This window comes from Lygodium microphyllum, chromosome 10, assembly GCF_053477565.2.
Source record: "Lygodium microphyllum isolate KBCC chromosome 10, Lygodium_microphyllum_v1.1.10, whole genome shotgun sequence".
In the NCBI taxonomy this organism is placed as follows: domain Eukaryota; kingdom Viridiplantae; phylum Streptophyta; class Polypodiopsida; order Schizaeales; family Lygodiaceae; genus Lygodium; species Lygodium microphyllum.
The window spans coordinates 12,695,636-12,761,561 of record NC_141144.1 but is presented as its reverse complement, the minus strand read 5'-3'; the positions used below and the strand labels follow the sequence as shown (position 1 = coordinate 12,761,561).

General features: G+C 44.1%; 1 protein-coding gene across 2 annotated transcripts; it reads right to left on the bottom strand.

Annotated features, from left to right (window-relative positions):
• Positions 1-10,069: 10,069 nt before the first annotated feature.
• LOC148029717 (protein DETOXIFICATION 16-like) lies at positions 10,070-43,883 on the bottom strand. 2 transcript variants are annotated; one of them, XM_087686029.1, is made up of 8 exons: positions 43,376-43,883; positions 12,348-12,892; positions 12,108-12,194; positions 11,940-11,996; positions 11,602-11,840; positions 11,362-11,480; positions 11,172-11,271; positions 10,070-11,060 (listed from the first exon to the last, which is right to left on the bottom strand). In XM_087686029.1, the coding sequence occupies exons 1-8, from the start codon at positions 43,832-43,834 to the stop codon at positions 11,020-11,022; spliced, it is 1,647 nt and encodes a 548-aa protein (XP_087542155.1). In that variant the 5' UTR covers positions 43,835-43,883; the 3' UTR covers positions 10,070-11,019. The 2 variants fall into 2 exon arrangements, with proteins under 2 accessions (XP_087542155.1, XP_087542154.1); XM_087686028.1 differs by having other exon boundaries at positions 10,075-11,060; positions 11,172-11,258; positions 43,376-43,880.
• Positions 43,884-65,926: the final 22,043 nt, after the last annotated feature.

Genomic DNA, 65,926 nt, shown 5'->3' with positions numbered 1-65,926 from the left:
CTTGGTGATAAATCAACACTAAGATAACTACGGAAAGTTCAAAATTTTTCCACATCAACTAAAGAGAAATTTATAGAAGGAGACTCACTAATCCAGCAATCTATATTGCTAAGATATTGATAGAAAGTCCCCCAATTTAATATTTTAAATTCGCAAGTATATAAGGTGGCCTCATGTCTCTTGTACATGTTATCTACATCACCTCACATCAGTAAATCTAACTCCAATATATGTATGTATAATAGTCAACTTAATAGGAAATAGACTTAAAAAGGCATGATTAATAATGGTTCTAAATCTAACCTCAAAGTTCCTTCCCCAAATACTATCTATCATATGGTGGAAAATCCAATTGATGCTTGGCCGACGAGGTAAACCCAATTGTGGTTTGATTCCTCCAATCTTTCATTTGTGGCCGACAAGTAGTAGCTTCTTCCAAGGCTCCTTGGCATGAAAGTGTTTGACAATGAGCTTGATGCTATGCTGCTCCATGTGTCCCAAGTCTTCCTTTGAATGTTAGTTTATGATATCATTCTAGGCTATCTTTCCTATATTTGGAGTGCCATCACTTCTTGACCAAAAACCAAGATCCATATTAGACATGACACCTGTCAATGTAAAATCCAGTGAAGGCCTTGCAAAAGGTAATGCATCATATGCTCTCCAAAAGAACTCAATGGGCCACTATTACTCTCGCTACAAGGGAGAATCTCATCGTGCTCCTTCTTAGTGCTCCATTAAAGAAGCTTTTGTCTAGTGATCAAGGAAAATGTAGTGAACTATTGATCATTAGTAGTGTCTAGCTTCATGTGACAACCTAGATAGCTTATTCGGGTTCATGAGGAACCTAATGGAAGAGCTCATGAGGTCTCTAATCATGATGTTGGGTATAACACACCTAGAATGAATGTGACTCGTGTTAGTTGATAAGGGCACTTGAAGCTAGTGAGAATGTCATCAAGGACCCAAAATTGATTCTCCTCACTATCTAAATAAACCTAGATAGCTTATTGGGGTTCATGAGGGGTTAACCTAATGGAAGAGCTCATGAGGTCTCTAATCAAGATGTTGGGTATAACACACCTAGAATGAATGTGACCCGTGTTAGTTGATAAGGGCACTTGAAGTTAGTAAGAATATCATCATGGACCCAAAAATTATCGTCCTCATCATCTAAATAAACATTTTCATAATCTACAAACACCCAAGTAAACATATGTATAATTTGTATAAAATCTGCATCCAAAAATTCATCATGGTTAGGGATGGGCACCTTGATCCTATTAAACTCGTTCGTTTATGATTTTTTAAATAAATATAAGTTAATATCCTTGGCCACCAAAAAAAAGAGGAGAAAGGGGGCTAATTGGTTATCCCTAAATTGATGTTTGCAAACTAAAACTCTTAGCCCACCCAAGCACCAATTAACAAACTAGTGATTATGATCAAGATGAAGAGTATCAGTGTTGAAATACATTTGGTTCACTTTTCACAAAAACCTATTTTAGCAATTGGATGGCTCTCTAAGATGATGTGGAGCCTAATCAAAGCTATAATCCAAGGTAGGATCCATGGCCTTGTTATCTATCTAACTGCCTTTGTTAGGACCTTCTTCTAGCCTCTCTATATTCTGGGGTCTCTATGCACTAGTAGACCTAAAATCCCTCCACTTTTGGAATAGTGCTACATCTTATAGCCAAGGGTAAGATCCAAGCTCTAAACTTTTGTTCTAGGAACAATGGAAAAACACAATAAAGTTGTTATTTACTCTTTTCATCCTTTGAATTTGACTCCACTCTAGATACTTTCAAAGCTTCACCCATTGAATATAGGACCCTAGTAGTTGACCAAGAAAACCATTGGAAACTAAAGGTTTGAAAACAACATGATCAACAATAGAAGATCTCTAAAGATTTGAGGCTAAAGCAACATCAAGACAACACACTCATCTTAGTGAATTGAATGAGAAACAAGGAGAAAAGCAAATCATTATGAATGAGGTCCTCAATTTCTTTACCCATGGCATAACTTGACTTCAATGTCCAATAGTCATCTACTTTCACAAGAGGAGTGGCAAATTGCTTCAACAATAGTAGGGTTTACATTAGAGATTCACCAAAATCTCTACCTCCAATGGTTGCATTGTTGTAAAACATGGGGCAAAGCTAGGAAATTGATGGAGAGAGAGAGAGAGAGAGAGAGATAGAGAGAGAGAGAGAGAGAGTGAGTTATAGAGAAAAAAATTCAGAAATTGGTCAAAAGAATTTAGTAAAATTGAGTTGTTGATCTAATTTGTCAGCACCAAATGGATTCATCAATAACAAAGGGAGCACTAGAGGATGTAATCATTAGGAGAAAGTGCATCAATTGCGAGTATCAACTTCCCATAGTTAAGAATATGCAATCATCTCCACCAAAATTGTTGCCAATGGCTAATAAATGACCCCAAAAGTAGGCAACAAGTAGTAGCCCAACCTCTCTTCCCAACAACTCCAAAATGCAAAACTTAGATTTTCTTCTCTTTAGTCCCAATTGAGCTTTCCCAAACTTGCATGGCCAGATTTGCCAAGTGGTAGCCTTCTAAACTGAATTTCCGACATCATCCATCCTATTAAATTATTTTTTAGAATATATATTTTAAAAATTAATTTAATAACTACGTGTAAAAAAATCTAACTAGCCAACAATTAAATTGGCTACAATTTATTTCTCGAGAGATCCTAAGTACTCATTAGCTTGAGATTGGCATTAATTAATTAATTAATACCAATTTTCTAGTGTCAGCACAACAATAAGACATTGTGCTTTCAAAGTTTAGGCTCAGTATTCACTTTTCAACAAGACATTTTGATTTCAATGTCTAGGCTCAATATTCACTCTTTAGTGTACATACCTAAATGCATCCACTATCTTGAGAGCCACATTTACTATCTACTTTCCACTTTGTAAGGCTATGATTTCATTTGTACAACATTGACTTTATTCTAGGAAAGAGTGAGAAGAGAAGAAAAAGAAAAAGAGAGTGACAAAAATAAAATAAAATAAAATGGAATGAAGAGAAAAAGGAAAGGAAAAGAAAAAGAAATATACAATCATTTGCATTGTACTACACTTAGGGATCCTCAAACTCAATGCGACCCAATGATCTTGGTCATTTGGCTTCATATCTAACCTCTTAGCCATTTTTTCCATTTTCTCTCATATTTATTTGGGGTGTATCAAGGTCACAACATACCTAGGAAATTTTAGTGGCTCAACTTGGTTACACTTGTCTCCCTACATCATTTGCATATTTTTTCTTTCCACTCCATTCATTCAAGTGCTAGAGAATCCACTTTGAAGCAAATTGGAGAAGATAATTCAATAGAAGGGGATCACTTATATCAACTTCCACATGTTGTTGATCCAATGAAAATCCATGCATTTAAAGGGCTTCTTAGATTGGACTCTTGCTTTTGTCCATCCTACCCTTCAAGGTTTTTCAAGAATCTTCTTCAATGACTCCCTTTTCCCTCAAAAGTGATATTTCTTTCCATCTACATCCATAGAAGAAAACTCGAAGTAGTCTTCTAACTAATTGACTCTCTATGTGTAAGTACACATACATACATGCTATTTGCATGACAATGTATTCAATCACAACCTTGGGTCCTTAAGTGTGGGGCAACACTTTAGGCTTACCTAGAGTTCAACCAATCTCCCAAATAGATTTCCAAGGAGAAGAATCAAAGAGAGTATATAATTAAAAAACCATAGGAGGTATGGAAGCTTACACCTAAATGGAGATATGCAATCCTTGAAGAAGATGAATTGGCTTATTTTGGCTTTTGCTAATCAAGTCACAGGGCTAGATTCTAAATTCATTTGCTACTTGCGACTATCTCCCTTGTTGGTCAAACTCTTGCATTAGCCATTGATTCCCTATCAGGATGGCCTACTACCACTATTTTTTTATGACTACAATCATTTTGCAAGCCCTTACTTTGGAGTTTTTGCAACTCTTTTTGGAGTTTTGTGGGAGTATTTAGACACATTGGATCTTTTGCATTCAACTTTAGAGTTTTTGGGGAGTATCGTGGATGCCACACACATTTATAAAACATTCAATTTAATTACATACTCCCCAATTTTCTATATTTATAAATAAGAAACATACATTAACAATCATGTCATTAACAATCTTGTAAAAGCAGAAACCAATATGATGATCAACAAAGAGTTAATGTTAAAGTGACTACTTGCATACTAACACCTTGTGATAATTTTTTCCAACACAAAGCAAATTATATTTTCATTAAAACATTAACTCTTGGTGCTACTTATTGACACTAATAATCTTAGGGATTAGCTTCTAATTTGTGATACGAACCATGAACACTCAATTCATGAATATCTTGAATCCATATTGTACAGGGAGATATCTCCTTTGCTATTCCAAAAATAGAATTGACTCGACGTACGCTTTCTTTTGAGATAAAAAATCCACGTACATTCTTCTTAAAATATGATCCTTAGTAATTTCTCCCCAATACCAACCAATTCTTTCTCCAGTCTCAAAGAGCCAACGAGGCTTGTCTCGTATAAGTTCATTTCATTAGTACGGATTTGTGAAATATCTTGCCTTTGTTCATCAATATGCAGCCTCTATTACTAAAATACTTGTTAAAGAAATGGGAATTCATGTCAATCGTTCAGGTACGTATTGCAAACACGACTCCCAGTGGTTCCATGAGCAAGTCCAAGGCCTATGTGATGAGGTACTAATCACGGAAGATCACACCGAAGCGGGGACATTTCAAACTAATCCTCTCATTACAACTAGTTCGCCCCTGTGATGGGCCACGAGGTATCGTTCTATCTCCCCCCTAGCTTGTATTTTTCCTTTCGTATCTAAAATCCTGCAATGATCACTCTAGACTCTATTGAGATTGACCATATCGATATTACTACATTCGGGGCAACATTCACTCCATTGGGTCTTGAAACTTCCCATTTTTTTCTTATAATAGAATAGTATAAGCAAATAGTATCTATTCCCTAGAAATACAATGGAGAGGAGGAATGAGGTGGAAATAACAAAAAAACAGCATATATGTTAGCAAAGGGGGAACTCATTTGGCCATTGTTTGCTAAGATACTGAATCAGTCACACAATTCATGGATCTCAAAACTACCAGTTATCCAATATGTACCTAGAATACCTAGCAATAATCCGAAGTCCCCAATGCGATTGGTTAATATCTATGGTTATTTCTGTAAAACGAGATTACTAACCTTCGTAACTCCACGATTGTTCACAATCAAGACACTGTCATTTCATATTCCAATCGGTACCTTTTATTCCGTGAAACAAAATGGATCAAAATGATAGAATTGTTGACTTAACCACATAGATACCCATGTGGCAGGCCACCATATCTAGCTCCTCAATAGCCAGATGAGGCATAATGACTATTCCTTGTAGGAGTTCTTTGAGAACCTTCTTACACTCCCTTTTTAGACAAGATATAGCCCTTGTCCCATCCACACCCTGGGGAGTTAGTCTTGGATACCCCCCTAGTTGTGTGTAAGAGGTGGCAAACAGCCTCTTAATAGGGCACCGGCGATTCAATTAAGTGCTGAATAATTTTGATTGATCATTTGAAAAGGAAGCGTAAGACCATTCTGTGTTTTGAATAACGAGGGTTGGTGATACAAAAAGAGTTGCGCAAGCTGCCAAGGTAATACCCGACTCTTTGGTTGGATAGGAATTGGATCTTGCTATTTTATCGGTGAGCATTACAGCAAAAACAATTAAAACATTTATAGCTCCTACATAAATGAGCAATTGTGCGGTGGCAAAGCAGTTGCCCTACTCTCTCTCCAAGAGGAAGTTGCGAGTGCCCAGGTACTTGTATTGTCCCACTTTGTCTCTCTCCTCATGATCATACATGAGAGGAAGAACCCCTCTCAATAGATAACCCAAGTCTATAGCTTACAGACATTTTCCATTGCAAATTTGAATATAATGCAACTCAAAAACACCATCGTGCTAATAATTAGCAACGAAAAAAGCCATTGAGCTTCCTTCCTTCCAAGTTGCTACATGCTTGTAACCACCATTGCACATGAATGTCCATGTGCAATGGAGCTTCAAGTCTACACTCCAAGCACCCTTTTAGCACTTTCTTTAAGTGTTTTGCCAAACATAATGTAACCAACAATCCTTTGTCTACTAAGAATTTATGGGCTAGATCCACAATTCCCTTCACCAACTTTGAGAAAAACTTGTTCCACTCAAGAGCACCTTCAACACATTTCAATATAAAAGACATATCATTTAGTTTTATCCTATATTGACTTTTATGACGTGTAAATTTAAAGTTCAAGAGATTTGAGAACCTTGCTCCTTCATCCCTCCAACAAGGATGTAGGGAAGTCAGTGAAGAGGAGGCATGCCACCTAAAAGGAGGGAACCTTCTTGTGGATGTGCATATCGTATGTGTTACTCTCCATGAGGTGCAAAATGCTATATTGGGAACACATAGTCCTAATAAGTATCATATATTGAAATTTGACATAATGCTGAGAAACAACATAAACATAGAGAAGATTGTCGCACCCATTCTGTGCAAATGTGTTTGATGCGCATACATCAACTAGTAAGGCATCAACTATTGGAAACAACCCATAAATAACTTTTGCATTGACACAAGACTAGTTATCATGCTTATCAAAGTATCACATTTTTTCTCAAGTTTATTATCTTTAGGAAGCCTAACAATACTTTTTTTCCATTTGGCTAGGTGCCTAGTGGGCTCATCATATTGCATGGATCACAGTGATGCCAAAGAGCGGCATGTGATGGAGTTTGAAGTATTGGTTCACTATGTATCACATGGCTGCCTTTATTTTGTTGTTGTTTTTTCATGCAATGTAAACATGAAATCAAGTGTGACTTAATAGAATAGTTATAAATATAGTGCTAAATATTGCTATTCTTTCTCTTTCCTCACTCTCACAATCATGTATGCGAATGGAGTTTGTTGCAATTGTGACTAATGTAGCCCTCCTCTTTGCCTTCATCACTTCTTTGTCCAACCTAATGATAGTATTATTTTTTACCTCACATAACATTGTGATTTCTAAGCAATGCAAAAGAATCACAAACATGGTGGAGGTGCATCTTTGGCTACCTTTGACAACATTTGTCTTTGATGCAATGCTATGCACTGGTGTTGCATCAATAGTTTTAATTTCCAATGCCTTTCCTTATGTTGGAGAAAAATATGATTGTTACTATTATTAGAGAGTAGCTACCCTAGATTAAGTTTTTACAAGGTATTGGTAGTGTAAACATCCACCTTTTCCATGGACTTTACGCTATGCATATATGGTGGATCAACACCCTCATCTACATCAATGGGCCTTCTTATCTCATGAGGCATAATGCTCAGTGTAATGAATAATCAACATAACTACCATCACGTTCATCTTCTTTGTGCCTTGTGTGTGTGTGTGTGTAGACACATGCGCATACTCTTGGGGGTGGGGGGTGTGAAATCCCCCTCCCCTTACATCATGGGGCAACTCCTAGGCTTCTTCTGTTAAACCAACCCAATGAGGCCAAGTGCAAATTCGAGCTGACTCCAACCCGTGTAGGAAGAGTGCCTTTAGGATCAAGAGAGGAGTCATGCGCATGGATTGCGATTGAGCTTGGCTAGAGCACATAGGGGCAATTGACAACGAACAAGTAGGCATTGCCCAGCCAAGTGCTTCGCCAGTGCTTAGGACAAAGTCACCATTCAAACTACGACTGCTGGCTGAGACTCCCTCTTCTAGCAAAGACGAAGAGTTTGATTTTGAGTCGGAGGCAAGTTCAAACAGTGATCCTGAGGTGCCACAACCACCTCAAACCAAATGCACCAAAGGGGGTGTGGTTTTAGCTATCCTAAAATGAATAATTTTGAAGCCAATAACTTTTATATTCTTTTCCATTCTTTGCTCAAAACCCCCACCCTTTGGTGCTAAATTATCAAGGCTTTTAAGATTGCATTTGTCTAAACCTTAAAAAATTAAAGATCAATTTAAATTCTTTTGTGATTTTTTCTCCTATTTGAGATTCTCTAATTACTCCAATTTATTTCAACACTTGTCTATCTTAGCTAATTTTCTCGCTTGTTGTCTATATTTTATCTTTTAACAATAAGTTAAAACCATTAAAGTATCCCAATAGTCCATCCCTCCATCTCATACAAACCTAATTGTATCATGAAGCATTTGAAATTTGGGTGGTTTACAAGTTATTGGATTTATTGCAAATAAATCTTCATTTGTTTATTAATCGATGTGCTTCTTGTCTCCACATCTTAACCTTTTGGCCTCAATTCAATCAATAGAGGACCTTGTGGTTATTTTCTCTCCATTTAGACTATCATTCTTCCACCACTATATGGATATGACTCTTCTTTTTGTTGGAGCTTCATCCATATTGAGAGAGAGAGAGAGGAGGGGGAACAAGGAGTTGCAACATTGAAAGTTATTTTTATGATTGACTTCTCAAACCAATGCAAGTGCAAACACAAATAAAAAATTTGAACTTAACATTTCAATTACCTTGGAAAGTTCTTTACTCCTTCATACAATTAACATACTAAGATTGTTCCAATAGAGCATATGAATATGTAAAAAGAGCAAGAGCAATAGTGAGAAAAAAAGAAGACGAAGAGAAAAGCATGTAGTAATGAAAGAGACCTCTAAAACCCTTACAACCTTAGCATTCAAAATACTTTGACAATTGTTGCCTTTTTTCAATCCTCGCAAGTTCGTGGAATTGAGAAGACCAAACAATTTGCGAGCTGCAGTGGAAGGTGCAAGATTGTATAACGAAATTGAAGCAAGGCTGTCAATGACTCCAGGAGGAGGAGTCTTACCTCCTCCTATGCCAAGAATGGTATATCCACCAAATGTAGTCCCACGGACAGTTCCCTACCCCTATCCTCAGATGCAAATAGTGCCACAGTATAATGCACCTAATCCATTGTGGTCACCACAGACGACAGTGCCTCAAATGATGGTTCAACCACAACAATAGTGGCCTCAAACAGTTCCTCCAATGGCGACTCAACAACAATTGAATTTTACCAACTGAAATCAATAATCCCAAGTCTTAACAAAAGCTCTGAATAAGAACCAAAACAGAAAACCTTCTGAATCAACCCAACCAGTGTATACAATAATTACAAAAGCTTCCTAAAACCCTACGACAAGCACTTCAAAAGGTGAAAATCTAAAGGACTACTTATCTAACTCAATTACAAATATCAATTACTATTTTTAGCATACTACTTTTGGCAACTTTAAAATAATGTCTTTTAATATCTAATTGTGCTTTTTGTAACTTCTTTAAAATTTCAAGCTTAAGTTCTATGTAACAATAAAATGACAACCTCGTGCATCTTAGATGTATCATAAATCTTTGCTCTTGACAATGATAACATGTTTTAAAACAATAATAAACATGTTTACTAGAAAATGCTAATAAAAATCAACTCTAACTATTCTACATATTACTTGTTGGACTGTTGGGTGATCACTCCTCTCATGTATTTACCACAAAATAAAACCTAAACCCTCTTTATAAGCATAGTCTTTACCACTCCATCTTTGTCATAGACCATTAAATCCTCTTCAACCACGACAATTTTTTTTCTTTCTATAACAATGCCTTGTTTTGATCTTTATTTAGATGAGTGGGATATGTATTTTTTCTAAGAATCTTTTCAAATTTTCAAGCCTCCCAACCATTGTATATTGCATAAGGTATCCCTAGCCCCTAAATTTTAAGTTATAAACCTATGATCTCTTGATTATCATCTTTAGTTTGTGTCTACATTGAATGTCTTCAAATGGATTGCTCAATTTAAGGATGCCATAGTACTAGCCTTTTACTATCCTTACTACTTTTACCCGTTACTATTCTTAATAATGACTAATAATCAATTAATATTTGTCCCCTCATAAATGCATGTCCACCCTTTGGTACTCTATCAGGCACACATTGTGGATGTGGAATATTGACACTAGTGTGGCATAGTTTAATGGATAAGTGATTATTGTTGGGGATGTATTGTGCACTTGTTGATATCCAAGTTGTATGGGAAATAGTTTAGATGCGATTGAAGTAGAGGATTGTTGCAATGGCTTGCGTTCGAGTTCTTGGAAGTCAGCAAAATATATTGGATGCTGACACTTTTCTAAAGAGGATATTTTTATTGATATTTGTACTCTTTGATTCAAAAAGTCACTTCATAATGATCATGACATGAAGTGTCGAACATATGCTTGTATAAGGAAGGAAGGATGGACAAGCTGTTGTCAACAATGGAGATGAAGAGGTAAGAGTTATCAATGGGCTTAGTGCTTATTATCTAAAACCTTACATGGAGTCGTTTACTATTGGGAGCCCTAAACTTCTAGGGCACATGGCATATATTCTTGGTTTGGAAAATGAGTCTAAGAATAGGTGAGCCAAGAGTGTCCCTAGATATGTCGCACACTCGAAAGACCCAATGATCAATCCAAGTATGAGCTGTGCTGCTGTAGTAGAATTAATACGTGCGTGCACGTCTGATGCGGAATAGTGTATCGCAAGATCTTTGCTTCGACCAACTGAAAACTTGCCAGTGTTTTAACTTTGACAGTCTCTGTCATCTGATCGTCATGGATCTCGCAAAACCATGCACATGATAGCAGGAAGCCATCATGACACTTACTAGAATCACTAATAGGATCTCGATATTCTCTAAGGAATGTGCCGGTAATGGAAAGTCAAATCACAGGATCTTAAAAGAGGGCTGAATTGAGAAGATCCAACTCCAAGGATCGAGGTTTTGGGCTTTGCACAGTGAATGTTAGTCTGGCTTGCCAGCGGTCATCAGTTAGCTGTTTGTGCAGGGTGTGGAATTCATGTGCAAATGCAGTGAGGATTGTTTTCCCAGGGGTTGTTGGAACTAGCTCAATAGCAAAGGTTGCACTGCATCAAGGGTTGCTGAGCCCACAAGACCTTCTGCTTTGATTGCCTGCATGTCACCATGTGTATAGTCATCAGCCTTCGTGAGACATGGAGGACCTCAGCTTACGTAGATTTGTTAGTTAATCTATGAAATGAGAATTTATTGGCATTCAGGTACCTCTCTTTCCCAGTTTGTAGCCCATGTAATTGCCACTAAAGCAATCAACTGTACTACAGCTCCACAGCTTATCCCCATCCAGAGTCCCTGCCATGATAAACTAAACATTCAGAAAAGAAAAATCAAGATGCATCTGATTCCATATGGCATGTCTGAGTGTGTGAAATAGAGTCATCAAAAGGCCAAGTACCTCGGCTTTGATGTGAAAGACAAAAGCCAGAAGAAATGCCAAGGGCAAACCCACACCATAATATGATACTAGATTGATATATGCCCCCGTCCTTTGCCATCCACAGCCTCTGGCGATCCCTGCAAAAAGTCAAAGGTCAGCTAAAAGATCCCGGACTGATGGTTGGACAGGTCATGTGAAAATAAGCTTTGAGCATTTAAAGATTTTTGCAATCAACAACAGTTTAAGCTGACAAAAGACCTGTGAGGACACCCTGAATGCTATCCAAAACTGTGGAGGCAGCAAGAACAGGTATCATGCTGGATATGTATTGGATGACCACTTCTTCATTGCTATATACCCGTCCTATCTCGTTGCGTAGGGAAAGAAATGTTGTTGAAACCAAAACAGATTCAGAGGTAGCAATCACCATAGATACACATACTGCTGTATGTGCCGCTTTCGGATTGCCAGCTCCAAGCTCATTGGCTACTCTTGTGCTATGAAACCCAAGGAGAAAACAATCAGTAAAGTGGTGTTCAGCAGTTCTGATACAAATTCACAAGGAAGCAGTGTTAATTGTGGGAAAGGCTATTTACCTTGCAGCAGCACCAAGTCCTGAAGGAACCATAAAAGCAAAAGCAGCCATGTTGTAACTGAAAAGAAAAGGAAATAAAGCAGATTTCACTAGACATATATGCTAACCTTATAGAGAGTACAAGTATTGGAGAACCTTCTGGTTTCAAAAAGTTTCCTTCAAAATTTACCAGATTGAGATTGCCGATGTCTCCAGCTGTGGGTTTGGTAACAGACCAGATAGTAGCACGAGTGCTTCATATGACCACCATTCTAAACTGCCAATCAAACATAACTTTCAAATCTACATTTGTTCACCAATGTGGTTCAGGACATAGTAAGACAGTCAGTTCAACATTTACATGGAAAGCTGTCATGGATTCTCAGATTTATACTTAAAGGATAGTAAAATGATGCGATTCGTGAAGTACCAGATCATCAAAGCAGAAGGAATTGCCAGCCTGACGAAGCTCTTTAAATCATAGAAAGCCTTCCAGGTAAGAGGAATTCGGGTCTTCTTACATGAGGGTGACAATATGACATAGGCAGTAAGTAACATAACAGTGATCCAGCTTGAGATGCTTGTGGCCAAAGCAGCTCCTCGAGCCTCCAGGCCAGACTTGTAAACCATGAACCAGCAGAGAGGAATATGGCAGCAGAAGGTGATTGCTGAGCAAAGAAGCAAGGGGGAAACAATGCTTTGAGCTTGCAGGAATTTCACTAGGGGCTGTGATGTTGCATTAGCAAACAAGGTGGGGATCAGCCAGCGTGTGTATTCGCCTGCCTTCTTTGAAATCGCTGGATCCTGTCTTAGAGCCAGTAAGATGTGCTCCATGTTTGCCCAAGCAAATGCCAATGGTATTCCAGTGGTGTTGAGGACAATCAAAGCTCGTTGTAGGTACAGGCCAAGTAAATGATATTGTTGTGCTCCATAAGCTTGCCCACAAAGAGTCTCCAAGGCACAACCCATTCCCATCTGCATTCATCAAGATTGTTAATTGTGCTGTTGGAAATAAAATTTTAAAAAAGTTGTGCGCGTGTGTGTCGTTCGACAGAGCTGTGTTGGAACACAAATGATACAAGCCGCTCTAGATGGCAACGAAGCTGATGCCCTTGTTTTGTCTCTACTCAACAAGCTTGGGTTTGGTATCATTGATTCATGTTCTTACTGAAAGTACCTCAGACCATCCTTTAGATGCCACATGGTCTTTGTGATGATGTACTGGGGTTTGCAAAGAGAACAGGAGTGAACTAATATGATTAACACAATGAACTCAGAAAAAACACAAATGAAGAAAAAGAGAATGAATAAATGTTGAAAACTCAATGAACAGACTGATGTTGGATACAATACAATGGATGCTCAAACCAAGAGATGACAGACTGACAAAATGTGGCTCCAAGTCAAGCGGGCCTAACTCCTCCCAAAAAAGAATCTCACAAACTCTCAATGTCAAAAGACTAGAGTAGAAGACATCATACTAAGGAGAATGCAATTGGTAAGAAGGATCATTGCCATATCTTCTGTAGATATCATCCGTCTGAGGGATGCAAGCTCATCCCTCATATCCTCCATTTTGTTGATGTGGTCCTTCATAGAAAGAGAGTCATCAACCAAGAGCAGGCAATGTTTTTCTCCAAGGTGATATGATGGGCAAATTTCTTCTGATGGCAGAGAGAAGAAAGCTTTGTCTGCACTTCTGCTGCTGTCTTTAGCCTGCGCACATGAGCAAAGATAAGAGTCCTAAAGGTTCATAAAAAGAAAAAATTGGGCTCAAGAATTGAGCCTATCCCAAAGGGCTGCACAATCCATAGATGAGCCAATAGTGGGATCCTCCACAGGCCAAGGAATAGGGATAGTGAAAAAAGCCCAAAGATCAAAGGTATCGAGAATACGCTCTACTTTGCAAGACCAAAGGGAGTAGTTTGATCTATCCAAATGGTCTTCTTTGGGTAAAGAAGGAAGAATGGGCATCTGTGCAAAAGGTGCTATCATAGGCACCCAAGGGCCAAAAGTACAGGTCCAATTGGAGACACGAAGAGAGGGAGGAGGAGATGGCTGCTTCGATTGATGTGATTGGTCAAGAGAGGGTTTCCATTCAAAATAGGACTTGGACCTTCAATCTTCACGATGATCACACTACGTCTCAGAGGGAGTAGGACTCCTCATCTCAGTCATTACAGCCTTGGAACTGGTGATATTCCATGTCTCTAGACCTGCAAACACACTGTGCTTGGTTGTCGAAGAGCCCGAACGCAGAGAATAATCAGCTACAACTACAAGAAAATGGTCATAGGTGTGTCATCTTTGTCAAAGCACCTGTAAAACATGAAAATTTTGTGTTTTCTGCGGCAAACAGCAGGCTCAAAATTTGTGTTTTCAGCAGTGGGGTGGTCTTCTCTGAGAGAAACTTCCGTGTCCTCACTTAGGCTCTAATATCATGTGAGTGCACAATGGAAGAGGAACACAAACACGGAGAGAAAAGGAGAAGAGAGAGGATGATAGGAATGGAAGAGAAATCTGCACTAAATTTGGAAAGAATTCTGAATACAATGATGAATTGATCAGTCCCTGCATGCAACCAAAAGCATCAGTGAGGGCACCAAATCAAGCTGGAAAATGATGACGACATTGGAGAGGGTGATAGAGACAGTCATGGAGACAGATGAAGTGTGCAGCCAGCAGCCCTTGCGAATGATGGAGAAGAATGCTGCACTCTGAGTGTGCACCTCCGGAAGATAGAAAGGAATGATCTGCCCAAACAAGTGGGCTGACTATAAATAGCTATAAAATATCAAATCTGGCTGACCTGCAGACTTGGGCTAAAAATGTGCAATCAACCAGTCAAAAACAGCCAACCAGCCCGAATTGGTGATGAAAAATGCTGCTGGCCTCTGATAATCAGGTTGCCTTTGACAAATCACAAATGATTGGCTCCTCACTGCTAGAAACTATGGCCTACGTGGTGTGGATACTCTTGACACTCGCTAAAAAAGAAATGCACAAAAACTAAGTGCTCGAGAATAGTCAAAATTCCAATGTCCCCATTAGACTCTGACAAGGCTCATGACCAAGAGTTGACAGATTGGCAAAATGTGGCAAGCTAACACAACCTAGGTGTAGTGAATTGCTAGCTATTTCTAGGCAAGGGGTGAGCTTCTTGGGGTGTTGAAAACCTACTGAGATTCCCTTATAGAAGAACTAGTGGGCAGCCAATGGGTGATGAAAGGACATCACTAATGAATGCAATGCATAGGCACCAACATACTTGTCTAGATCCGAATTGGTCCAAATCCGTCCACACTCCAAAGTGACCCCCTCTCCACCACAATACAAGGATGGGTGTTACAGTCTTGAGAAACTTGCAAGCTATATGCTGATAAACTTGGAAAGATTACTAATTATGGGCACTAGCCAAATCAATGACCCAACCAATCACTTTTAAGTATAGCCATTGGCCAAAACAATAACCCAACTAATCATGAACCCAACATCCACATGGACGTGGAGATTGGAGTTGCAATCTAATGGAAAGCATGCTGAAGAAAGAAAGCAAACATGGTCTTTGTGACAATGTACTGGGGTTTGCAAAAGAAACAAAAGGAGTGCACTAACATGACTAGCACAATGAACTCAGACATAACACAAATGAAGAAAGTGAGAATAAATAAATGCTTAAAACTCAATGAACACGACACTTTTTGTTTTTTGTAAATAAAGTGTGGCTAATTATATTACCTTAGTAAAAACCTGAATACAAGGAAGTGCTCTTGCTCAACAAAATAGCTGGCGCTGATGCAAAGTCACACATATATCAAATGTACAAGCCTCTTAGGGAAGTCTAGGAGGGATGGGGGCAAGAAGCCATGGAGGGGGGGGTGTATTGCCATCTGGGGCTGCTGCCTGCCTGCAATACAAAAAACAAGTCCTGGCCACCCCAAGTGTGCATGAAATGAGAACGAGCTCTTGACGAGCTCTAGACTCGCCCTGCACCTGGTCCCATTGGCCGCGGAGGGAGTGGATGATAGAGCTCTAGAGCTCTGCTAAGGTCGCCTGTGCTGAAAGTCTCTCTCCACCAAAAGCCGCCTAACACCATGCCTTCCAGATATGCCATCCAATAAGACTCCCTATGATCTCCCATACCTTCAAACGGTCTACTATGGGCTCTAGTACTTGGCGGATGGGTAGAGCCTCCAACCCAACCACTGCACACGACCCTACCTCAATAATGAATATCGTGTCTTGCATCCCGGCCTCGTACATAAGGTGACGGCCCTGGCTGACTACCTGCCAGTAGAAAGCTCCCCATGAGATACATCCAAGGCTAGGTGCTATACGACAGAGGATGCGGCATGCTCCTCTCCACACGAGTTGCGCCGCCTCACAAGACCAAACGCAATGCTTTGAAGTTTCCAGAGGCTCTTGTGTCCAACACTTACAACCTCCCTCCTGCATCTAGGCTAGCCAACTTCCCACCGCCAGACCTCCATGTGCCACCAGCCATAAGAAATACGATACCCTCATCGGCCTCCAACTATCCCATAGGCGGCGCCAAAAGGTCCGTCGGAAAGCCTCCGTGATGCTATGTTCCGCCCAGTGCCTACCATGTGACGGCGCCCAATCCATATCCTTTTGCATCAGTACATGTCTTCTAATTCTGGCTGTGTACTCCAGGAACCTTGGTGGCTTCTAGGCGACCGCAGTGGCCGACCATAGCCACTCTCCCGGATCCCACTCCAACTCATCAAGTGGCCTCCCTCCTAGATCCAAAGGCGCCACTCCCTGAGCTCCTCCCAGAAGACATAAGGGTCCAGCCGCCATGTCTTTCCCTGAAGGCCAACCACCCGAATCCTCCTCCATGGAAGGACAACTATCCCCTCATCGTACTGCCCTCTATCAAGGGCCAAACGCCCCCCCTCTTGTACAGTGAAGAAAGTTCCATGTGGGTCGCCTCCCACTCTACCTGCCACCTATCGCGGAATACCTACTCGTGGGAACCTGGCGGCCCATATGTCCCCAGGCTCTATCGGCTCTCGTCTCGGGGAGGCAAGCCACTCCTAAGGTATAGCTGTGTCTATCTCCCTTCTCCTCAACTCCACTCCTCTCTAGCAACCTGACGCTCGCTGCAACACCCCCTCGTCCATCATCCTATACACCTCCCGCCATGTCCTGATGGTACGAGCCGGACCAGCCTCCCACCTAGCCCACTGGATGTGGAGGTGCTCACCAATCTGTGCCCCCTCCCGATCATTGGCCTGGGGGTTCCAGATCACCGGCTGGCGGTCTATCTCCTCCTAGAAGCTTGGGGGGCTCTAAATTAGGGCTTTACGGAGGCTCTGGCACACCGGAGGCAAACTGCGTGGGAAGGGGAATCTGGGGGGAGACGATTTGGGCTGTCGTGAAGATCCATCTCAAGGACGGCCTCCACTCACCGCCAAAAGCCTCGGTCTACACTCCTGGAAACCCTCTTGCAATAGGGCCTTCCAGGTCTGCCCTCCTGGTGTAAGGCTACGAACTACTAGCTTGCCCAAGAGGGCCATACTCAGATACTCTGGATCTATGATCCCCAACCCTCCCCCTAACCGATGCCGGATGATGGTCACCCACGCCACCTTGGCCTGAGAATCCCTAGAGCCGTCTGACCCAGCCCAAAGAAAGTTCCGCACTAGGCGGTGAAGCTGTACTGCACACGACGAGGCAAAGCACCAACATGAGGCGATGTACCAAACCGTCGCTAGGAGGACCTAGTTAACCACCAGGGCTCAGCCTGCTAGGGAAAGGCGAGCGGTACTCCAGCAGGTTAGCTTCCCCCAAATAGAATCAAGGACTGGAAGAAACTGTTGGGCGAGAGTGATGTTGAGTCCCACTTGGAACCCTAGGTAATGGACGGTCTACCCTCTGCATACCCATCTAAATCCCAAGTGAACACCCAACTCTGTGCTAGAGTCTGGATATGTAAGGAAACCAACCGACTTAATTGATTTTCGCTCCCGCTGCAGTACAGAACACCTCAAGAGCCAATCTCACTCTCTCCAGTATCAACTCCTCTACGTAGAGTGTTGTATCATCTGCATAATCTGAGTCTAACAGCTCTATCTCCTCTCTCACTAGAAGTCGGAGGCCGCATAATCCGCTCACACATGACCTGAGAAAGTGAGACATCGCCTCTGCAAAGAGTAGGAACAGGTACGGGGCCAAGGGGCAGCCCTGCCGGAACAATCTCTCCAGTTGAAACTCCTCCTCTCGCCTGCCACCTATGAGAACCCTGCTAGTGGCCAATCTGTAAAGTGCTGAGACCCCACGGATCCATGCCTAGGGGAAGCCCAACCTCACTATAGTGCCCTCTAAGAAGTCCCAATCCACCCTGTCATAGGCCTTCTCGAAATCCAAGAGTAGTACAACCAATCCCTGACCACTATGTTGGGCCCACTCTGTCGCCTCAAAGAAAGTGAAGACATTGTCAAGGATGCTCCTATCCTGGACAAAGCTTATCTGTGTGTCATTAATGACGTCTGGAAGCATAGGGCAGAGTCGCCTACCAATCATCTTTGCCAATGGCTTATAGGCCACTAACAACAAGGTGATCAGTCTCCACTGGGATAGCTTCAACCGGTCTCCCCCTTTGGAGAGGAGATTGATAAGACCTGCCGAAAGACTCTCTGGAATTCGTCCACAAGTGAAAATCTCCTGGAAGGCCAGCAATAAGGAGTCCTTCACCACCTCCCACTAGGTAGTGAAAAAGGCCTTAGAGAGGCCATCCTCTCTCGGGCATTTTTGGCCGTCCTATGTATGGAAAGCCTCCTCTAGTTCCTTCACTATGAAGGGGGTTAAGAAGGAGCGTCCCATCTCCTCTGTGATGAGGGACAAGATGTGATCCCAGACCTCTTGTCTACATCGTTGTCCTCTAGCTGAAGCTCTCCCACTGGAAAAGGCGCCTGTAGTAGTCGATGGCAATCTCCATCACCTCATCTGGGCTAGAACAAGTCCTCCCATACTGGTCCCGAAGACTGCCTATCTGCTCTCCTGAAGTGCGGGGCTGATGCATCTAGGAAAATTCCCTGCACATTGTGTCTCCTTTCTGCGCCTAGAAGGTTGCTAAGGTAAGGAAAGAGAACTCCGAGTGCCTATCCTCTAGGCCGGCAATGGCTGCTCGTGCACGCACCTCCTATGCGTGGAGGATGGGATCTCCTAGTGCCTCCTATAGTAATCTATGCATGGCTGCTAGGTCCCGTTGGAGTGCTCTCTCCTCCCAACTCTACTGCCTAGCCTATAAAGCTACCTCCTGGCAGATACTGCTCGACTCTGCTAGGACCTCTGCAACTTCTTCTACGATCCGGTCCCTCCTGCCCCACTCCCTAGTCCAGATCTGCTCAATCTGTCTCTTCACCTCCTCCCTCCTATAGATCGAGTCAGGGATCCGATAGGATCGCGTGTCTAGGGCGGCAGATGGTGGGGGTCAAGTGTCAAGATAACCGGGCAGTGATCGGACAAAGTGGTGCCCGCCAACTACCCTACCCGACCTCCGCAAGAGCATCCCCACTCTCCCACATAGAACCTGTCCAGCTGCTCCAGCAGGACTCCGCCTAGCCGCCTGTATCCCCAAGAAAAATTCAACGATCTCTCCCTCCTGTGGAAAGCTGGGTCTCTCCAAGCATCACGTGCTCCTGCTGCTAGTAGAAAGACCTTCCATGCCTCCTGCTCCTCCCCAGCCATGCGCTTGTAGTTTCTGTCTCTGCCCTGTTGGTCCTCTAAGGCCTCCAGGTTGTTGAAGTCTCCTCCAACGATCCAGAAGTCCATCTCTGGGAGTCCTGTTGCGATCTTCACCCAGAACCTACTCCGTGCCCTAACCTCAGTAGGGGCATATACATTGAGGACTCTGAGGCACGAGTCCCCAATATCCAATCTAATCCATAGAACTCTCCCTCCCACGATCGTCATGTGGTCTCGTATACAGGCGGTGAGGCTTGGGCCAATAGAGGTGCATACGCCTCCACTCCTGCCGTGGGCACCAATGGCGTACTCCCATAGGTGTGTGAACTTCCCGGGAGTACCTTCTCTACCCGCCGGGCCTGGGTGGGAGTGAGCTTGTGCTCCTGTATAAGTAAGAGATGTCAATCCGTCTGGCAAGGGCAGGCTGCAGCTCCGGCCGAACAATCAACTTCCTAGAACCATATACACCACTATAGTGGAGGCTGTTCACATTCCAAGATGCAAGATGTAAACTCATGGGGATACCTGTGACTGAGCGAACAGACATCTATTCGGTGTGGAAGTTGCTAACGAGGAAGACGAGCTATGAGGCATGTGGATATGCTTCGCTCTCGGCCTGGACGGTGATCTCCATTCCCCCATGATAGCCCTCGGGTGAGACCATGGGGGTGATGGATGCGCCTGTTGGTACCACCAGGGCATCTATCGACCAAGCTGAGAGGCGAGACTCTGTGCACTAGTAGAAACGGGTTGTCTGTGCCAGGGGCCACTCGATTACATCCATCGGGGCACTCCATTGCGAAGGAGCTCGAAAGATAATGCTCAAATGTGGGACCTCAGCCCCAGCCCACTAGTTAATATCCATCATGCAACTTGGCCACTGCTAGGAGAAGAGTGCCAATCCACCTTCTCCCATCCACTGGGAGATGTGATCTGCCACCTGGCACTTCACCTCCTCCTCTATCTGGGTCGACGTCCAATCTCCTGTGTGAGACGTCTTAAGGAAAAAAGCGTAGTTTGGTCCATCTGGTGGTGCCAATAGATGGACCTTTCCGCTCCTTGACTTGCTCTGCAACTCTCAGGTAAGACCACGACCCACTGTGAAAAAACTCCTGTGATAGCAACTACGCCTGTCTTGGGGAAAGTGTGATGGGCGGCATGGACGGATAAGCTGGTGGTTGTGTGGGGAGGGAGAGAGGGGCTATACTGCCAGTGAGTGAAGTATGTCGGTGTATGGGGATCCTCACCTCCTGTGGGGAGGGGGGGGGGGGGATGGGAGAGGAAGGGGTCACCTATGATGGGTGGAGATCACGGGTACTGGTCAGCGGGGGGAATGGTGGAGGGGGAGGATCGAGGGGTGGTGGGATGGTCGGAGGCACATGGCAGGTGTGTGGGAGAGCTAGTAGCTCTGGAGGGTGGGGGCTATGGACTAGGGTCGAGAGGAGGGCCATGGGAATTGGGTGTTGGGGGGGGGGGGGGATGTGGGCCCTCGAGTGAGGTCGCCTGTGTTGCCTTTGTGGGGGGTGGATGTGTAGGTCTATGGTCCTACCGGGTGGGACGAGGAGAGGAGGGCCGCGTGGTGTTCTGCCGGGGGGGGGGGGCGACGCTCGTCCTCCTACTCCCTGCTGCCGTGGCTGTGTCTAAGGGGCTGGCTGCAGCCCCCTCTACCATCTCCCTCTCTGCCATCTTTGGACCCGTGTGAAGCCGTCCGCGTCCACCTATGGGCCTGTCAAAGAAGCTACCTTGGCTCCAAAGCGCATGCACTCTACTGCTAGATGCCCAAAATCATGGCAACGTAGGCACTGCCCGGGCTGCCCCGCCGTCAGAAACCAGATCGTGGAGCGCAAATGCCTCCACTATAAAACCACAATACCAAGGGACCATGTAAATGACCCCCTTCGTGGAGGCATAGGGTGAGCTGGCCGCTAACTCCTGGGTTGTGTCTACTGAGGAGAGTCATACCATGAAGATCCCTTGCCCCATGAGAATCACCTCCACGATCTACGTCGTATCAATGCGCAGCATGGAGTGAAGCCAATCCCGAAGCTAAGCCCTCGATAGAGTGTCCTACGAACTGACTAAAGATTGTTGTTTCTTGTAGCTCCAGCTCTGTGGCACGAACTGCTAAGATTTGTTCCTCAGAGAGGACTATGCGCAAGGTGTTTGACTGGGGGGCACTCATAGAATGCACTAGTGTCTGACCAGAGGTTTCCATTGCGTGTCCCTTCTAAGAACCTACCAAACACACTGTTGTACTGCCGGAGGAGGGGGTGTTGTTGCTTCAAGTGGAGGGAGCAACTAGGGGTGGGGAGGTGTGATGGCGAGGATGGGGGGGTTCTATTTTGCCAGCAATGGAGGCACTGGCACCAAGGGTGATTGTGTCGGCTGGAGCCGCATGGTTGGGGGGGCTTGGAGCCACAGGGTGAAGGCCAAAGAAACCCAAGCCAGGGAGGGAAAGGGGACAACACAGAAATGCAAGCAGGCAGGGGTCACCCTGCAAATACGCAGTAGGCAACGGGAGCCGGGGGGGCGCAGCGTATAGGCGAGGATGAGGGGGCACAGGCCCAGTGTGGTGGCGCGGAGGATGGGGGACAGCGAGGCACTGAGAGGGAGGAGGAGCAACACGATGGCGGCAGCATGAGGCAAGAGGGACGCCAGGGGGGGAGGGGGGGTTTTGTGGGACGTCCATCCGCGGGGGAGGGGAGGTTTGATGGTTGCAATGGTAGCAGCGTGTCCGACGAAGCTCTCAAGTATCAATGCTCAACACTATACAATGGATGCTCAAGGAGCAAAGGGCTGTCCAACAGCCACTATCTCCCATGGGAGTGGGATGAGGGAAAGTGTCATCCTTTGCAAAGGAACTTGAATGCAGCAAGCCACCAAGGCCAATGCTAGATGACCTACCAAGATTGCAAAGGCGATGGATATCTTCTTTTGAGTCACCAAGAGGTCCCCTTAGAGAAATCAAGACATTGAACCAAGGTTGCCACAATGGACTGCCCAAGGGCTTGCAATGATTGCAAAGGCAATGAACACTCCTATAGGACTTAGATCTTTTTTTGGGTGTATTCCCTAGCTCATTGGTTCATACAAAAGTGAAACCAAAGTGCAAAAGCACTATCAAGGGTTTGGATATCAGAGCATCATGAGGTAGATGGTAAATGTAATAAGTGTGGATGAGTTAAGAAAATGAAGAAAACTGTTTGGATGAGTTGTGGATTCACCTCCCAACCATAGCACGATCCTCTTTGGGAGGGTAGGGCTAGGGAGTGGACTACATGGGGATTTGCCTTAAAGCATGTACCATTGAATAGGGGAAGTGTGCATGCACAATTGATTCCACAATTTAAAGAGACTAACTTGAGATGGATATGATCACCAGCTCGAGAGTGGAGTTCATGGGGATTTGCCTCACAGTGTCTACCATTGTATAGGGGAAGTTTTCAACAAATACTTGAACAAAGAAGATAAACTTAGTGTACAACAATAACACAATGAAAATAGTAGAACTCAAAGGTAAAGAGTAACTTAGAGGTAATGAAAATGAATGGACAAATACACTATGCTGAGTCTCTATGTCTTGGCTCGAACAGTGGAAAGATGAGGACTGAGGTGGAAGAGGACTCTTTGACTACTCTGAGAGTGTTTCATACCTTGAATGGATCCTGAGATGCAACACGCAACCTCTGTGATCAACTGGTGTAAACAAAGGCTATGAAGTCTAGGGGTTGAAACAAGCAGTAGGCAGTAGGGTGGCCTACATAGTGATGAAAATGCAGGGCTACAGGTCAAAACACAGCAATCTGCTGCAAAATGCCAGCCCCAATTGGTGATGAAAAATGTTGCTGCCCTGGAGAAATCACAAATGACTGGCTGTTGACTTCTGGAAACTATGGCCTGCATGGTGTGAATACTCCTAACACTTACGGAAAAAGAAATGCACACAAACTAAGTGTTCTGGAACAGTCAAAGCTCCAATGTCCCCATCAAACTCTGATAGAGCTCACAACCAAGAGATGACAGACTGACAAAATGCGGCTCCAAGACAAGTAGGGCTAACTCCTCCCAAAGAAGAGTCTCACGTACTCTCAATGTCAAAAGGCTAGTGTAGAAGACATCATACTTAGGAGATGGCAGTGCGGTAAGAAGGACCATTGCCATATCCTTTGTACACATTATCCATCCAAGGGATGCAAGCTTATCCCTCATGTCCTCCATTTTGTTGATGTGGTCCTTCATTGAAGGAGAGTCATCAATTGAGAGCATGCAAAGTTTTTTCTCCAAGGTGATACAGTGGGCAAATGTCTTCTAATGGTAGAGAGCAGAAAGCTTTGTTCACACTTCTACCACCATCTTTAACCAACGAACATGAACGAGGACAGAGTCCCAGAGGCTCAAAAGGAGAAAAAACCAGGCTTGAAAATTGAGTCCATAGTTGTTTTCAGACTTGTATGAGAAAAATTTCAAACGTTTGGGACCATTTGAAAAATAGATGCCTAAAATCAATACTTGACTTTTTTTGGGGCCCAAAATATTTGGGGAATTTGTTTTTCAAAATGATGATTTTTGGTCGCTTCTCTCTGTGTTCCAGTCTTTGAGTATATCCAATCTGCAAATGGCTTTTGCTGAGTGAAAATGATTGATTTCAGCTTGCATGAAGTCCATGAACAGTGGGAAACATAGCTGCCTGCTTGGAAACACTGCTGCCTAAACAAAAGTGCAGTGTATTCGGCCTGTACTGTTACTGTTCACAACCAAAAGTTGAAGTTCTCTCTTTTTTTCGTAATAGTGAAGCTCTCTCTCTCTTTTTTTTTTTCGTAAAAGGTAATTGTATTAATTACGAAAAAAAATACAAGATTACTTGATTACAAGATACATGATGACACTAAGCCATCATGTGAAGAGGTTCTCTCTCTCTTTTTTCTGATTACAAGGGACACGAGGGCCCTAGGCCAACGTGTGGGGAATCCCCGTAGTAATGCACTAAAAAGGTTACACCAATCATGGCAACGACCCAGAGGCAATTGCCATATGCCAAGGATGCAAATCCTCCCGAGGGAGCAAGTCGGAGTGTCGGATGAGATCTAGCTACCAATGCAAGAGCCCTTTAAGCCTGGCAATATGTCGCGGTACATTAGAGGCCGAATCAAAGAGAAAAGCATTGCGCGTGGTCCAAATGTGCCAGCATCCCCAGTATCTGAAAAAGTGAAATAAGATCTTCACATGCAACTGTGGCGGCGTGGGATACTTCGGGCGCACAAAAACCCAGTCGAAAGGAGTTAGTGAGGACCCCACCACTGCGCGCCAAATGTGCGACAAGAGTAACCAGATATTCTTGGCGAGCGGGCAAGAAAGAAAACGATGTCGGGCCGATTCCGCCGGTGTGGTACAGAAGAAACAATTGCCATTCGAGATGCGACGCTTGGCAAGGGCCGAGGCAAGAGGAAGACCACCAATCATCACCCGCCAAAGAAAGACCTTGCATTTGAAAGGTGTCTTATTCAGCCAGCAATCCATCAGCGTTGTCTGCCACCATGACAGCGATTTCCGCAGTCCCCAAACAGTATTAGCTTTCTCACCCAGCCATTGGTGATCTTGAATGAGAAGATGATACACCTGATTAGTAGAGGCCTTTTCCAGACTCAACCGGCCTGCAAGGTCCCAGTCCTGCCAAGGGCGATCCACAGCCAGGGCAGGAAAGGGTTGCCTACCCTGAAGCTCCGACGAAAGCTTTTCCCATAAATCACGGTATCCGCGCGGGATCTTGAAGAGTCGCCTAGCAGTCCGAAATGATACGAGGACATTGCGAGTGGCAAGGGTAGCATCCGCAACCGACGTCACACCTAAACGGGCCATGCGGTTAAATCTTGGTCTGAGCTGATGTTTATCTTCCCATGAAAGGAGTCTCGATACTGCCAACAATTCCAGCTGAAAGGAGTTAGTCTGCAAGCGGTCCCCTACTGGGTGCCAACGGGCCTTTTGGAGCACCACTTTCCAAGAGCCGACCAAGTGCAGTAACAAAGAGGAAGAGGGACTGGAAAAACGAGAGTCAGCATTAAGGACATGCCACCAGGAGGCCCGAAGCCGTGTGTTACCATGGCGGAGCCCGCTATCCTCAAGAAAATAACGGGCTATGATGGTCCACGGGTGATGATCCACACACATGGCACGAAAAAGGGACCAACGGAGAGCTAGCATATGAGTTTCTGCATCCAAAATAGCTCCACCACCCATGCGCTTAGGGGTACATGTATGTGACCATGAAATCCACGAAATGCCTGCCTGCAGTGAATCCTTCTTCCATAGCATGAAACGGATGGGATGAGTGAGAGCCTTCAAAGTAGTAGGCGTCCATGGCAACAATGGCAGGAAATACGTTAGCATTGGTAGCATGATTGTCTGGGCCACTTTGAGGCGGACATGGAATGGCCACGCTTGCGACTTCCAATACATAAACTTCGCCGCCAGTTTTTGTGAAATCCACTCCAGCAGGTCCTTTGGCCGTACATCCACCCCCAATGGGTATCCAAGATGCCTGACAATGGAGCCACGGGAAACCACCTGGCCTTGCCAGCCTAATGACTGTAAATCAGGCTCTGTGCAACTGAGAATGGCTGACTTAAAGGCATTGATGCGAAGCCCAGAGGCCTGACCAAAGAGCGTCCAAACATCTAATGCCTTTCAAATGTTGTCCCTGTCCGCCTGCAAAATCATAAAGGTGTCATCAGCCAAAGATTGGCTAACGAAGTGCTGACCCAAAGGAAGAGACAACCCTGCCAGCTGAGCAGAGGCCGCCATGGAGGATAACATTGAAAGGACCGGGTGAGTCGCCAGGGCAAAGAAGAGAGGGCTCAAAGGACAACCCTGTCTGACCGAGCGTGCAAGGACAAATGGCTCTGTAACCCCACCATTGAGCATAACTCTGGAGGAAGCCCCAGCACTAATGGTGTAGATCAATCGGGACATCCGGGTACCAAAGCCCATAGCAGACATGAGATCTGCAATGAAAGACCAATCCACATAATCAAACGCCTTTTCCAAGTCCAATTGAATCAATACCACTTCCTGACCGGAGTGCCGCGCATAGTCAATAGCCATTTGCACATTTAAGATATTATGCAGAATGTTACGGCCCTTAATGAAACCATATTGGAGAGGATGCACAATAGCTGGAAGGTGCTTGTGAAGCCGATTCGCCAGCACTTTGGAGTAGATTTTATACATGGAGCCCATCAAAGAGATTGGTCTCCAGTGTTGCAGCTTTGACGGCGAAGGGACCTTTGGAATTAGTTTGATAAGGCCTTCTTTCCATGAGGAGGGCATGACCCCTGTTTCCCAACTCACCAACTGCGTGGCCGAGGTCTAAAAGAATTCATTAGTGAGACCATCCCAGCCAGGACTTTTATCCTTAGGCAGGTGCAACAAAACATCCATAACCTCCTCCTCGCAAATATCCGCCTCCAAAGTGGCTTGCATATCAACTGGAACCTGCTGGCGGACCAGATGATAGAAGACCGAGCGGGCATGCGTAACTTGGCTAGAAGGCGAGGGAGAAGAACCAAGAAGTTCCATAAAATAATTTCTGCACATAGTGACAATGGTCTGCGGATCAGTGACCATGCAACCTTCCGAATCCTGGAGTCTGGTCATATTTTCGCGAGCCGGAGACGCATGCAAGGCGCGAAAGAACTTATGAGACTGGCAAGCACTATCTTGCAATGTGTCAATCAAGTTATGCAACTTGGCCTGCTGATAAGATTTTAACTGAAACACTTGAATAAGATGGGCCAAACGCCTCTCCAGTGATAGCAGAAAATCATCATCTGGGGAATCCAGGAGCAAGGAACGGACCAAAGCCAGTAAGTCCTCTGCTGCATGTCGACGTCGGCGACAAAGCGAGGTATGATGGATCCCATACTGCCAAGCAACCCGCTGCACATTAGAGAGCAGCCGTGCAAATGAAGGCAAGCCCTCAGAGGCGAAGTCCAATAAGAACCTCTCAATCAACTGCTGCATATAGCCCTGGAAAATTGAATGCTTCAAATAAGAGGAGTTGAAACGTAAAGGGAGCCTATCCAGCAACTGCACAAAAGGTGCAATAGATTGTGCCCGCATCTCAAGCTGGAGGGGGAAATGGTCCGACAACGCATATTGCTGCAAGACCTTCATTTCCAGCATCTCGGGAAGAAAATCATCCCCCTCCATGATATACATTCTGTCCAGCTGCGACCAGGTAGTTGCATATTGTGTGGAATGAAAAGTAAACCCTGAAAAAGAAGGGTGAAGCCACGACCAAAGATCTTGCTTGAGTACGTGCAAAGCAAAGGAACTCCACACCCGGCTTTCCGGCGTATCCATTACCGAATGCCCTGAAGTGGACTGAGAAGAGTCAACACACATATTGAAATCTCCCATCAAAAACCCCCTTCGGCCGAGTGACATGGAGCCCTGCAAAGTGGACCAAAGATCCCGTCGGGATGCGGGATCATTCGGAGCATAGAGGCCCAACAACCATAAAATCTCTCCTTCAAATAAGACTTTGATTACCAGAAAGCGGCCCTGCACATCATTTTTAACAAGGACAGGCTGATATTTCTCATGGACAATCATCAGCACGCCCGAATAGTGCGTAGCATGGGTCCCTGCATAAGACAGACGGAATCCATGACAATCCACAACTTTTCCTGCTTCACCGTGACTTTTGTGCTCAACTGCACACAATACATCCCACTGGTTCTCATGCAAGACGGTCCACATGGCATGTTGCTTATGGCGAGAGCAAATGCCTCGCACATTCCACGTGGCTATCTTCATGTATCTTCAAAAAAGGAAGTCAGGAACAAGGCGCCTGTTGCCTCGATTTCACCTTTTCCGCGAGAGCATCCAGGACACCCTCATCCAGAAAATCAGCCAATACTGCAAACGAATTCTGGCGACCTGCTTTAGAGGTAGAAGGGAAATCCACTGCCTTGGGAGAGGGGCGGGGATAACGCCGATCCTAGGGTGTAATAACATTACCTTTGGTATCAAACGCCAGCTTAGCAGGTGGGCCTTTGGGGCCGTCGGTATAGACTCTCCTTGGAGACTGATTACAGGGGGCAGATGGGGCCGTAGGACGCGCAGCCTGCTGTGAAGTGACCATTTCTTTCCTGCGCGTATACGTGCGCACGGAATCCTGGGAAGCAGTAGGCCCAGGATCCGCCATGCCTGCATCCAACTTTTTACCTTTTTTGGGACGTGCCTCAATCCAGTCAGTGCGACGGGAATCCACACTCAGGACCTGTTGTTTGCCTTTATCCATGACATGAGGAGACTGAAGGGCTTCCTAGGGCGTGGCATCCAGCACCATGTCATCCTTGGGCAGCACAACCTGCGCATCCTCCGAAGACGGTTGCCTTTCAGGGCATTCGGCCATGAAATGCCCCAATTTACCACATGAAAAGCAGTGTCCCGCAAAGTTGCCCCATTTCAAGCGAAAATGCAAAGGATGCATGCCTGAACAATTGAGGCGAAGCCACGCGGGCCTTTTCCTGGCCGTGTCCCATAGCATGCATAAACGGTTTCGGTTCATCGCCCTGAGGCTTGGGGGAACCAGCACTGTTCCCACAACCGCCATCACATCCTTCAACATGGGCCAATAGACCGCCAGACAATTTTCCACCTCCACCCACACCGGGCATTCTCGTTGAAGCAGACGCTGGAAGTCGGCCATGGGGCGCCATGGCACAACATGGACCAAGCGGCGATCAAAGAATAGTGGCAACTTGGATAGGAGCTCAGCTCGATGCGTTTCCGATTTCAACAGCACCTCATAAAAGCCGCGAGGTCCAAGGAAGATCTCCTCAACACACTCCCCTTGCAATAAATGGTGCATCCACTGGCGAATATGCGAAAGCACTGGGATCCTACCAGTGAAGAAAAGTATAACTGCACAGTCATAAAACACCGAGAAGGATCGCAAGACTAATTTGGGGTCCACCGTGGCTTCCAGTACATCATCCGTTCCCGCATCAGAAAAAGATTCATTATTATGCTGGACATAATCGCCAAGCAGAGTATTCCCAAAGTCCAGCAAATGCTCCCAGTCAATTTCCTGCGAATCCACAGGATCAGAGGCCACTTGCGCATAGGAACGTTCCTGAGGACCCATTGGCTCATCAAAAGTATGCTTGGAGCGTTTGCCGGCAGGCGGCAGTTCAGAACCCGGAGGCAACTCCTCCGTGCATGGCACCATATCCTCCGGCTCCTTTGCATCGGAATCAGGGCCAAGGGCTGCTACCGTCCGGTCGAGAAAATCCGTATCCAGGCCAGTCATACTGCTGTCTTTGCGCTCGCGTCCCCCCTCTCTCTCTCTCTCTCTCTCTCTCTCTCTCTCTCTCTCTCTCTCTCTCTCTCTCTCTCTCTCTCTCTCTCTGTGCAAGTCCCGCAGACCTGTCGGCCTCAGCCGTGGCCTATCCCGAGGGAGTGTAGATAGCGCGTGGGTCAGGGCGCAACCCTAACGAAGCAGATGCAAGAGGGCGAAACGCAGGGCCAACGGACAGTGACAAAGGCCAGAACGCTGAGGAGGAAGGCTGGCAGGCGACGGCAGGGCTGAACCGTCAGCAACAGACGCGCTGCGAAGCAGGGATCAGGCGACAGTCCAGCGGGCCCAGGTCCGATGGCGACGGGAGGAGCTCTGACACGCAGAGCAGACGCGCGTTGACCAGGAGCAAAGCCCGCACGTCAGACGGGCGACGGCAGGGCGGGGCACGCAGCCAACGAGCCTCCAGATGCTGGCAACTGCGACGGGTCTGCAGACGACGACGACGGGGCACAGGCGACAGGGCTGCAGGCGATGGCGATGGGGCACAAGCGACCCAACAGGCGTCAGGCGTCAGACTGGCGATGGCGAACAGGGCCACGACGAGCAGGTCCCGCTGGCGTGACACGCGACAGGAGCAGGAACAATGGCGGGCGAGGGGCGACGGTCATCCAGTCGACAGCAGGGCAGGGCACGCAGGCGGCGTCATCGCGATTCCTCTCTCTCTCTCTCTCTCTCTCTCTCTCTCTCTCTCATTTATCTTTTTGTTCTTATAATTTGTTAAAACATGTTAACAAATTAGGTTCACATATCATTCAATTCTAGAATTCAAATCATACTTTCATATGTGTTTGCATTTGATGTTTGATTCACGTATGGAAAAACTATGATTGAGCCTATCCCAAAGGGTTGCATGATCCATAGATGAGCCAATAGCAGGATCCTCCACAGGCTGAGGAATAGGGGTAGTGACAAAAGCCCAAAGATCAAATGTATCAAGAATACACTCTACTTTGCAAGACCAGAGGGAGTAGTTTGATCTATCCAAACGATCTTCTTTGGGTAAAGAAAGAAGCAAACATCAGATAGGCATCCTAGGGCTGGAATGACACGCCCTATTGGAGACACAAAGAGAGGGAGAAGCAGATGGTTGCTCCGGTCGATGTGATCCGCCAAGAGAAGGTTTTCATTCAGAACAGGGCTTGAACCTCCGATCTTCGCGATGATCGCACTATCTCTTAGAGGGAGTAGGAATAGACTCCTCATCTGCCATCACAACCTTGGAACTAGTGATATACCATGTCTTTAAACCTGCAAACACACTAAATCTACTACATTTGGTTATAGAAGAGCCCGAATGGGAATAGTGAAGAAGGCGATGGCACTAAAGGAAAGCTCAAGCTACCTGTCATGTCGCAAGCTCCCCCCCCCCCCCCCCCCGCTCCGTCTAATCGCGCTCGCCCCGTCAAGCGCCCACCCCCAGATCGTTCGCGCCTCTTCCCCCCCCCTGTCTGGCCCGCCGTTTCGCGACTCCCCTCCCCCCGCCCTGACAGATCGCTGCCCCCCCTTCCACCCCCCGTCCGCCCTGCTGTCCCCCCCCCCCCCCCCCCCGTCTGCCCTACTATCTCCCACCGCCCTGTTGTCCCCTGCCCGCCCGCCCTGCTATCTCCCCCCCCCCGGGCCCCCGCCCACCCCCCCTTCACCAGGCCACCCTCAGCTCTAGACTCCCCTCCCCCCCCCCCTGGTGCGCTGCTTCTGTCCGCAATCTCACCTCCATCTGTGGCGTACAACACCCCCTCCCCTCCACTATCAAAAACAGCAATCCCCCCCCCCCTTCCCCCCCCGACCATTGACCCCTCCACCCTCCAGTCGCTCCCCCTATCTGCAACAACTGCCCCCCCCCCCCCTTAGGTAGCACCGCAACGTGATTGGTAGTTCTCTCAGAGGGGACGCGCAATGGAAACCTCTGGTCAGACGCTGGTGCACTAAACGAGTACCCCCCCAGTTAAACACCTTGCACGTCGTCCTCTCTGAGAAGCAGCTCTTAGCTGTCCGAGCTAAGGAGCTCGAGCTAAAGGAAACAACGATTTATGATCAAGTAGTAGAACATTCCCTAGCCAGGCCCCAGCTTTGGAATTGGCTTCACTCCACGCTGCGCATCGGCACAGCGCAGATCGTGGAGGCGGTCTTAATGGGCCAAGAGATCTTCATGGTCCCGCTCAGTTCGGCAGACGCAACTCGTGAAATACATGCCAGTTCACCATGTGTGTCCACGAAGGGGGTCATATACATGGTCCCTTGGTATAGTGGCTTTACTATGGAGGCATTCGCACTCCACAACAGGTTTCTTCGGCACCCGGTCACCCTTCTTTCCCCAGCCTGGCGATACAATATCGCCAGTTGGTGGAAGACTTTGGACGACTCTTTAGCATTGTCCTTCCCGCGTCTTTCGCAAGTGCACTAACAGCAGCAAGAGTTCCAAAGGTACAGGTGGCAATGAAAGAGATCAAAAATATCCCACAGCTCCTAGAGATTGAGGCGGGCGGGCACTCCTTTAGGTAGCAGGTCATTGTGACTGGGCAACGAGGGCAATGCCTGAGCTGCCACGACTTTGGGCATCAGACAGCAGTTTATATGCATTTTGGAGCCAAGGCGGCTCTGCCAATAAGCCCGCAGGTGGACGTTGATGGCTTCACACAGGTCCAAAGACAACAGGGAGAGAGACGGTAGGGGGGACGCAGCCAGCTCCTCAGACCCAGCCTCGACAGCAGGGAGCAGGTGGGCGAGCGACGCCCCCTCAACAGAGCACTCCACAGCCCCTCTTGCCCGTCCCACCAAGCAGGACTGCAATCCCCCCACATGTTGGGGGTAAAGGCACCTCCGCCTAGCCGCCTATATATTACTACACTGACAATCACCGCCACTGCACACTGCAGGTAGCGGGCGCCCGTCACGGTCACTTCATTCTTTATTCTTTTAGTGACAGTTTGAATAAAGGAAGGCCCAGTCACACATTGTGACTGTTGGGGTTCCCATTTCTTGTCTCTCTCTTTCTTGCTCTTGCTCTCCCGCCATAGCTCTCGAGTGCAAGCTTCGATCCTTCTCACCTTTCAACTGGTATTAGAGTACGGCTTTCGACTCTTGAGCTTGGCCCGTGGCATTCTCAGCTTCCCATCGACTCCCCACTCGCATTGGGTCTCCTTCCCGACAGCCACAGCTCATTCTCTTGAGCTCCCGTCACTCCCCAGCTTCCCGAGCTTCTTCCCGGCCTATTGAGGCACCATCAAGGCATTGATGAGGTATTGCTTCATTATTTCAGAGTTTTACTTCAGTCCACAAATCTAGGTAAACAGGGTTTTCACAGATTGTAGACAGCCATAGCTCACACCTCTTGAAGCTTCCTTCACCTGGATCTTGCTTCCAGCCTATCAAGGCTTGATATAGGCTTTCTTTGGCTCCCATTTGTGCCCCCTTTGGCCCCTATTGTTAACACATGGGACAGCAGACCCCCCCAATAAGCTCACGTTTTTTTTGCGCCCGTTTCAAAATCTAGCCCAAAAATCACTCTTTTTGTCATATCTCGGGCATTCGGAACCCGATTCAGGCAATGTAAGAGTCTAAGTTGGGGTTTTGGCACGCTCTGGATGCGATGGTAATGTCGGATTTGCCAAATTCTGATGATAGAATATTCTGCAACAGATTTCAGGTCTGAGACAGCATATATTTGTATGCCTATGGCTTATGTGATGCTTCTACTAATGTCTATTGATACCAGATCACTTGTGGATGTTATGCCTCTTATGTGAGACGCATTTGAAGCTGATTTAGCTCAACCATTGACTGTTTTGAACAATCCCCGATCTGTCCAAAACAGGACAGCCACCTGTTACTTCAATTTTATGCTTACAGGTCTTGGCATTTGATGCCCGATTATGCCCGGTTGGTGCCTATACATACGAGAATGTATGCCTATGGTTTGCCTATGGATTTGAACTTGGATTGAGCACTGATTTGCTCAGTTTACAGAGGTTATATGCTGCTGGGAACTTCAGGGCTGAAGCTATTTATGCTACAGTTGGGTTATGCCTATTGATCACGGGGTGCTCCCGGCTACTCGGTATGATGTCATGATGTATTTGGACTATGCCACGTCTTGTTTATGCTCCGGAATACTTTTGAGCTGAGATTAGAGCTCGATTTGGGTTTGACTGTCGCTTCTTTGCAGCTGGCATTTCATCTATGACATGGTTTACGCCTAGGCTACCCAGTACAGGTTATGATGTCTTGGTGAATGCTTTATGCTTTGGCTATAGATGGCAGTTGTTTGAGCTCGTCTCAACATTCATTTGAGTATTCCCTTGAGCAGTTAGACATTAACTTGGATTTTTCCGTTACGACTTGGCTTTTTCCATTACGACCTTGGATGCTATTGAGGCATTGTCTTGGTTACCTGTCTTTGGTACTTTGACTTGGTTTGCTTGAGCTGTTGAGCTCATTTATCCGCCTTTTTGTGCCAGTGGGAGCATCTTGTATACTTGACCGACATTGAGCAGGAGGTTTATGCTATTTTGAGCATTTTGCAGATACTTGAGACTTTGGGATCTTTTACACTTAAATGTTGCATGGTTCATGCACTGATATCTTGGAGTTGCTTTTGACTTGAGCTTAGGCTTTGCACTCTTGTGAGCATACACCTACTTGTGTCAGGTCTTGCCAGTGTTACGTATACTTTGCCCTATTGTCCAAGGAGTATGCCTACTCACTGAGGGATACTTTGTTGACATGTTTAGGTGTTTGCTCAGGGTCTTGATGACTGCTTGGTGCTGATTTATGCCCGTTTATGGCTGGTCATGTCTTAGCTGTCATTTCTTGACTTTCTGCAATTATTTGGTCAGCAATTGCTTCTCACAGTACCCTGCTGTCATTTATTACAGCAAGCATATAACTCCGGACTAACATGGATTTTTCATGCTGAAATATTCTGAAATGATGTACTTTCACTAGTACTTGGTGGGCAGCAGCTTTGGTTACACTTTTCTCCCCATTTTCTCTCGATTTTGGTGATTTTTTAGTCATTTTCTGCAGTAAACAACAAGCAGTTTTGAACTGTCTACAGTCTTCCAGCCTGCATTATAGCCAGTTCGTCCACTAGTCATGCTATTTTCAACATCACTAAGCTTGATGGTACAAATTACTCTTATTGGAAGAGCCAGATTTGGCAGGTGTTGATACAGAAATCGCAGATCAAACCATTAAGGTTGAGCGGACATCCGCCTGCAACTATGCCAGATAAGGAATGGCTTGAGCTTGATGAGTTATGCAAGTCCACTATTGTATTCTCTCTCACAGAACAGGTTCATTACAATGTATTTAAGGAAGAACAGAGTGCATGGCAATTGTGAGATAAAATCAAGAATCTCTATGACAAGAAAAGTCCAGTGAGTCAGATGTATTGGCTGAAGCAGCTCATGAATCTGCGCATGAAGGAGAATGTGACTATGTCTGCTCACTTGAGCCAATTCCGTGCTATACTCAAGAACTTGACTTCACAGGACATCACTTTTGCAGAGGATGTCACTCCTCTTTTCTTGCTTGGTACTCTTAATGAGTCATGGGATGTATTCCGCACCGCATTATGTGCCTCTACTGCTACCTTGAAATTATCTGATGTTGTGAGTGCTCTTCTGCAGGAAGAGGTTAACGATAAGAATTTGGATACCTCTCGTGTGTCGTATGCTATGACAGTTAGAGGCAGGAATGATGGATATGGAAAGCATGGCAGTAGCAGTGGCCGTGGACGGGATTCTCAAAAATCTCGGTCCAAGTCTTGTGGAAAGTCATGTAGCAAATCCCGTGGCAGGAATGCAGATGTTACTTGTCACCATTGTGGGAAAAAGGGCCATATTAGGCCACAATGCCATGAACTGTGCAATGAAAGGCGCAAAGATAAGGGGAAAGACAAAGTGCAGGATAAGTCTTCTAATCACAGCATAGTGCCTGCAAAGTCCAGTGTTAAAATTGAAGAGATCAATGTTATACAGCCTGAGGATGTTGATGATGATTATATCCTTGCAGCTTCTTCTAGTGCTTCACAGATGACAAAGATACACTCTATGTATGCACAGTGTTGGCTCTTGGACTCAGGTGTGTCCTTTCATGTGACACCTTGCTGAGAGTGGTTTCATTCATACCATACTATTTCGGGTTCTGTGCGCTTAGGTGATGACAGCTCTCTTGATATTGTGGGCATTGGTGATGTTAGGCTGCAATTTCCTTCTGGCAACAGTTTTGTTATGCAGGATGTACGTCATGTACTTGCTTTGACACGCAGTCTCATGTCAGTTGGACAGCTTGATGACGCAGGTTATCATGTATCTTTTGGAGACTCTGCATGGAAGATCACTCGTGGCAGACTTGTGATTGCGAAAGGTGCCAAGGCTGGCACCCTCTATCCCTTGATTGTATCCGCTTCTTCCCTTGATCATGTTTTATCTGTGGGTTTTATTCCACATGTATCTATTTGGCATGCCCGTTTGGGCCACATGTTTTTGAAGGAAATAAAAATGCTTTCTAGTTTGCAGTACTTACCGTCCCTTGATTATGCATGTTTTGATTCATGTGAGCATTGTCTTTATGGTAGACAGACTAGGTCTACGCATAAGAAGTCTGGTAGCCTACGCATGAGTGAGCCCTTGGTATTAATACATTCGGATATCTGTGGGCCCATGCCTTGTCAGTCTATGGGTGGTGCAAAGTATTTTGTTACGTTTATAGATGATTTTTCACGGAAAGTTTGGGCTTATCCCATTAAGCTGAAAACCGATGTCTTGGCTGTGTTTCAGCAATGGCTTGCATTGGTTGAGAACCAATCTGGGTATAGGCTAAAATGCCTAAGAACAAATAATGGGGGTGAGTATGTCTCACGTGCCTTTGAGCAGTTATGCGATGAGAGGGGTATTAAGCATCAGTTGACCGACCCCTACACCCCTCCCCCCCCCAAAATAGTTTGGTTGAGCAGATGAATAGAACCATCCAGAAGTGTGTACGCAGTATACTTAGCCATGCAGACCTACCACAGAGCTTTTGGACTGAGGTAGTTAGTACAGCTGTGCATGTCATAAACAGATCACCTTCTAGTGGTTTGGATTTCCAGGTTGCAGAGGAGGTATAGACTGGAAAACCTCCCTCTTATGTGCATCTCCGTGTCTTTGGATATGAGGCATTCTGCATGTGTCCAGGAACAAGAGAAGTAAGCTGGATCCTAAGAGTATCAAATGCATTTTCCTTGGTTATGGAGATGCAGGCAAAATGGGTTACTGTCTCTGGGATCTGCAGGCACGGAAAGTCATCCGCAGTCATCATGTAGTCTTCCATGAAGACAAGATGCATCGACAGCCTGAGAGAGTTGTTGAGATCCGCAGGGTCATATTTCAGGAGGAGCCAAGAGCTCCTGCATAGCCAGTTGGACAGCCTACAGCTGCAGCAGATGCTCATGGTCAGGGTATTGGACAGGCAACTGGGCAGGCAGCCGAGCCTGCCGTGAGATGGTCTACTAGAGACAAGCATCCACCTGATAGATTTCAGCCCTCAATGCATTATGTCTTGGTTACAGATGCAGGAGAGCCTTTCACTTATAATGAGGCTATGCGCAAGGGTAACAGTCACTCCTGGAAGAGAGCTATGCAGTCTAAGATAGACTCCTTGCATAAGAATGACACTTGGGATTTGGTTTCCTTGCCTACGAGCAAGAAGGCTTTGCCATGCAAGTAGGTGTACAAGCTGAAAAGTACCCCTAGACACCCCAAGCCGGCATACAAGGCTAGATTGGTAGCAAAGGGTTTTAAGTAGGAGCATGGTGTGGACTTTGATGAGGTCTTTTCTCCTGTGGTTAAGATGACCACGCTACGCTTAGTCTTGGCTTTGGTTGGTTGGCCAGTTGGCAATACCCCCTCCCCCCCCCCCCCCCAAATGGCTTCTTGCCCCCATATCCCCCAAACCACCCTGAGAGGCTTGTATACATGATGTATTTGTGACTACCAAATAAACAGAGAAGCTTGAAATCTATGGCAACCCCATGCATAGGATGGGTGCATGCTTCTTACTATCAAAGATTCATATAAACAACAATGGTCATGAACAACAAAAAGTTCAAGGACAGCACGTGATGGGTTGCCAAAGGATGTCGTTGAGGCAACTCAAGGGCGTGGGTGCTCATCTACTAGCGGTCCCAATGTTCTTGTGAATGATGGAGAAGAATGCTGCAATTTGAGTATGCACCTCCAGAAGATAGAAAGGGATGATCTGCCCAAACAAGTGGGCTGGCTATAAATAGCCATAAAACACCAAATCTAGCCAATCTGGCGCTAAAATCATGCAATCATCCAGTCAAAAACTGCTGACCAGTGCCAGATGGTGATGAAAAATGTTGCCACCCTCTGATAATTAGGCCACCTTGGACAAACCACAAATGCTGGCTCTTGAGACTGCTGGAAATTGTGGCCTACGTGGTGTGAATACTCCTAACACTCACTGGAAAAGAAATGCACATAAACTAACTGCTCTAGAATAGATATGGCTCCAATGTCCCCATCAGCAAACTCATACAGGGCTCAGGATGACTGACAAAATGTGGCAAGCTAACAAAACCTAGGTGTAGTAAATTGCAAGCTATTTTTGGGTAAGAGATGAGCTTCTTGGGGTGTTGAAAACCTACCAAGATTCCCTTTTACAAGAACTAATGGGCAGCCAATGAGTGACAAAAGGACTTCACTAATGACTGTAATGTATGGGCATCAACATACTTGCCTAGATTCGAATTAGTCCAAATTTGTCCCAAGTGACCCCCTCTCCACCACCGTACAAGTATGGGTATTACATGTCTCAAGAAACCTGCGAGCTACATGCCAACGAACTTGGAAAGATTACTATATATGGCCACTAGCCAAATCAATAACCCAACCAATGACATAAAAGTATAGCCACTAGCCAAAGCAATAACCCAACTAATCACTAGTGAGACTAACCCAACATCCACATGGAGGTGGAGATTGGAGTTGCAATTGAATGGAAAGCATGCTGAAGAAAGAAAGCATTGATCCTTTGATACCAATGCTTCACCCATTAAGGGCTTTCCACAAGTGGTGGATATGATCCTTCCAACACTACACCATGAAATTAGGTGGCTGCGCGACATATACATCTTGATGCATGTTATTGAGGAAAGCTGAGTCGATGTCCATATAATAAATCAGCCACCAATATGGGCCTGCAGTGGACATTTTAGCTGTGGGGAGAAATGTCTCCATGTGGTTGAGATTAAACTATTGACAAAATTCCAAGGCTAGATTTGTGCCCATCCAAGTTTCCAAATCGGATTCTTGGTCATGAGTCATGACTCATATTGACCCATTAACTATCAAAAAACTTGCACTCATCCCTGAAATGATAATGGGCATTAAAATAGTAGATAATCAAACCAGGTTCCTCCTCTAAAGAACAAGATGGAGTCTCGACAGCAAGTGACAAAAAGAATTTCATTTTACCCACTAAACATCAAGAAGCTTACACTCATCCCTGAAATGATAATGGGCATTAAAAATTGTGGATATCAAAACAGGTTCGCTGTTCACCATTCCCCAAGACAAAAGAATTTCCAAAATGATCATGAGAATGCTCAGCACTGAAAAGTTCAAGTCACCAAATAGGAAGACATGACAATGCTCCCCTTGGCCACTTCAAACCAAGAGATGAGTGTGAGTCCCAAACTTGGTCGAACAGACAGCCATTGGAAGCCTGGAGTCCCAAAATGGAAAGATGCCAAAGCTGCAATCCAACTGTGTATGAACTATGGTAGCTCAATTCAGCAATTTCGATGCACATGAAGCTCATGGTCTTTGGTTTTTAAAAAACCAGTTTTATAAAAGAGACAGATGAGGTTCAGCCATCTTTCCTAAGAGGCCAGTCTTACCATAGTATGATAAGGCCCCTAAACACACTTTCAAGTTTCTCCCCATAATTCTAGGGGGACTACCACAGTTGAACCGAGGGGTGAGAATCTTTGTCGACACGTTCGTTTTCACATAGAATTTCAAAAGAGAACTTGCCCTCCGTCATGGTAGCTCATGTGTGCGGGCTTTCAATGTGAAGGCACACGCATTGGCAAATCCGATTGAAAATGGGCACGCTGGCTCTCTCACTTTGGGTGACTGATACTAGCACAACGAGTTGGCACGTGGCTAACCGTTTTCATGACTCATAATGGACCAGCATAGACCAAAGTTGAGGTTCCATATAGCCCATCAACTCACAGCTCAAGTATTATGATAAGACCAGCCATCTCATCAAACAATGGCGGAGTTCAGACAGAGTAACTACTCCTCTACCATGTAAGTCTTCCAAAAGCATCCCTGCATCCCCTTCTCAACTTTTGCACAACAAGTGATTGAGAGATCATAAAACCAATATATGGAGACCAAAACCGTACGAAACATAGCGCAGGGGAGAAGCACTAAGTACCTTCTACGTCTGGACCAACCGAAGATATTCTTGGCAGCATTCTCATCAAGGTCTTTAGAGATACCATGGCCCTCGCAGGCACCCGTGTTTTTTCACAATTAGCAGCCCATTAATCATCGATGGTATAGTAGCATGGCAGATTTGGAAAGGAAACTGGAGACAATTGATTGTGCAGCAAAGGACTCCGACAGAGACTATCATAGATAATTCTCTTGATATCATTCACTTATTCAAATTGTTGAGAGGCTACTGGGGGGGAAATTCCAGTGCAGACATTCAGAGAAGATGAGGGAGAGGCAGGATACTTTTCGTGAGTTTGAAGCCAAGTTCCTTTCTCCGGGAGACGGATTGAATGAGCGTACATACTAAAATCATATGCTTCCCTGCCTGGGCCCCACTTTTCCGGCCCCCACATTCTATGGAAATGCATTACTCTTAGAGTAGCCTTCCCACTTCTTCACACCTTGTTATTGTACCCAATGCCCATATCTAAAAGTTCTAGTTGCTCCTCAGCTCGAGGGGTGCACTTGCAAAAATGCATGTGGATAACGTGAGTTCACCATGGGGCTAACATGTGCACTTAATTTTATAAAATTTGGATAAATTTACAAGATTACCTTCAGTTTCTTAAGGAAGAGGGGTCATGTTATTACCTCATCCCATATAAATCAAGGGGTATTTGCAATACATCTTGAATACACTTGACATATCGGGCCTCTTATGGGTGTACTACATGAGCTCCTTGGCACTCATTTGCACTCCGGGGGAGTGAGGTTGGTTAGACACCAAATGCCAGATATCCACTTTATAAATTTTAATCAATCAAAATACTTATTTAAGGGTTGAGCTTCCACAATCTTTTACAAACTCCATAAGACATGACTTGTTATTTATATACTAAAAAAGTGTATTTCTCACCCACTTTTGAACAGGGGTCTCCCTTGGTGAATAAAGGTGCACTTTTTACATTTACAATCAATCCAAAAATTTATAAGTTTATTAATTTTTACCTTTTTATAAACTGTGTCTATTTTGTATGTAAAAATACTGTACCCATGTCCGTACCCAGTTTCTAAAAATATAAGCCCACACTCTAGGCGCAGGTTGGCCATCCGTGACTGACGTGTAACTAGCATTAGGGTAACAAGACCCCACTCCCCCTATCACTCGGTCGCGCCCCCTGGTCGAGCAGAGAGAGTCCTCCCACTGCCAACACTTGCAGAAAAGGATGTTCAAGATCAGGCTTGCAGGATAGAGCTGATATCAGGGAAAGATACTACTAGCCCCGTGGGCCGTGGCCACTGGTGCGACGAGCCTCTAAAGTTTCTAGAAGGATCTGCCGGGAAACCAACAGCAATTATAAAAAATTGCTGAGTACATCAAACCATAAAATACTTGATGTAGAACCATCCCACACGGGAGGGTGGAAACTCTAGGTGTATTCCAATATTATTAGTAGTCCGCTTCTTGAGAGGGTTGACCAACTCGCGAGTATGAGAGAAGCATATATGCATGATGAAGGAGAAGGGATTCATGGAACAACAATAGGGTAAATAGAAGGAGAAGGTGTCTTAAACCTCTATGGATCAGGCTGCTGGGGTGGAGTATCCTTTCGAGGGGAAAATTGCAGCCCTAGAGATACTGGACCAAGTGATATTGCTCGGTTGCCAGCAAGGGGTTCCCAAAATTTATGCACGCAGTCCCTGCATATTTTGGAGACAGTATGAAAATAACTCTCCACGTGCAGGAACAATGAAGCCTCCCAATGTCTCCAAGAGGAGGCAATGCCCAACCAAGACTCCATGATAACACAAGTTTGTCCAGCTGAAAGTAGCCTCAATATAGCATGAAAAACTAGGCTTGAGGGGGCCCTGAGCTAATCGGAAGGGTCGCCTGGAGTCATCAGAACAGGTCTACTGCGGAGAACACAAGTAGATCAAAAGGACAGCTAATTACTGAACGAAGCAAAACTTGGCCTGAAACTGCAGCCATCTAAAGGTTATGTTCCACAAGCAGGCAGATCAGAATACCATCCCATTTGAAGTAAAACTCAGCTGTAAATCTCCCTCAGAAGTAGGAATAATCTCTCCATGCCGAATGGATGAAGCCACTAGGATATAAATTCCCGTCCATCAAAGGGGGCACTACGGATGCAGCATGCAATTTCTAAAGAGATGTTGGAGAAGACGAGAAGCTGTGCCTGGAGACCAGCCCAGATCGGAGGGTGGTATGCAAAAAATGCAAGCCCTGGAAGTCCCCAACCTGTAAGTGAAGAATCTCAGGAAATCGTCCACCACACAAGCACACCTCCCATAAAAAGATCAGATGTCTACCGCACAAACACAGCTGGTAGCAAAGACAACCATAGTAGAAAGGGTGTCTCTAATCTGATCAGAGCCAACTGCTAGCTGCATTTAGTAAACTCTCTAGTTTTTGAATGCAAACTAGCGCGTATAAATTTCTGGACTGTTACAGTATTATTAAGTTGTTTGGAATCCTACAGCATCGTATTGAGCTACAAGATTGATGATATCTGTGTAGCAAATGGTGCCATTGTGAGCAATGTGGTAGCACAATGCCGATGACAGCAATGATGACGCCACCATTGAATGATGGAGTATGAGGCCACCTCTGTACTAACAATGAACGCGATCATATTGACAATGCCTGTCTGACAGCAACAATGACGATGACGATGTAGTGCCCGCAATAACACCAGTACAACAATGATGAGGATGACGGTGAGATGCAGCAGCAGCAGCAACGCAAATAAAAAAGCCGTGTAGAGCGGCAAAAGTTATTATAGCCGGTGCTGCAGAGGATGATGATGTTATATTGCAGCAGCAACGGCACTACCTAACGTAGATCAAAAACTGTGTAGACGTTCAACAAACTAGAAACATCGGGAATGTGTGTGGAAAAAGCATGTTTACCAACAAGCTGGAGCCTGTGACGGTGGCGATGGAGGTCGCGATGGAGGAGCTGGAGAGGGCAAGCTCATCGAGGTGGCCGACGAACATGACGGAGACCATCTGGAGGGAGAACTGGAGCATGCTGATGAGGATCATGGAGCCGGCAAGCCAGAGCTGGCGCGCCATCTCCTGCTTCATGCTGGCCAAGCTGAGGGAGGAGCTTATGCTACTGCGCCAGCAATGACGTCCGGCGTCGGCATTCTTCATGTCGGTGGAGGCAGCTCCCGCTGCTGGCCTATTCATGGACGTCAGGAGGTCTCTCTGTACTGGCGTACTGGACTGTGTCTGTGTCAGAATCACAATCGGACACAAAACCCACTGGCAGCGAGAGAGAGAGAGAGAGAGAGAGAGGAACACAATGGATGCTTGCTCGCATCCTTTCAGAAGCTTGCAGCAGCCAGCTGCATCTATGATATACATATTCCTCTTGGGAATATCTCGATTCCTGTTTTCTTGGGAGAATGTTTGTTTTCTCTGAACCAGGTGCAATCGTGCCTGCCAGGTGCATTTACACACATGCCTTTAACCTTTTATCGTACTACTGTATTATTAACCTTGTTGGCCTTTGGCCTTTACACGGTGTCAAATAAATATTTACCTGTGTCCCTTCCTGATTCGTCCAGAACTGTTGCAGAGCCAGCACATGCAAGTGTCTTATCTTAGTTGCATCCTAAGGTTTCACAAGTACTAGGACGCGAAACATATCATCGAGAAATGTACCCAAATCCCATTGGAATCTGGATTCTGCGTTGTTCTTAGAAAATAAGCAATTTGGAACACTAGTTTGAAAATTTTCTCTAGACATAAATAGATAGTTTATTATGCCTTAGGGGATACAAGGCACAAGGTTTGAACTCATGCACCTCTATAACTCAAGCCACACTCAAACCACTATGTCATCCCTTTGATTCAAAGATTTTCTTTAGAAGCTCAGATCCTTTTAAATTTAAGTTAAATAGGAAATTCTCAAAACTAACTAGCTCTATCATAATAAGCTAAGACACCATTTCACAAAACAATGATGTATTAGTGTCCATGAAAAATCATGGTTTATTATAATATGAATTGGTTTTAAAATTTCATTAGAAAACCCTTCAAATTCGACAAAAGGTGGTTTAAAACCTTGAAATTTCATAAATTTCTAGCTGTGAAAATAGAAGTTACATATAATTTGATTCAACAAACCCTTCAAATTTTTGAGTTAAAGGTTTTTTTAATATGCTACCATAGATGTTTTTCATGAGCATTAATAAGATATTCGATAATTTGTTATTTGACTTTACATAATAGTGAATGGTTACCATTGCCACAAGTCATGTCGTCTAATGAGTAAAGGTGATCTTGATATAAAATTGAGGCTTAGAGTTGGCCCCCACATATATCGGTTTACTTGCATAAGGGACTTTGAGGACTACAACTTGAAATCTCTAAGTTTGGATTGTCGTGGATCCCATCACATCAACTCTAAGAGAGGAAAGAAAAAACTAGCACTCTAACACAAAATCTAGTTAATAAGGACATCCTCAAACACCATTACACCACAAGAGTAAACTTCATTCAATCCACCAAGGAACCCCTTTTGAGGGTGCTCTCTTGATTTTGTGACTTAGTCCCTATTTTACTAAAATCCTAGTTTGACCCGCTCATCCACACATTACTTGCATTAATTTTGTCACTACTTGCATACATTGATTCAACCTTCGCATGTTATAGCCCTTAGAGAACTTAGGAGGTGTCATGCAAAGCCCACTTTACTTGTAGACTTTAGGGAGTATCTTATGTGGTAAAATCCTAAAATTATGATAGAGATTTTGTTCATTTCTATTTATATGTTTGTACCAAAAAGCATGTACAAAGCCGATCTTTCTCCTTTGAGGTTCAAAATTCAATACATTATTTAATATTTTCAATATATTATGCAAAGCTTCAAGGATGGGTGCTATGTGTCGTGTTGTCCTTGCCCCCCCTCTCGTGCACAATTTGTGGTCATATACATGCATGTTAAGCACCCTTCACTATTCATCTACTCATCTGATGGTCTACCCACTAGGTTACCCATCCACCCCTAAACATTCTCTCTCTCTCTCTCTCTCTCTCTCTCTCTCTCTCTCTCTCTCTCTCTCTCTCTCTCTCTCTCTCTCTCTCTCTCTCTCTCTCTCTCTCTCTCTCACATTAATAAAAATATCTTAAAATAATTAATATTATTAGGTGTTTCGTGCCTAGTGTCCTACATTGCGGCTTTGTTATACGCTAGCTTATGTTTGGTGCTCTAAAGTTTGGTGTGAAGCACCATTGTTACAATTGGTTAACACATTCTATGTATTTATGCATGTCTTATGTGCCTAGTCTCTTTTGGCACTGCATCGAGGTTGATGCTAAGCACTTGCTTATGTTTCACTACAAGATACAGGCCTCATATCGATGTTCAAAGCGACGAAAATATTCACAAAAAAATGTGTCCTCGTCGTCGCTAAGCACGTCAGTATTAGCAACACCATAGAATCATCGCTATCAATATCGTGCAACGCAAAAAACAACGCAAATAGCAACGCCAATAGAGACACTTTGCAACGCTAATAGTGACGCGCGCTGTAAATTTGTGACGCTAGCAACGGTTACACAAAAAAAAAAAATTGTGGTGGCAAGGAGGCAAAAGACTTACAATATAGTGTATGATGCTCGTCAAAATGAAGGCAAAGTGTACTTGAATCCATAAGACTGATACATAAAATAAATACAAGATCGTGTGATGAAAGTACTCATGGAATCATGGCAAGATACAGAGGATGATAATAACATAATGCATAGAAAATGCCCACATAAATTACATAACCAAAAAAGAAGAGGATGTGCGCTCCACGAATCCAAGCGCGAGCTATAAATCCTCGCCATCCGAAAGCTCGTCCCGTTGCAAAGAAGCATCGAACGGACTCTACAAAAAAATGAACTACACATCAGTCCACCATATACACTACAAGGATATAGGCGCATAGCGACGGTGGTTTCCGACGTAAATTAGCGGCGTCACTATTTGTATCGGTACTCAGGTGAAAAAACGCGGGTTGAAACCCGAGCGCGTCATTTTGCACAAACGAATGAAAGAGAGAGCAAACTCCATCTTGCATTTGAGAGGGAGAGAAAGAGAGAGAGAGAGAGAAAGAGGGAGAATGAAAGCTTCTCACCGCCACCACCGCCATTTGTGAAGAAGAGGAGGAAGTGTATGGAAGGTGAAAAGGAGCCGCCGAATCTATCCTCGGGCCTTTGCGGTGAGTGCATTGTTCCCCTTTACTTTGTTTTTGTTTTTTCTCCTTTTCTTTTGCTTGTTTTTGTTAAAAATCATGTGTATTAAGAGAGAAAGAGAGAAAATGAGAGAGAGAGGAAATGAGAGAGGGAGAGGAAGAGAGTAAAGGAAAGAAGAAACGAGAGAGAGAGGGAGAAAACATTAAACATAATAGAGAAAGAGAGTAAGAGAGAGAGAGGGAGAGAGAGAGAGAGAGAGAGAGGGAGGGAGAGGTTGTTATTGTTGTTATTGTTTTATTTCTTCTTTTCTTTTTTTATTATTTGTTGTTGTTGTGGTAGTAGTGGTGGTGGTGGTGGTGGTGGTGGTAGTGGCAGTGGTAGTTGTTCTTGTTTAATTTCTTATTTTCTTGTTTGTTGTTGTTGTGGTAGTCGTAGTAGTAGTAGTGGTAGTGGTAGTGATAGTAGTAGTAGTTGTTGTTTAATTTCTTTTTTTCTTGTTTGTTGTTGTTGTGGTAGTCGTAGTCGTGGTTGTAGTAGTAGTACTAGTGGTAGTTTTTTTTCTTTTCTTGTTTATTGTTGTTTAGTTTTCTTGTTTGTTGTTGTTTTTTTTCTTCTTCTTCTTTTCTTATTTGTTGTTGTTGTTGCAGTAATAGTAGTAGTAGTTGTTGTTGTTGTTGCTTTTTCTTCTTTTCTTGTTTATTGTAGTGGTAGTGGTAGTGGTAGTGGTTTGTTGTTGTGGTAGTTGTAGTCGTAGTCGTAGTACCAGTAGTAGTAGTAGTAGTAGTATTTTTTTTCTTATTTATTATTATTTAGTTTTCTTATTTGTAGTAGTAGTAGTTTTTTCTTCTTTTTTTGTTTGTTGTTGTTGTTGTTGTTTTTTCTTATTTTCTTGTTTGTTATTGTTGTTGTTTTTTCTTCTTTTCTTGTTTATTGTAGTGGTAGTGGTAGTGGTAGAGAGAGAGAGAGATGTTTTGTTAAAGAAATTTGATAGTAGAGAATCAGATGTTTTGTTAAAGGACATGAGAGAGGGAGAGGAAGAGAAAAAGAAAGAAGGAACGAGAGAGAGGGAATAAACATACAACATAATAAAGAAAGAGAAAAAGAGAGAGAGATGGAAGGAGAGAAGAGAATGAATGGAAAAAAAACAAAGAGAAGATAAGATCTTATTCTTTAACATCTTATTTTCTTGTTTGTAGTGGTGGTGGTGGTGGTGGTGGTGACGAGGTGCGGTACAATACCACGAGACGGGAAACACTTCGACATACGTTAATTTGTGGGTGGGTGGAGACTTTACATACGTTAATTTTGTTGAGTTACAAGAGAAGAAATTAATTTTCAAACAATTGAAGAAAGAAAAAAAGAATGATAACAAGAACAAATTGTTTGTCGTAACGTAGACCAAATGAAAAACGATGAAGGTCATGATGTTCAAGATCGCGAGGCGTATCTTAATTAGCGTGTCCCATGTCCTTGCTCTCAATGTAAGCTAATAATTAGAATGAAAACGTCGATTGTCTATAGAACACGTACGATGCTTCAGCGAGTTTCAATCAGAGATCATTGATCAAGTGACTCAGATTTTGAGCAAACGATAAGAAAAGTGTATATCAATCATGCATTGTATTCACAAGCTAATTGAATACCATATACAAAAACATTGGGTGTGGCTGGCAAATTTTCTATCCAAGGAGGTGACGTCTCGTCCCAAGGAGAAGTGCACCCTTTGCGGCTAGTTAGAAGAGTTTGTGGGCATGCGATGGATGGAGTGCCTGAGCCAATGATGGGTGTCGAGTATCTCACCTGAAGACACTGCTTGCATTTCTAAGTGTGCAAGCAAAATACGGATGAAGCGATGCGAGTATGACCGAGTTGTTCAGGTACCTTGTACGTATGCTTCATTGATTTTGTTTCAACACTATCATAAAAAAAATTTATGCTTTTTCAAGGTGTTTTATGATTTTTTTCAAGTTACTGAAGTATCATATATTACCACTTGCAAATACCATGCCTGAGTCTCATGATGATGCATGACATGTTTTATGAAAGCTCGGCATGGACTACCACAGCATCCATGTATGCATCAATGATTGCATACTGTTTTGAGGAGAATACGAGACTATGGAGACATATCCAAAGTGTGGTGCTCACAGGTATCGACAAGACTTGCAAGGGCAAACCATCCCTCAAAAAGTTATTAGATACTTTTTGCTCATCCCCCACATAAACCACATGTTTCGTATGTCCATCATGGCGAGCTTGACAACGTGGCATGCACAAAACAGGTCCACACATGGAGTTCAATGAATATCAGCGGATTCACGCGCATGGAGCCACATTGACTCTATCTTCCCACGCTTTGCCTGAGAGCCAAGGAATCTTCGGCTCGGTCTTGCTATGGATGGCGTGAACCCATTCGGTCTGCGCTCAACTTCTTACAGTGTGTGGCCTATAGTCCTTATTAACTACAATATCCCTCCATGGCTTTTTACAAAGAAAGGATATCTCATCCTTAGCTTGCTCGTTCCCAACTGCTACAAAGTCAAAAATATGGACGTGTATCTTCGTCCATTAGTCGATGAGCTTAAGATTTTGAGGGAGGAGGGGGTCACCATGCAAGATATGAGCAAGCGTGATGGTCGACGGTCCGCCAGTATTTGAGCCATTCTCATGTGGACCATGCATGAGATAAGTAGGCTTTCGTTCTCATTGATAATATCTATCATAGCTCGTTCAAGTTTGTACTCACTGGATAGAGGTGTTGGGACAGGTCTGGTTACCTCAGGTTATCATGTCCATTGTGTGGGCCATAGTTAGACTCCCAAAGGTCACGAACCATGAAGAATATGGTATATTAAGGACACGTCGCTTTCTTGCTAGAGGGTCATGAACTCAAGGAAGGTTTTCTTGGACAATCTCCAGCACGTATGAATGCCCAAAGCTGGTATGAGCTAAAAGTGGTCCACACGAAGTTACATCCAAATAGAATGCAACGGTTCTCAGTTTTCTATGATTTGCTGTATTTGACCTACTTACAGATTAACCACTTGTTAGATCCCATGCATATTTTCAAGAACGTGGGCAGCTTACTATGGGACCACATCACAGGAAAGAGAGACACTATAGGGACATGAATGGATTTGAAGGAGGTAGGCAAGATGGAGGCGCTTTGGCCGCAATCAAGTGCTGATGGTTGCTTACAACTACCTTGTGCTCCTTGGGTTTTTTCCACTAAAGAAGAGCACATTGTGAAGCAAATAGTCAAGTCTATCCACACTCCAATGGGTATGATGTCTTCTCTTAGGTCCGCGTTTTCTAAAGACGACCAATTATCAAGGCTAAAATCCCATGATTGACATAAGATATGTTAATTTTGTACTACGAATGGATTATAAGTGGCCTGTGTGTTTTGCTATTTGGAGTGTAGTCATTGTTCATAATGCTTCCTCGTTTGTGGTAGTTTGTACTACTGATCGTGATCGCAGGATGCTTTACTCTAGAAATACGCGGGGCGATTTACAGGTTGTCAACTTTCGTGAAATGGATCTCACAGAAGGAGATTAAGACGTCCTCTATTGAATCCACAAGGTGGGGAGCAGTGGAGATGGTCTGTCTCTTTAAGAAATACCTACCTACCAACATGCTCATGATACAAGTCCACATTCTTGTGCATCTTGTAGATGAAGTGGAGATTGCTGGACCTGTCCATATGCGATGGATGTTCTTCTTGGAGCACTTCATGAAAACCCTGAAGGGCTTTGTGCGACAATGAGCTCGGCCAGAAGGTAGCATGGCTGAAGGTTGATTAGTATCTGAGACATTAGTGCATATTTCACAATGGCTACCAACGGTGGATTCAGACAACAGTATGCTATGGTCACTAAAGGACGATGATAGACTAACCGGAGATGTGGTGGTTGAAAATGGGGTGGAAAAAATAATGGATGCTGCAATGGAGGAGAGTGAATCGCTTTTATATGTTGCACCATGCCTCTATGGAGACGTGGCTCGCTAGGGTACAGCAAGCTAGGAAAGATCGGGAGGAGGAAGCGCGATATGAATTTCGACGTAGTACACACCATCGACCAATTCGATATCCTGAGGGCATGGAGGAGATGTCGCAGTTTATGTCAACGCGATGGTTACATGGAGCTTTGATAGCAGCGTCTCACAAAGGGGTGGAGGTCTCAATCGAGGAGTGGGAATTCTCAAGGGGATGTAGTCCAAAGGTGATGATGTGTTTAGGGTTTGCCGTATCTATATTTTATATGCGATTACTAATTGAGTGTTTCAATGTACAATACAAACTATATAGTGCGGCGTGGTCGCGCGGACGGTATTTCCATGTGGAGCGTATTGACAAGATGCGCTCCATAATAGATCGTGGTATTATGGCAAAGTTCGAGCAAGAGAGCCGACAACGAGCAACGGATTTAAACATGGTTATAGATGAGATGGAGTATTTTGGGAACTTGCAAAGTATTGTCACGGTGGATTATCATAGCTTTTCCATGATCCTATATTCGATGTGCAGTGGTTCAAAGTGGTACTTGAAGGAGCTGGAGCAACAGTTCGACGAGGTCCATCTGGATTTCTCGAAATAGATTCCGAAAAAAATAGACGAATTTGTGCAACACATTTGTGTTGCCGGCCCATTGTGAACATGTGCATGAACTCATGTTTTTTTAAATTGTATTACGACATGGTACATGTCACAATAGCTAAATCTCTCTTGTATGTGATTGTGAACATGTAATTTTCTATCCAAACCCCCGACAACCTTGATGGTGGTACATTATACCTTCAGCTCCCCGAAGTGCGAGAGTATATGATCAAAGCGATGTTCCGAGCATAGATGAGTACAGTATGCAAATAGAGGGTCGATATTGCAAGGGGTGGAGGCCACTGAAAGCTTGGAGCATGTAGAGGAGCCAGCATCGGGTAACAATGATGGAAATACAGGAGTCCAAGAATTCTTTGAAAACAAAGTGGACTCATCCTTTTGTGGTGACATGTCTATCGACCTTCCAGTGTATACGGAGTTGTGTCAAGAGATTGACATGGGACTATAGGATACTTCATACTTGGAGCATCCACCTACTCAGTTCATTGACGAATTGCTTATAAGGGTACATAAGATATGCATTTTAAGTAAGATCATTTTTTAAAGATTTATATTATCGTGCTTTGTATGATTTATATTGATTATGCTAACATCAAATTTTGTTTGTGCAGGTGACCTTTATGGATATTTAGATCATCATGATGAGTCGAGGGATGAGCGACGAGGAGCTATAGAAGATCTTCACGCATATGTCTCCAGATCAGATGGCAAGATTCAGAGATATGGCAGACCAGGAGGTGTCTCGAACACCATCGGGCCGTTCTATTAGATCTATTTCGATGCACTCTGATGCTTTAGTTTCCAGTAGACGAGGTCGATGCTCCAGACTTGGACCAGACAGAGGGAGTGGTTCAGGGGGATGCTTTGGAGACCTGGATACAGTGAGCCCGCAGTCAGCTCGGGATACAGGTGCTACTCCTCGCTCTCGTGGCAGTCCAAGAGAGCATGGCTCAAGTGGTTGTTGTGAAGGTACCGACGTAGTGTTTCCATCTCATCGTTCTACTGGAGTTGCGTTACCCATAGGATTTGTCACACCTGTGAGGATATCTACTCCAGTCACTCCAGCTTTTGCTCAGCCGTTCGTAGGTGGCACCCCTATGGATGCTACTCCGAGAGATACTACCCTCGTAGGTACACCAAATGTACATGGGTCTCCTGGATATGCCCAGGAGAGTGGTCGCAGGTGGGAGAGGACACATCTTAGGCATACCCTAGAGGGATATGGATACCTTGTAGATGATAGGACAGGAGCCATCATCATGAATGATGAGGGGAGGAGGGTGATGGCTCGTATGAGAGAGTTGTGCCAACAAGTTTTTCGGCACAACGTCTTGGATCATTAGAAGAACATACCGGAGGAGAGCAAGGACTACATAGTAGCATCCTTGCATGGGGAGTTTCTGGTGCTAGCCGCAACAGATAGGTTTTCCATGGCTGGATGATGGAGTGCATGTGTGTGTACATGTCACACAGACGATCGGACGCACGCAAGGCACTCAAGAGTAGGGCTTCAAAGCCTGAGTGGCTAGACGCAGACGACTAGTGCCAACTCAGGGAGGAGGCTACAAAATCTCTAGGACGTCGAGGTGACCACAGGACATATCTTAGGAGTGGCGGCCACAGGATATATCTGGAGGACTTTGTAAGTTTTTCTTTTGTTCTACTTGCTTATTTTTTTGCAATATCCCTTGTATTGACAATCGTGTTTCTAACCGATGTATTTTATTTTCTTTGCAGCACTCCATTACAAACCATGATCCCACCGGCCTAGAGACTTGATATACAGAGAGGCACGGTCTCACTACATTGATCGACCGATTGTATAGACGCGGCGGCCTTGTAAGTCACTCATCTTTCTTGTCCGTAGTTACTAAGTTTAAGTTTAATTAAAATGCATTATTGTATGTGGACTAATGTGTATTTGTTTCTTTTTTTGCAGAGTCCGTTCAATGCTCATGAGGTTTCGGATGGCGAGGATCTATAGCTCGCCCTTGGATCACTGGAGCTCACATACTCTTCTTTTTTTGTACGAACCGAGAGAGAGCAATGCACTCACCACAAAAGGCCTAAGGATGGATTCTTCGTCTCCTCTTTGCGACGGCGGCTCCTCTTCGCCTTTCGTGCACTTCCTCCTCTTCTTCGCGAACGGTGGCGGCAGCGGTGGGAAGCTCTCCTTCTCTCTCTTTCTCTCTTTCTCTCTCTTTCTCTCCCTTTCCCTCCCAAACACACAATGTAGTTTGCTCTCTCTTTTGCTCTTTGCAGCAAAATGCCATGCTTGGATTTCAACTCTTTTTTTTTCCGTCTGAGTACCATCACTATTTGTGTCGCATTTGCGATGCAAATGGCGACACCGCTAATATGTGTCGCAACTGGCCGTCGCTATTCCCCTATATCCTTGTAGTGTTTGGTGTTGCAAAAGCACCATTATTACTATTGGTTAACACATTTCATGTCCTAATGCATATCTTATGTAGCAATATGATTCATGGCTAGTTGATTATCTAAAAAATAAAGCATGAGAGACTCCAAAACCATGGTAAAGCACTTGTATTAATAATAGTAAATGTAATACACTTCCATGTCAATTATTGAAAAATAACTTAATTTTTGAAAATATATACTCTTGCAATATATTGACTTCACCATACAAAAGAATGAAACCAATAACATTGTTTATCTAAATCATACAAAAGAATGAAACCAATAACATTGTTTATCTAAATCATATGAATACGAAAAAATGAATGAAGAAAAAGCCATCTTAAAATATCATTATAGTATCCCAATCATAAGAGAAGTAAAAATATGTGAGAAAGTATGTAATGTTCTAAATCATTGATTGAAAAGAAAGCATTCTCTTCTTAGTAGAGTCATTCAAAGTAGATGTAGCACGTAGTAAGTACTACCTAGGGGCATGGCACGATTAGCTCTAACATTTGTAGAGCAATTAGCAAAGTTTGGATGGAACCAGTGCAAAGTAATGAAACATGACATATCTTGAAACTCACACTTGCTCCAACCATTTGGTATATATCTAGTATGGTAGTGGGATATGAAGTAATCATTTTCTGTTTGTCTAACATGATAGCACTGGACATATCCAAAGTATATAATTTCTATATACAAAGGAATATTTGCATTAGTAAATCCATCATATGGCAATCTTTCAATTACTTTGGCCAAACTTCTATGGATTGTGTCATTTGTAGCCACAAAGTGCAATTCTCATTTGGTAAGGTGATGCATGATAATATTCAAAAATAGTTTGAGTCATGTAATAAAAATTTATGAAAATACAAAATTAGAAATGTTTATCAAGATGGAAATGTTATTTAAAGACATTAAAACACTTTACAATACACAAATAAACCCTAAGAATAATCAATGAAAATAAATGATTAAAAAAACCAAATCAAATAAGAGCAACGCAATGGTCATGTAGATAATGAATTGTAAATCACTAGAGGATGCTTGGAATATTTTGATGTGATATTATGGCACGACCACTAGTGCCCGCAAAATCCAACTAAAGTAGAAGTTCAACACTATGGACAAGAAAGGTCAATGCATAGAGGAGTATGTGACTGGAATCAAGACCATTACAAAATAGCTCTCTCTAGTAGGAGCTGATGTTGATGATGAGGATTTAGTGGCTATTACCCTAAATGGTCTAGGACCTGAGTACAAATCTTTTAACACCTCTATATCAGTGTGAGTTGAAATGCCAAATTTCAATGAGCTTATGTCATTGCTCATACATGAAGAAGTCAAATTGGGGTTAGATATTAGATCAAGTAGCTCTAAAAGCAAAGATGCAATGTTCTATTCTAATCAATGAGGCCGTGGCAATCCTAGAATAGGGTTTTCTCATTAAAGAGGAACACATGAAAATGCATCTCAAAGTGGTAATACCTAGCAAGGCTAGAATGCAAGAGGTGGTGGATATTTTAGAGCGAGGGGGAGATCCAGCCCTAGGGGGGCAAAGAATCTTGGCAGTTGTAGCACACTCCGGATAATCCAAATAAAAATAAGGATTATCACTATTGTGGCAAGTATGGCCACATTGCCAAAGAGTGTTGGAAGAAGCAAGCTAATTAGAAAGAAAAACAACAAGGACACTATGCATCATCAAGTCATATAGAGGGTGCCTCCACTGACATCACTATGTCAGTGAGGGGGAGAAATGAGGTAGAAAGCAAAGGAAAAAAAAGATTCTGATGATATTTTTGGCATGATGACTCTTGGTATGATGACTTCTAGTTATGATTCAATTAACAGCCTTGATAGCAAACTTGGAATTCCATCTATGTATATTCCATGTGTGTTAAGCAGAGTAGGGGAATCAACCAGTGCACCACAATTGAGACACTCGCAAAGAGTCACTACAAGGATTTGAGGTAGCAGTGACGCCGATTAGCGACGGCGGATAGCGGCATCGCTATTGGCGTTGCTATCTGCGTCGCATTTAGCGACACAAATAGCGACGAGTTGCAGGGAAAAAACGCGGCCGAAACCGAGTGCGGTTTTCATTTCGCGTTTGCTCCATTGTGAGTTTTGAGAGCGAGAGCGAGGGAGAGAGCGACCGTCGTGAGAGAAGGAGAGGAAGAAGACTTGCCGCCGCCACCGCCGTTGTTCGCGAAGGAGAGGAAGAGCCTTCATCGCAAAGAGGAGCCGCCCCATGCTCGCCATATCTCATCGGTGAGTCTCCCTCTCTCTTTCTTTTGCTTGTTCAAGGTTTAAATCACTCTCTTTTGCTTGTTTAGGAGAGGAAATGAAAGAGAAAGAGAGGGAGAGGGAGAGAGAGGGAGAGAAAGAGAAAGAGAGGGAGAGTGTATTCTCTCTCTCCCTCTCCCTTTTGCTTGTTTAATGTTTAAATCACTTTCTTTTTTGCTTGTTTAGGAGAGGAAACGAGAGAGTAAGAGAGAAAGAGAGGGAGAGGGAGAGGGAGAGGGAGAGGGAGAGGGAGACGGAGAGGGAGAAAGAGAAAGAGAAAGAGAAAGAGAGGGAGAGGGAGAGGGAGGGGGAGGAAATGAGAAAGGGAGAGAAAGAGAAAGAGAGGGAGAGGGAGGGAGAGTGCATTCTCTCTCTCCCTCTCCCTTTTGCTTGTTTAATGTTTAAATCACTTTATTTTTTGCTTGTTTAGGAGAGGAAATGAGAGAGAAAGAGAGAGAGAGAAAGAGAGGGAGAGGGAGAGGGAGGGGAAGGAAATGAGAGAGGGAGAGAAAGAGAAAGAGAGGGAGAGTGCATTGTCTCTCTCTCCCTCTCCCTTTTGCTTGTTTAATGTTTAAATCACTTTATTTTTATGCTTGTTTAGGAAATGAGAGAGAAAGAGAGATAGAGAGGGAGAGAAAGAGAGGGAGAGGGAGAGGGAGGGGAAGGAAATGAGAGAGGGAGAGAAAGAGAAAGAGAGGGAGAGGGAGAGGGAGAGGGAGAGGGAGAGGGAGGGAGAGTGCATTCTCTCACTCACTCTCCCTCTTACTTGTTTAATGTTTGAATCACTTTCTTTTTTGCTTGTTTAGGAGAGGAAATGAGAGAGAAAGAGAGAAAGAGAGAAAGAGAGGGAGAGGGAGGGGAAGGAAATTTAAGATAATAGACTTATCGATAATGGTATGCAATGTGCTTTGCCATGGGCCACGTACATTGGTGACTCTTTAAGATGGCTTAAAATTGGTCATGTCCTTCATAATGTCCAAGTAGGGGATCTAATTGTGATATGCATAATTCATTGTTTTTGTATTAACTTTATAGGCATAACGAATTAGAAATCATGCCAACTAGTCAACGGAAGGACTAAAAGAAAATGATACCCTAGCTAATGGTCATTATGGTACTTCATCAAAATGAACCCAAAAGTATTGTTATAGAAGAAGAATCCCTTAAATTGAGTATATGATATTTTCTCTCAGGTCTTATGACTATGAGTAGAATTGATTGAAATAAATTTTATTACTATAGTTGATAAATTTCATAGATGGCATTAATTTTAATACGCGATCCTAGGACAAAAAACCACATTTCTAAGATGCTTTTTGTTGAGACTGATTTATTATTAGACTAAGAGATTCTCAATGATGCTCAAAATGGATTACTTATACTCAAAGCCCTCTAGTGCAGTTTTTTACAATAACGAATAATTATCTTCTGGGACAAACAAATCCTTGAGCATGATACAAGGCCGAGATATAACATCGGAAAATCTCTCAACTACTATGTAACTTGACGTACATCTCCATAAATCTCTCAACTACTATGTAACTTGACGTACAATGGAAGATTTATGGTCAACTTGCAACTTGACGTACATCTCCATAAAGCTATCCATTTAAGCCTCGTTTGCTGTAATGTAGATAAGATGGAAAACGAAGAAGGTCTTATTGTTCAAGACTGCGAGACGTATCTTAATCAGCGTGTCCCATGTCCTTGCTCTCAATGCAAGTTGGCAATTAAACGAAAACACCGATTGTCTATAGAACACGTACGACGATTTTGCGAGTTTCAATCTGAGATCATTGATCAGGCGATTGCGGATTTTCAGCAAACGGTAATTTGAAGTTAATATTAATCAAGCATTGTACTCGCAAGCTAATTGAAAACCATACACAATAAGATTGGGTCTTGTTGGCAAATTTTCTATCCAGGGGAGTGATGTCTCGACCCAAGGGGGAGTGCACCCTTTGCGGCCAATTAGAAGAGTTCGTGGACGTGTGATGGATGGATTGCAGGAGCCAATCCACCACTCGCAAGGCCCATCTATACCGTCAATGCCAGAGGAGACAGACAACCTTCCCGACCTACCTACAATCTTGGAGCCTGAGATGGAGGCAATGATCGATGCATTGATTCCCATGGATGTTGAGACATCTGACCCGCTTAGAGAGGAAGCATCCATACCATTATATGATGGGTGCCGAGTATCTCGGTTGAAGACATTGCTTGCACTCTTAAGTGTGCAAGCAAAATACGGTTGGAGCGATACGAGGTGACTGAGTTATTCAGGTACCTTACACATAGGCTTCATTGATTTTAAAAAAAAAACAGTATTATTGCAAACATTTGTGCTTTTTCAAGGTATTTTATGATTTTTTTTCAGGTTATTGAAATATCATATATTACCACCTGCAAATACCATGCCTGAGTCTCGTGATGATGTACGACATGTTTTACAGAAGCTTGGCATGGACTACAATAACATCCATGCATGTATCAATGACTGCATACTATTTCGAGATGAATACGAGACTATGGAGACATGTCCAAAGTGTGGTGCTCACAGGTATCGACAGGACTTGCAAGGGCAAACCATCCCTCAAAAAGTTCTCAGACACTTTCCGCTCATCCCCCACATAAACCACATGTTTCGCACGTCTAGCATGGCAAGCTTGACAACGTGGCATGTGCAGAATAGGTCCACGGATGGAGTTCAATGAATATAAGCGGATTCGTGTGCATGGAGCCACATTGACTCTACCTTCCCAGGCTTTGCGTGAGAGCCAAGGAATCTTCGGCTCGGTCTCGCCATGGATGGTGTGAACCCATTTGGTCTGCGCTCGACTTCTTACAATGTGTGGCCTATAGTGCTTGTCAACTACAACATCCCTCCATGGCTTTCTACGAAGAAAGGACATCTCATCCTTAGCTTGCTCGTCCCGGGCCGCTACAAAGTAAAAAATATGGACGTGTATCTTCGTCCATTAGTCGATGAGCTTAAGATTTTGTGAGAGGAGGGGGTCACTGTGCAAGATATGAGCAGGCGTGATGGTCGGTGGTCAGCCAACATTCGAGCCATTCTCCTGTGGACGATGCATGACTTTCCGGGATTGGGAGAGTGCTCAGGTGAGCAGACCTCCGTTCTCGCTGGTAATATCTATATTTTATTTCATTCAATCAAGTATTCACTAGGTCATGGCTCGCCTTACAGGTGTGGTTACCTCAGGTTATCATGCATGTCCATTGTGTGGGCCACAGTTAGACTCCCGAAGGCCACGAACCATGAAGAAGATGGTATATCAAGGACACGCCGCTTTCTTGCCGGAGGATCATGAACTCAGGGAAGGTTTTCTTGGATGACCTCCAGCACGTATGAACACTGCAAGCTGGTATGAGTTGAAAATGGTAAACCCGACGGTTCTCAGTTTTCTACGAGTTGCCATATTGGACCCACTTACAGGTCAACCACTTGTTGGATCCCATGCATATTTTCAAGAATGCGGGCAGCTTGCTATGGGACCACATCACAGGAAAGAGAGACACTATAGGGTCACGAATGGATTTGAAGGAGGTAGGTAAGATGGAGGCGCTTCGGCCGCAGTCGAGTGCTAAAGGGGGAGTGCAGCTTCCTTGTGCTCCCTGGGTTTTGTCTACCAAAGAAGAGCGCATTGTGAAGCAAGTAATCAAGTCTATCCGCACTCCGACGGGTATGATGCGTTCTCTCAGGTCCGCATTTTCTAAAGATGACCAATTGTCTGGGCTAAAATCCCATGATTGGCATAAGATATGTCAGGTTTGTGAACAGAATGGATTGTAATTAGCGTGGACATTTTGCAATTTGAAAAGTGGCCATTATTCATAATGCTTTCTCATTTGTGGCAGTTTGTCCTACCAATCGCGATCGCAGGATGCCTTACTCCAGAAATTCGCGGGGCCATTTACAAGTTGTCGACTTTGGTGCAATGGATCTCACAGAAAGAGATTAAGACATTCTCTATTGAATCCGCAAGGCGGGGAGCAGTTGAGACGGTCTGTCTCTTTGAGAAATACCTGCCCACTAGCATGCTCACGATACAAGTTCACCTTCTTGTGCATCTTGTGGACGAAGTGGAGATTGCTGGACCTATCCATACGCGATGGATGTTCTTCCTGGAGCGCTTCATGAAAACCCTGAAAGGCTTTGTGCGACAACGAGCTCGTCCAGAAGGTAGCATGGCGGAAGGTTGATTGGTGTCAGAGGCGTTAGTGCATATCTCACAATGGCTACCAACGGTGGAACCAGACAATGAAATGCTATGGACGCTGAAGGACGATGATAGACTGACTGGAGATGTGGTGGTTGGAAATGGGGTAGAAAAAAGAATGGATGCCTCAATGGAAGAGAAGGTGAATCGCTTTTGTATGTTGCACCATCCTCCATGGAGACGTGGCTCGCTAAGTACCAGATTGCAAGGCAAGATCGAGAGGAAGCGCGAGCTGAATTCCGACGCAGTACGCATCACCGACCGATTCGATATCTCAAAGGCATGGAGGAGATGCCGCGGTTTATGTCAACACGGTGGTTGCATGGAGCCTTGACCGCAACATCCAACGAAGGGACAGAGGTCTCAATGGAGGAGTGGGAGTTCTCGAGGGGATATAGTCCAAAGGTGATGAGGGGTTTAGAATGTGTCGTATCTAAATTTGCCTGCTACATCTAATTTGAGTGTTTCAAATGTGCAGTACAAAATATATAGTACAGCATGGTCGCGCGGACGGCATTTTCGCGTGGAGCGTATTGACAAAATGCGCTCCACAATGGACTGTGGTGTCATGGCAAGGTTTGAGCAAGAGAGCTGGCGACGAGCAACGGATCCGAACACGGTTGTGGATGAGATGGAGTATTTTGGAAACTTGCAAAGTATTATTACGGTGGATTACCGTAGCTTCTCCATGATACTATTCGATGTGCAGTGGTTCAAAGTGGTACTTGGAGGAGCTGGAGCAATAGTTCGACGAGGTCCATCTGGATTTCTCGAAATAGATTCCGAAAAAAAATGGATAGATTTGCGCGACACCTTTGTGTTGCCGGCCCATTGTGAACAAGTGCAAAGAGTCATTTGCTTGCTAATTGTAATACGACATGGTTTATGTCACAATGGTTTGAACTCGTTTTGTACGTGTTTGTGAACAGGTAATCTTCTATCCAAACCCCCGACAACCTCGATGGTGGTATGTTATACCTTCAACTCCTCGAAGTGCGAGAGTATATGATCAAAGCGATGTTCCAGGCATAGACGAAGAAAATATGCAAATAGAGGGGTCGATATTACAAGGGGTGGAGGCCACCGCAAGTTTGGAGCCCGCATCGGCGGACGGAGATGGAAATATAGAAGTCCAAGAATTTTTTGAGAACGAGACAGACTCGTTCTTTTGTGGTGACATGTCTATCGACCTTCCAGTGTATGCAGAGTTGTGTCAGGAGATTAACATGGGACCATAGAATATTTCATTCTTGGAGAATTGTATTACTCAATTCGTTGTTTAGATCTTCCATAAAGGTACATAAGATATGCATTTTAAGAGGGATTTTTCAAAAATGATTTATATTACTGTGCTTTGTATAGTTTAAATTGATTATTCTAACACCATTTTTTATCTATGCAGGTGACATTTTCAGGATGAGTCGAGGGATGAGTGATGAGGAGTTTCAGGACATGATGGCACGCATGTCTCCAGATCAGCTCGTGAGATTCAGAGAGATGGCAGACCAGGAGCTGTCTCGTTCTTCGTCAGGGCGCTCTGCTAGATTTGCTTCAGCGCGATAAGATGCTTCAGCTTCGAGCAGACGATCTCGACGCTCACGACTTGGGCCAGAGGGAGGGACTGCATCGGGATCAGGGGGTGCTGCTGTGGAGACACGGACGTGATGTCTCCGTCTCATTGTTCAGATGGAGCTGCGTCACCTCCAGGACTTGTCACACTTGTGGGGACGTCTACTCCAGTTACTCTGGCTTTTGCACAGCCGTCAGCACAGGTGGCACCCCTTTTGGTGGCACCCCCTTTGGTGGCACCCCCTTTGAGTGGCACTCTGAGAGAGGGTATCCCCGTCGGTACACCGGATGTACAGGGGTCTCCTGGATATGCCCAGGAGCATGGACGGAGATGGGAGAGGACCCATCTTAGGCAGACTCCTAAGGGTTATGGATACCTAGTTGATAGTAGGTCAGGAGCGGTTATCATGAATGATGAGGGGAGGAGGGTGATGGCTCGCATGAGGGAGTTGTGCCAACAAGTTTTTCGGCACAACGTCTTGGATCATTGGAAGAACATACTGGAGGGGAGCAAGGACTACATAGTAGCATCCTTGCACGAGGAGTTTCCGGTGCCAGCCAGCCGCAGTAGATAGATTCTCTATGGGCTGGATGATGGATTGCATGCATGCATGCATGTCACATAGACGATCCGATGCACGCAAGGCAATCAAGAGTGGGGCTGCAAAGCCCGAGTGGTTAGATGCAGATGACTGGCGGCAATTGAGGGAGGAGGCTACAGATTCACCAGGACGTTGGAGTCAGCAGCGGGAGGCGGTGAGGGCACGACTCGAGGCCGGAGTGGTGCATCATCTTGGGAGTGGCAGCCACATGACATATTTGGAGGAGTTTGTAAGTTTCTCTTTTGTTTTGCTTATTTGTTTTTTTGAAATATTCTTTGTACTGACAATCATGTTTCTAACAATTAGCATTTTGTTTTCTTTGCAACACTCCATTACAAATCGCGATCCGCAAGGCCTTGAGACTCGACATGCAGAGAGGCACGGTCTCAATGCATTGATCGATCGATTGTATAGACGCGGCGGCCCTGTAAGTCACTCATCTTTCTTGTTCGTAGTTACCATGAGATATTTGAATGCATTATCTATGTAGACATTTTCTATGTATTAGTGATATCCTTTCATGATTGTACCAATCGCATTTTATGCGATCATGTATTTATTTCATGTATCAGTTTTATGATTTCAGTATACATTCTTTTTGTTTGCAAGCGCTTTGTATGCAGTAGTGCAAAAACTATTTTGTATGGCTCTCATACAGCACACAGTGCTATATGTGGCAGGGCAGCTTGCTGCCCTGCCACAAATTTTTTTTTCCCCTGTTACCGTCGCTATTTGCGTCGCAAATTTACTGCTCGCGTCGCTATTGGCCTCGCTATGAGCGTCGCAAATTTACTGGTTGCGTCGCTATTTGCGTCGCATATAGCAATGCATATTGCGACGTTTCTATGGCGTCGTCAATAACGACGCTTTTTGCAACGACGGGGGCAAATTTTGTTTGTATTTTCATCGCTTTAAACGTCGGTATAAGGTCTATATCTTGTAGTGAGTGAGATACCTAGTTGATCGACTTACATACAATGGATATTCTGTGAAGCATTATGCATATATGACTAAGGTCATGGAATACAAAGAACCAACTATATTTGTTGAAGTTGTCTTGGATAAGAACTGGTGCAAAGCCATGGATGAAGAAATGGTTGCATTGGTTGAAAATCATACTTACGAGCTTGTTCCATCTCTTGAAGCCAAGAAGACTACATGCTATAAACGGGTATGTAAAGTCAAATGCAAGTCTGACGGCAACATAGAGAGGTACAAGACCAAGATGGTCGCCAAAGGATATGCTCAACAATATGGTTTAGATCGTGAAGAAACTTTCAGCCATGTTACCAAGATGGCAACCATCAAAAGTGTGATTGCATTGGATGTAGCCGAGGGCTAGAAATTATAGCAAATGGATGTAAAGAATGTGTTCTTGAATGGTGACCTGGAAGAGAATGTATTGATGGATCGGCCTGAGGGGTATGTACATCCACAGTTTCCCAATTATGTCTGTAAGTTGAAGAAAGCTCTTTATGGACTAAAACAAGCTCCAAGAGCCTGGCATGCACATATTAGCAGTTACTTGCAGAGTCTTGGGTTTACAGTTAGCAAGGCTGATCATAGTTTGTTTACTAAAAGGACATATACATGTTTACTTGTGCCTAGTTATCTATGTGGATGATCTCATTATTAGAGGTGATGATAACATTGGAATACATGTTGTGATGACTATGCTGAAATCAGAGTTTGATATGAAAGATTTAGGTGAGCTAAAATATATTTTTAGGCATTGAAGTGGTAAATTTAGCCAATGGAATTGGGTTGATGCAGAGACGATACACATTGGAAATGCTGAAAAAGTATGGTATGATAGTGTAAATCACTTGATACTCCTTTGGATAAGAATACCAAATTGGATGTAGAAATTGGAGTTGAGATTGTAGAAGTTACTATGTACATGTAGACGGTCAGAAGTTTGATATACTTGACTATCACTAGGCGTGATTTGAGCTATGTAGTTAGGCTTATCAATCAGTTTATGCAAAATCCTAGGAAACCACATTTGGATGTAGTAAGAAGGATCATGCGATATGGCAAGGCAACAATAGACTATGGGTTGTTTTATGAGAAAGATAAGGACTTGAAGCTCATTGAATGCACTGATGAAGATTAGGCAGGATATCCTTATGATCGTCAGTCTACTAGTGGCTATGCATTCAGCCTTGGCAGTGGGATGATTAGCTGGAGTAGGAAGAAGCAACTGATTGTTGCACTAACTAGTACTGAGGCAGAGTAGTACACTTAAGTTGATGGCTGATTTGGATATGCAGATAGTGGCTCAAGTGACATTATATTGTGACAACATGAGTAGTGTACTTCTAGCAACAAATCCTATTTACTATGATAGAACGAAGCATATAGAGGTACATTATCATTTCATTCATGAGATGGTACTCGTAGAAAAAGTAGATCTCTTGCATGTGAAGGCAGATGATCAAGTACTAGATATCTTTACTAAGTCACTAGGCAAAGATAAGTTCAGTTACTTCAAACAACTACTTGGAGTATAGTACCTCACTTGAGCTTGAGGAGGAGTTTTGAGATGGTCAAGTTCCCATCACTCATCTACTATCTATCGACATAACAGCCTCGTGTGTGTAACTATCGATCATGTGTGTGTTTTTAATAAGTTTATACATGAGTTAATTGTAGTTAGTGTTTAGTCAGTGTGGTCACTTAGACCTAGTTCATGTTGTGTGTTATATAGTTAGAAGAAAAAAGATGAATAAAGTAGAACAATGAGAGTCATGAGCTCATGGTTGCTCCAATCTATCTCTCATTTCTTTTGATAATCATCCTCCAAAGGACATTTATTCTTCTAAACTTCAATAAAATAACAAATAGATTTGTGAACAAAAATGGCAGATTATAGTAGCAATTTTTGAAGTTCTATAAAAGTTTCAAATCCTTCTAAACTATTGACCAAAACAAAGAGGGAGATTACAAATGTCTACCAAACTATTTCATTGAGGATGAAGCCATGCTATGATTCATTTGGGTTAACATGGTGAAAATCTATTGAGAGAGACTTTGAATGATACAATATGTGCATCAAGAGAATCACTATTTGTTTTGCACAAGTTGACATAGATCTTCCCCATATGACCTCCAGAATTTTCTGATGGCTAGTACTTCTGAATGTGCTCATATATCTCTCTTATGTATCCCTTTATTTCTTCCATCTCACTCTATAAACATGGTACATTAGCCAACTTGGTATCATCCTTCTCTTGTAATGTTTATTCAATCCGCTTCAAACAATCATCAAAGATATTTGAAAAAGAGATTTAAAAACTTTGATTTTTGGTCAAAGCCTTCAATCTCTTATTGATGGGATATAAACTGTGTAAGATTCTAAATGATCCAACACAATTATGATATCCTCTCATATGTTTGAGAGCACGACCACCTGCTTTCTTTCTAGACATATATTTCATTTTGCACACATTTATTTGATCATTAGGAGTGCCAAATACAATATCAAGGATAGAGCCATTGTCTCTCACATTGGATGACTCAATATATT

What these genes read in the sequence shown, in the direction of transcription:
- LOC148029717 (XM_087686028.1), bottom strand. Translation starts at nt 43,834, where the DNA reads ATGTATATCATAGATGCAGCTGGCTGCTGCAAGCTTCTGAAAGGATGC. An exon ending in CATTCAGGGTGTCCTCACAG is followed by an intron (nt 11,481 to 11,601) that starts GTCTTTTGTCAG and finishes GACTTTTTGCAG; the next exon opens with GGATCGCCAGAGGCTGTGGA. An exon ending in CTACAAACTGGGAAAGAGAG is followed by an intron (nt 11,061 to 11,171) that starts GTACCTGAATGC and finishes GGTGACATGCAG; the next exon opens with GCAATCAAAGCAGAAGGTCT.